The sequence below is a fragment of the Oreochromis aureus genome, linkage group 20 (assembly GCF_013358895.1).
Source record: "Oreochromis aureus strain Israel breed Guangdong linkage group 20, ZZ_aureus, whole genome shotgun sequence".
In the NCBI taxonomy this organism is placed as follows: Eukaryota; Metazoa; Chordata; class Actinopteri; order Cichliformes; family Cichlidae; genus Oreochromis; species Oreochromis aureus.
Window position 1 is genome coordinate 17,732,177 of NC_052961.1, and position 72,089 is coordinate 17,804,265.

The following is a 72,089-nucleotide window of genomic DNA, read 5'->3' on the forward strand; positions in this document are numbered from 1 at the left end:
TAAACCTGTATATTGTTAATATACAGATTTAGTCCCTTAATGCTACTAACAACACCGAAAATAATGAATATACAAATAACCATCTATTAAACATGTTCAATTTTACTATTGTTCTATTAGGGAGGAACAGAATAACTTGGCACTAATAGCTATTACCATACTGGCTGCAGTTTCCAGGTAGTCACAGACTCATTCCTTTCAGTAACACAACAGTTCTTATGAGACCAAGGTGAACGGAGAATGATATTTCTCGCCTTCTCCTTCCCTAGTCTTTGTGACTCATCTCTAATGCTTCTAAGTAAGATTAATAGAGTTCAGCTCCCATCCCAGTGGCTCCTGTGCATCTGCAACATACACAATCAAACACCATAGATACCAAGGTCCACACAAATCACTTTGCAGATTTTAGGCTGAAGAAATCCATCACACAGACAGACAAAGACATAGCCCTTTAATTCTGTCTTTGACACTTTCGCCAATCCTAATAGTCATTAAGCCCTGTGCATTGCGAAATGGGAACTTGCTGTTTTGCCTAATTAAACCATTCTCTTTTCAAGGGTGGTTGTTTCTTTTTCATTTGTATTGAGTTGGGAATCTTCTTGGATGATTACTTAAGTACCTGGAACTCCACTGCATCCTAATGGTGATGATGAGAAGTAATCACTGAAGGTTAATAAGGGTGTACAGCACTAATCAGGGCAAGTCTGTCTGGTAGAACATTCACTGCCTCCTGGCTTCTTATTAACAAAGTCATCAAGTAAAGAAGAATAAAACCCAACTCTTGCAGGCTAATTTTTTAAACAGAATAGCAATATTGGAGGCTGCTGATATGACTAAACTGTAATCACTATTTTTATAGACTTTTATAGTCTATAGAAAGCAAATGACTATTATCAGACAAAGGGAACATCCCATTTTCAGTTTTTCACTTTGAGTGCTTTTCACTTTTACTGTATACTTCATGCTGTTTCAAATCACTCCCCGATAAGACCAGATATTCGACAAAGTCTCACATCAATAAGACTGAAGCTTCTTATTTTCTGTCGCATCTGTGTTTTTCCTCTTTCCACTGTCACTCCTGAATCCACAGATATCAACAAAAATATGCAACAAGCAAAAGTAGTGGTATAATAGCACTGATGCCACCGCCTGTGTCACACATTTAAGGTTGTTCATAGGACCAAATATATGCAGTCCTCTAACACCTTTCACAGACAAGTAAGTATGAAAGCACTTCTGTGTAAGACAGTCTACTGCCACAGGGGTTACTCGCCGGCTTTGGGAATGTGGGGAGTGACTTTGACAAGATCAAATGTAACTCAGGGAGAGCTGGCTGTCCTTTTGTAGTAGAGGTGAGATACTGATGACTGTTAAGGAAAGCAGCAGACAGAGTAATGGTCTGAGGTGATGGTGGGTGAGAGACTTGGCACCGATCACACTGTCACTTTTAAATGGTGAGATGCTTCTGCAGTATCCACAGCAACGCCGGCCAACGGGACTGAAGCAGGCAAGCTTAAATTTCTCTTCACTGTGTTTGCAACATAGGACTCTTTGGCATAATGTGGATCTACATTATGCTCTAATTGCTAACATGCACATCTACATTATGCCAAAGGCTCCTATTTTATTTATATGGGCAGGGACTTTTGTACGTGTGTGGGATTTTATGAGCACAGTATGTTTCTATTTTTTCAAGCAGTGCTTTGAGATGGCTTGTTTCCCTCTGAATATGCATTACTCATTATTTTCTTTACATAGAAACACTGCCATGAGTGATATGTGGACTAATGAACACATTACAGCCAATATGGAGAATTCAAGTGGGAATACTGGTCAGGGAGAATTGTTCTATTTTAGTATAAGGAGTCTGAGTAATTTTTACACTTTGGTGGATAGAACAATGTCAATGTCAAAATCCATCAGTCATATTCCAGCGTGCGTTAAGTCAATGTGTCTTACTCTTGTCATTTCCTTGACAAAGAAGGTAGATAGATAGATAGATAGATAGATAGATAGATAGATAGATAGATAGATAGATAGATAGATAGATAGATAGATAGATAGATAGATAGATAGATAGATAGATAGATAGATAGATAGATAGATAGATAGATAGATAGAGTTTGTTGCATGACCCATTTTTCTCTGTGTCTGGCCTTCTACTGCCATGTGTGACATGTGTCCTGTCTGTTGATTGGCTGAAGGCTGTCTCAGGTGTGTCTAGGTCACTCTGGTTCATTGGGGAGTAGTTCTATTTGCAGCTCTCCCACAGGCCTGTGGGAATATGAATACTGGCTCAGTTTAAATGTGACTTCTTTCTCTGGCCGTGGTGATTTGAAAACATACATATTGCACCACTTACAGACAGTTGCAGTGACATGGTGTTAAAGTATTTAAACCCTTAGACCTGACCACGTTTAATCAGAGGTTGGAGTCATCATCCAAGGGCATTGAGGGATACTGAAGTACGAAACTATCTATTTTAAATTAGTTTCTGCTAATTTGTTATTCGGAAGTTCTGCTTATGAATTCACTGTTCGAGGCACTAAGAGCATTTCACCAATCTCATCAGAGACACCTGGTTCAATATCCTATTGATGCTGAATTACTTAAAGCACCATGTTCATCTCATTCTCTGTAGTAACTTCCTCATACACATAAATATTTCCTGCTGTTCTCCCTGCATATCCCCAAGGTTCTGATCTGTGCATGGAGTGCATCCTAATCCCCTTATCCTACAGCAAATATACTTTATCACATCTGTGCATGTTAGCAATTAGAGCAGGTTGTGTCAAACTTTGCCAACAGGAGCGTTGGGGATTTGGAGGGGCCTAATTAAGAGAACAGAGTAAACTACCCCTGGCCCATGCTAGTGTACGATCTCAGCCCTCCTTATTTCATTATCGGTAATAAAGAGGTGCTGTGTGAATAGAATACATTAATCTCAGTACAGATAATTGCCGGCCAAAAACTGGGAAGTGGTTGCAATGGACAGATAAAAAGACGAATATGTTTAAATCAGTTTCAGGGGTGAGGAAAACAAACATGACTGATGGTGATGTTTATTACTTGAACTAAAACTTTGAAATTGGTGGCATGAAGCAAGAGTTTCCCAATGGACCGTGGCAGGTGGTTTCTCAAAGCGTAATATCTTATCCTTAATAGCCAGCAGTTAATCTTAGAATGGCCAGTGTCACTGGATGATGATAGCATGAATAGGGCCAGTGGTTGAATGTAACTTACTGATGAGTAGTTACTTTCTACCTCGAGAACTACAAGTGTGACATTTACTTCAGAAAAGTATCAAAATACTTGTTTTGCCTTTGCAAAGCACATATTCACTACCAAACAATTTTGGGCTCTTGTGCAGTTCAACCTTTAAATAAATATACTCACTTGCCATTTTATTAGGTACACCTTACTAATACAGGGTTGGACCCCCTTTTGTCTTCAAAACTGCCTTAATTCAACAAGGTGCTGGAAACATTCCTCTGAGGATTTAATCCATACTGACACAACCTCTGACATCAACGAGGCGTTTCAGCCCAGAGCTGCTCGCTCTATGTTTACACTTTTTTGAATTATTCTGTGTAAACCCAAGATATGGTTATACTGAGCAAAAACAGCACCAGCAACATTTGTCTTAACCATCAGCAGAGTTATTATAATTTTGTATTTACTTTTTAAAACTTTTATTTCATTTTGACTTTTTGTTTTGAATTCAGCTTAGTTTCAGGTCATTTCCAGGGTTGAGTTTCCTTTTTCAGTTTTAGTTTTTTTATTATTATTTTAGTTTGAAAATGTTTAGTTTTAGTTTAGTTTTTATTAGTTTTCGTCTTTTTAAATTATGATTATTGTATGGAGGGCATACATCAGAGGCAAGATTTAGGAAAATGACTACAAGTAAAAATAATAAATAAATGTTAAAAACTTTTTAAAAAATCTCTTAAATCAGAAATTACATAGAGCACCCTCCAACTTTTTTCTCCTTTCTCAGCTTTTTTCTTCTTTTATCTTTTTTCCATCCTCATCGTTCTGATTATCATGACATTTAAAAGAGGGAGGCTTCCTTCAGTCCAGACCAGCTCCACTCTGATTCCTCACATATTAATCTTTCCACAGAGTCTCTTGACTTTGAGTGAAATCTAGAGCTTGAAGCGCAGCCAAAAAGTTTAAAAATATAAATCACTTTGATATGAAGGGATTTTTTTTAAAAACATTTTTTTAATCTTATGTTTTGACATGTAACTTTGTTTCCAAGAAAAAGTATAATGGAACAAATTTAAAACACGCACAACTATAGATAACAATTTTTGCCCAGTCCATGTAGATGGATATTGTATCTCTTCGTGGCATCTATTCATCTCTGCTACTTCATTGCAAAATGACCAGTTTTATTATTTATCAGCATGTGAGCAATTAGCTATGACCTTATTAGAGATTCAGTTCATTCATTTGTTTTTCTGAGTGACAGGCAGCCTCAGCTAACATCTGTTCTATAATTGATTAGATCCTTTGTATTATTCAAAACTTTCTATAAACTTATTAAACATCCAATTGGAAAAGTGAAATGAATCTTACAACTCTAGATAAAGCCTTTCATTAAATGAAATAGATTTTTAAAAGCCCCTTATATATTTCGAGCCCTCCTCACCCAGTTGCCCCCTGGTGACTTGGTAACTGAAAGTCCAGAGGTGAGGAGACTGTATTCAAGGCAGATGAATTAATTTATAATGAAATCTCATTTTCTCTGTGGCATATGGTTTAGTTTGCCGAGCTGTCTTTGTTTTCTTGCTGAAAATGCACTTCTGGTCCAAAACCCAAGGAGACAGAAGAGAGCAGTACATCCAGGAAGCTCTTCTAAAGCCTGATTACCATAAATGAGACAGGCATCAAAAAAGTCAGGCAAGAAAAGAAGCATCCTTGAATTTTTGCCATTTGCTGATTTAGTGTTTCACCATGCTAGTTGTTCGATGGAGGGACAGAAAGGTAACGCTCCTAAAGAGCAGTCTGCTAGTCTACTAGAAGAATCAGCTCTTTAGCAAAAATGCAGCAATACAGCCAAAATGTTTCCACAGAAACAAACCAAGATGAAGCGCAAGGTTTAAAAGTACAATCTGAAGCTACTGTTACTCTTTACAGAATTTACGTTTAACATATAACACAATCCACAGCCGAAATGACAAAAAACAGTTGTTCTTTTGACATTTTTCTTCCAGTATACACATTAATCAGTGTGTTTCCCTTGTTTCAGTTTAGCTCCTTCAAAAGTCAAGTAACAGGATTGTCTGTGAATGTTGTTGACGTGAACGATGGCAAGCTCAATAATAGATGCTATATGAAGACGGCTTCCCTTTAGCAAGAGCCTAACGAGATGCCTCGATATGTAGTTATTGATCACCACTGTCAGAACAGGGCTTGAATTTGCAAGGGGCTATCCTCTATTCATTATTCCAATGATTAAGATGTGTCACCGAGCCTGAGATGCTCACTACTTGAATGGAAACTGATGATGGTAATGACGAGCGCTCTGAATACTGATCCATCTCTGTCTCTTTCTCTAAAAATTAAGACGTTTTGTAGAAAAATGCTCAAAATCCCTGACGCAAACTGTGATCTATTTTTGGTATTTTTATTCTGACAACAGAAATGCTCCACAGACCATGAAACAGCTGTGTCTTGACCTGCAGGAGACATTTATTATGCGTTTGTGTGCGTTTGTGTAAGAGCACACACGTGTTGTTTTTCGTGTTTGTCTATGCGTCTGTATCTTTGTCTGCATGGGTCTGTATGCGTTTGCTCGCGCGTTATCGCCCTGTCACACAGTAATTACAAAATGCACCTGATCCACTTCCCAATAAAAAAAAAAAAAAAAAATCAACACAACACAACACCCTCGCCCTGTGTTTGCTTAGAGGAAACTGAGAGCAAAGGAGACATTTGATCTGGTTTTCATCAGCTCCCCTTAAACCTGTCTGCTTCACTGATTTTCTATACGGGGCCCCGGCTGCAGTGAAAAAAAAAAATCATCAAAGTCAATGAGGAGAGTGTGATTAGCGTCTCAGTCTGAGTCACTACAACACTCTTAATTAATAATCAGTTGACTTTAACCGCAGAAGACACACACTCCTCCTCTGCGAACATCAAAGGCAAGGTTCTCTCAAACAATGCAGCGCTGTTATTTCACCGTATTGAGGCAGACGAGAACACACACACATACACACATCCGCAACTCTTCTTTGAAACAGGGTGATGTTCAAACTGAATGCATTCTGTTGGAGACTGAACACCTGCATGAACAACTCACATATTGTGCAGTGCTATCACCTCTACTGTTTTGATCTGTCTGCCTTTGCCTGCTCTACGTAATTTACAAGATTTGTGTAAAACACTTTCCAGAGCATGACAGACAAAATAAAAAGCCGAAACGCCGACTTGATCCAGGTGCAGAGTTTATTACAAGTTTGCGAATGAATGATAAGTAAGATCACAGCTGATTGGAGGCAGTAACTGGGAGTGGCAGACTAACTGTGGTAGAGACAGAACAGAGACATGAGCGAGTGAGCTAGGCAGGGTGAATTAGCAATGTGAGCTGGCTGAGAGAGAGCACGGCAGACTGAAGTTGGCTGAGAGTGGAGCTGGTTAACTGGTGCAGAGCTGAGCCGGAGAGCCTGGTGTACTGGAACACAGGAGAACAGGATTATAACTCAGTCAAGAAAGTTTACCAAAGACACGAGACAGACAATGCGCAATCCTAAGTTGGCCAAGGTATAGGCTGAGACAACGGGTGGTGGCTGGTGAGGAGTAGATGAGTAGCTGGGGTCGACAAACTTCAAAGCATGGCAGTTGGATAGCAGTCAGGTGTGCCGGCTGATTGCAGATCAGATGAGGTTTTTAGAGTGCCAAGACTGGGCGCACAGACACATTAACAAAGAGAACACAAAGCAGGAACCACAACAGACATGAGAATGATGCACACAAAGAATGTTGCAGAGACCCAGCCAGGAGCATGACATCATATATTTGCTATTGGCTAGTACTGCTCTTGCATGTGGGCACGGAAATCCACAGAGAGGCAGTCAAAATGCAAAATGTGATCAGCTGAGACAGCCTTGTATTCTAACCTGACGCACCAGATGGTTTGTTACACAGAGCCATCTGGAAAGTCATCTCTAAAAACAGTTTGGAAAAGGGCAGGAACTTTCAAAAATACTTGGCGGGTGATTGGATGAACAATCTATCACCATCTACCCACTTCAGCTAATCAGATGCACAAACCATAGGATGCAGAGAGGAATTAAATTGAATCTTTGTAATAAGCAGGCAGTGAAGCTGTCTAGGTAGTTAGCAAGTCATTAGAAGATTCTTGACAGGTAGCACCTACTCATTTTCACACCTAAATATGTCTGTAGCTGTGACCTTAATGGCCAGTAGTTCCTTGATGAGTATGAACAGGGCTACAAGTTAGAACCTGGTGAGAATCTAGCCGAGTTTACTGGATTACTTCTATTCTGGAACTCACATCAAAAAAGTGTTTGGAAAAGATGGAATTAATAGATCTTTTTTACAGCAGGTGTCTTGACTTATCACAACAGGAAAAAGCACAGATGTATTAATGATAGCTGCATTCCTCACACATGATGTGCTGCTTTTGTGAATGCAGGTTGACTGTCTTGGCTTACTGGGACACTTAATGGAACTGAGCCGTGCTGTGACAAATAACATGGTCTGCCATGACAAAAGAAATTATACACTGTATATGCTTTGAATTGCCGTTTGACTGGAAATCAATAATGGGAACCCCATCTGAGCAGAAACTGCTGTATACCCAAAGGGCTGTTTTTATGTAACTGTTGCAGTTTGTTGTGATGTGCTGAAACAGAGACAGAGAGGGAGACAGACACAGGGAAGGGAAGCGCAGGAAGTGTTTAAGCTACACCAGCTACAGCTGAGCACTGGATGACCAAGCATGTTAGTCCACAGCTGGTGGCTGCTGACAGCTTGCTATTCCGTGTCAGATGAACCCATCAATTTACTGCAGATTGCTAGACTAAGAATAACAATAGATTTTTTTTTTATTCATCCACCATTTAGAAAGATTTTTTAGAAAACACATTTTGTTAAAATTTTCCTTAAACTGCTGATTTTGCCAGCCATACAATATTCCTTTTGGTACTTTAAAGGACCAGAAAACCTATTTTATCCTCAAGTTTCTATGAGCTTTCTGCCTTCAAGAAGAACTGAAGCACTGTTTCAAGTCTTAGAACAGTTCAAGTTAACTTAGATGAGAGATATTTCATTAAGGATTTGGCAACATTCACTGTATTCATTTTTTCTCCCATAAGACACAAAATCATGTATAAGTAAATCATTGGATATTTTGAGTTTTCAGCTCACTTTGATTAAAATCTAAAAAAATATTTCTAGACTTTGATTGTTGCACATTAAATATTTGGAATATAACCACAAAAATCGTAATGCTCAACAATCTTAGTTTCAGGGAGTTTAATGCTAAATAAAATACATACCTGGAGGCTCTCATCATAGGATAGATGATGGTAGGGTGCTTTACTCAGAACCACTGGGTTTAATAATAGATTTAGATGACATGTACCTTGAAAGTGAGATCTTCGTTATTATAAGCTCCTGTTGATATAACTATAAAACTACGCTCTTCAAGAACTGGTTTGAATAAGAATTAAATATACCATCCTCCTCCTCATCATCATCTACAAAAAATGACATCATATTATCTATATTATTTCTACTTTTCTCCTCCTCCACCCTCTCATCCTTATTCCCCATTCAATTATTTGTTTCCAGTCTTCTTCCAGTCCAGGATGTTTTTATCCTTCATATTATTATGCTGCCTCAGCTTGATCTGCTTTCCATACCCCACATTAATCTTCAGTTTTGCCTTCTTCTGTCATTTTCCCCCTCCTGCAGCTGCTCATCCGTGTTTCATCTCTCTGTCTTCGTTCACCTTAAGCTGCAGTTAATGAAGAATGAGACAAACCTCCCTTGGGCTCAGTCCTGGGCAGCTCTGTGGGATAGTGCACAGCAGGGGTTAAACTGGGCCAGAATCTTACAGGGCTGAGTCCTGGCACAATGACCTCCTGAAAGTCATCAAGGGGGTGCTCACCACGGCTGCAACCATTTTCAACTGTGTATACATTTTTTCCCACAGCTCTCTGTCTTTATAATATACAGTAAAAATCTTGTACCATTATGATTAATAATTACACAGCTGCAGATGATAAGAAATGTAGAAATCTGGTTTCCAAAAGCGACATTCCAGATCAGCTCCTTCTTTTGTCAGATAGATGACCAAGATTGTCTGGACAGATAGAGGACAAAGTAGGGAGAAAAATGGGTCAGAAACTGACATGGGGACCTCATTCTGTCACACAGCTGAATATTGAGATAATCTGCTAAAACAGCATATGCCTCAATTGAAAAAAAGTATATCTTTCAAGAGGTAGTTCTTATAGCTCTAAATGATAAGTGGAAATTAAACTCATGAGCTAGCTTTAGCAGACTTTAAGACCAACTCAGATTACACAGGTGATGGCCAAGTGATGCTAGTTTGATATTTTTTAAGGAAAACATTAATGCAATAGCATTGTTTTGGGGAACTTTTGCCTTTATTGAATAGTGGAGCAGTAAAGATAGGAAAGTGGGGAGAGAGCGAGAAGGGAAAGACACAGAGCAAAGAATCACAGGTCAGACTCAAACCTGGGCCACTGCACTCTGCCCATGTGATATATGGTTGCCTGCTCACCCACTGAGCTAAACTGACATCCATAAAATGAGTGGTTCATGCATGTTTATTTTAAAATTGCTTCTTTATCAGAGCCTGACACCTTCATTCCTATACTGATGCACATACTTTACAGAAAATTTTTATTCTCATTAAACTGCTTGCTTTTCACACTGACAGATTCAGAACAGAAGATCTGCAGCACAGAGCAGTCCTTTGAGATTAATAAATACTTGGAAAAAATCAAATGTAGGTCTTTGCATAACCCCAATTCCCCCAAAAAGTTTGTTCATTATGTAAAATGAAAATAAAAACAGAATGCAATGATTTGCAAATGTCATAAACCTTTATTTTGGTAACATTAGAAGATTAATATATCAAATGTTTAAATTGAGAAAATGCATCATTTTAACGAAAAAAAAATGCTCATTTTGAATTTATGACAGCAATAAATCTAAAAAACAAGTCAGGACAGGGTCATGTTTACCACCGTGTGCCATCCCCTCTTCTTTTAAAAACAATCCATAAACATCTGAGAACTGAGGAGACCAGCTGCTGGACTTTTGAGGGAGGAATGTTGTTCCAGGCTTCTATTATATAGTGTTCTTCCAGCTCATCAGTCCTGGGTCTTCTTGTATAAATTCTTCATTTCATGACGTGCTAAAATTTTACACTTGGCGAAAGGTCTGGACTGCAGGCACAAGTCAGTCAGCACATGGACTTTTCTACTATGTACCAATGCTTTTGTAACAGATGCATAAATTTTAATGCTCTTTTTAGTCATGTTCCAGTCATGTTCCCTCAGTTTACATTTGGTACGTTTTCTATGTTATAATGTGAATAAAATATACATTTACAAGATCTGCAAATCAGGGCATTCTGTTTTTTATTTTCATTTCATTCCTAGTTTTTTTGGAACTTGGGTTATATTTGGAAATTCTTTGCCTGTCACGGTCGCTGATATGCACATGTATGTTCATCCAGTGCAACCTTGAAATCACCAAGGCTCTCGGCATTAGAAATTCCAATTAAACCCCTGGCATTCAGCTACCCACTGGACATTTGGGCCTAATTCCTTATTCATGGGCTGCATCAAGTTCTACCAGTCCGTGTACCTTTGGAGACACATTACTCTCATGATACCCCATTTTTAAAGACAGCACTTTCTTTCATTCCTCAGAGCACAATTCTCTCAGTTTCTTCTTTCTCAAAGCAGCTTATAACATTTCCTCTGATCACCACATGATCCCATTCAATGAATGAGCTGAATTCATTCACACATATTTCTTCCCACCAAAATCTATTTTAAGACAGCGATACCTTCCCTTCTAACTTTTTGATAGACTTTGGTAATGCAAGCAATTACTACTGAATACCTTATCTGTGGTCCGGCAGTCTATCTGAGAATATGATCATTCTCACAATGCAGCAAGAAGCTGACAGAGACATTATAATGCCTGTACGGTGAGGCCTAAACACAATAGGTTTATACTAATACTTCTGCAGATACTTCAGTGGTTTAAATGCAGCGGGCGTGTGTGTGATGGTGTAAACAGTACTGAGTGGGATTTTATTGTAGAAAATCTCACAAAGGAAGAACAGCAACAACAAAAACAAGACCAGGGATTTCTCTGATTGGACCAAAGATATGGCGAAAGATGTGATTTACTTCTGAAAGTTAATCATAAGTTTTGATTGTATTTTCGTGACTGATAAGACTCAATCAGGAAGTGAACATGGGAGTCTGTGTCATTGTTTTGCAAAAGCTTTTGTTCCTACCTGTCCAAACTGAAACAAAATCCCAGAGCTTTAAAGCTAAAACTGGGTCAGGAGTGTTTCCAAAAGTATCCGTTTTGAGTATCAGTCTTTAAACATACATGCCTAGCCTTCACAGGCATACATGTTTTAATCTGCTGTCAGTGGCAGGGAATTAATTGACATTAATTCACAGACTATTTAGCATTTATATATGCCAGTTCTACTCTCCTATGTCAAAATATATGCTGTTGAAATCCTTGTCTAGCTTGTTTTTTCATCTTTTTATGCATTTGACAGCTCTGATAGATATCATTATTCTGACAGCTCTTGTAGTAAATGCAGTCTTCCTTTCCAGCACCATTCCTGGGAAAATTACACACAATCACAAGAAAATCACTTCCAGCAGCTCTGAGAGGGAATCTCCAGAAAATTGGGACCGTCCCGGCCATCAAATACTGCTATTTTGCCAAAGTCGCTGCTGTCTCAGAGATATGTGCAACGTATCCTGTGACTTCAGTGCACCAGTTACAATAATAGAGAGATGGGTGTCATTGCAGATTTGCCACAAATGGCCACCTCTCCAGCAATCCTTGGTATCCAATTCAGATTCGCTCGTTAGCGTGAAGCATGGTTTGTCAACTTGAGAAAGTTGTGATTCACAGTTATGTTTGTTATTGCATTTAGATCATACGCACTTCAAAACATCCAAAGACAACAGGGCATCGTGCCATGTTCGTCTTTAAGAGAACTCATGCCCATGCTCGTGTGGTCTTTGCTTACAAAGGATAACTGGAGGAGTAAAAGAAGCAACAGAGAGCAAAAGAGAGAGGAGCTTTGCCTTCACAACCTTGAGCCACATTGATCACTCTTTTCTCCTTTTCACATGATTATTGAGCGTTAGTCACGATTCATAAACAAGGAGGCCGAATGCTCTGGAATGATGCTATAAGAGACTTGTGGATGTCCTCCGAGTACAATAGTAGGGCAAGGACTCAGCTGATAGGTCTAAAGACAGGAATTCGATAAAACTATTGCTCTTAAGAGCAAAGTGATGATTGTGAGTTTGCAGAGCAACATCGTGCATTATTCTTTATTACTTTTAAGCAGTATAGTAATAGAATGTGTCAGATAAAGAGTGCAGCATGTGATGTTAAGCAAGGTAAACAGTATACTCACAGTCAACTCAAACCAGAGCTGAGGACACCCTCGGGATGTGAGTGCATAGAGTTCTGGCTCAGCTGTGCCTCTTTTGCTGTTTTAGTGTAAATTGGATATTTCTAATACGTTTCACTGTTATGTGTTCTATTGTTGTTATTGTTTTTATCAGCCCTCTGTGCCTCCAAATTGCTCTCTAATCACTCATTTAAAATGGCAGTATAGCAGATGTCATAGCACAGCTGATAATGTCATGACAATAAGTCGTGATGGCAACATCTGATTAACATCTGGTCATTAACAGAAACATATCCTCTCTCCATCTTTGCCTTATTTTTTCTTTATACAGCAGATCAAGTTTTCCTTGATCTGCTGTATGTCTGACAAAAATAGTCAATAACAAATTAAATTGAACTTTAAATTATTAAAATCATGTCAGGGGTTTTTATACATTCATTCAGGGCAACTAGTAAAAATCTAATAAGTATGGACTTAGGCTATGTGTGTATTTTAGGACAAACTGAGGTTGAAGTACGGCTGTTTGTTATTGGGAATGTGTTCCATCAAATAAAAAATGCACATACTGCAAGATTACAGAAGCATTGTTATGAATAAACAAAATGAAGTATTCCACAGTATTCACAGAAGCATATAAAACTTTTTGGAATTTTAAATTAAAGCTTGAAAATTGTACGAAAACATGTTTTTTTAGTCGGTATTGCCTCCCAGCCTGCCCACAGCACCCAAAGGATGAAGGATGAAGGAGATCCAGAGTCTTTCCCCTGAAAGATCAGAGCTACTTTGGCAGTATAACAATCACCTCCATACATAAAGAAGGTGGTTTTAATGCTGTGGCTGATCAGCATATAGCCAATTACCGATCCAAATCTGAAACTTCTTATGGGAATTCTGCATGCCAGTGAAGTTAGATTTCCTTTTATTGTTGCAATATTTATGACTTCTATATAAACTTCTTTCAAAATAAATACAGCAGGAAAACTTTTAGTCATGTCTCCCTATATTAACTTTCCTCTTGAGCGTACACATAACTAATTTAAAGAGTGCTCTGCTGTGCCTGGTGCCTTCTTATAACAAACTGTATATTCAAAATTCATTTCCATTTTCTTTATTTCCAGTTTTGACCTCATCATCGTCTTCCACCACCTTTCTGTCTGCCCTTCCCTTTAAGCCTCTAGCTCTTTAGTGCCAGGCAATGGCTGTGTCATTTACTGAAGTCTGCCATAGTCAAAGCTGAATGGATGCATAATGAATGACTCTTATCGCAAAGAATGACAGTGCAGGTTGGTTTCTCCTACAGAGAACTAGGGCTGCTGTTCTTCTTGTGAGCAGTATCTCTGTCTGTCTGAGGGATGCAGCGAGAAGTATCTGCTTTAACAATATTTACATCTTATGACACACAGCTACACCCACATTTACCCTTTGCTTGACCCATGGATCATTCCTGTATGTTTTATTCATCTCAGCTGTCACATGAATGTTTTATCAAGGCGTCGACAATAGCTGTAGTGCTTTCTTTCAAACATAAACTCTCCACTGGTCCCGCAATGTAAATATACCAGAATGAGGGTGTGCATCACAAACTGTTTCAGTGGGTGCATTCTTAGATTATCAGCACATTGCCTTTAAGTATCAAATTAATTGCAGAATCATTGTGTATATTCCCCTAGGGACAGAGAGATTTAATTAGATATTCAATCTAAATGGCTAACCAAAATGAAATATTCATGACTTAACACAGAAATTCCTTCGGTGTCCCTTGGCAGTGTTCTGTTTCATATCAAGTGAACACTCATTGATAAAGAAAATATCACACATTTACATTTGCTTTTGCTGCCAGGAATTCTGTTTCCCAGTCAGACGTATAATCAGTTGAAGCGTCATCTCAGATCGTATACATTTCAGAATACAAAACTAGAAAGATTTTCCTCAGCGCAGCTATAATCAGAAACTGCCTAGTCATAATTTCTGTTAGTATCAAACCTTCCATCCATCCATTCGCTTCCGCTTATCCTTTTCAGAGTCGCGGGGGGCGCCGGAGCCTATCCCAGCTGTCATAGGAGAGGCGGGGTACACCCTGGACAGGTCGCTGGGCTAACACACAGAGACAGACAACCATTTGCACTCACATTCACACCTATGGGCAATTTAGATCAATCAATTAACCTATCCCCACAAACTGCATGTCTTTGGACGGTGGGAGAAAGCCGGAGTACCCGGAGGGAACCCACGCAAACACGGGGAGAACATGCAAACTCCACACAGAAAGACCCCGGCCTGATGGTGGAATTGAACTCAGGACCTTCTTGCTGTGCGGCATCAGAGCTAACCACCGTGCTGCCCACATGGAGTGAAATTAAAGATGAATAAAGGGTACGGGCACATTAAGTTAAGACTACAATTTCATCCTGTCCAGACTCTTGTTGATTTGATTTGGGCTGATGATTACCAGCCCAAAATGAACCGTATGATAAAGTAATTAATTACTCTCAATAAATAATAAGTCATACACTTAGCTAGTAGCTAAGTTATCTGTGCTATCTGTGTTGCTAACAAAAACCAAACAGTCTGTTTGTCTTTGATCAAACTATAGCAAATTACTGCACAATGCATTGTGTCTTTATTGTTACTAAGCTGTTTTTGTTTGTTACTATAATTTGGTAGTGACAAGAGAGGTCATGCTAAAATTATTTATGCACCAATAAAACACCTATAAAAGTCATATCATTTGCATTTCAAGATTCATGCATTTAATTTATTTATACTGTAAATAATTACTGAAGCCATCGTCATGTCATAAGCATAAACGTGTCTAACTTCCTTACTTAATGCTTAATACTTAATAAACTCAGCGGAAAGACTTCTATAAACAGAAGCAAGCAACTTATCTCCTGTTTAAGTTAAATTCATCAGGCCTTCTGCTGAATATTGTTTAACCCGGTATCAAGGTAAAGCGTTCATGCTTTGCCGCTCCTAAGCGTGAAATGGACATGCATGCTTAAGTTGCAGTAAGTTGTAGTAAGCTGCACTACCAGCGAGATATTTTATTTCAAGCCAACATGAGAACAAACATTTAAAGATACATTACTAGTCAGTAGTGACTTGTTGGCTTTAAATATATCATCTCCCCCTGCTGGTACTGCAAGTTAAGCATGCATGTCCATTTCATTCTTAGGGGGAGTAATGTGACCTTAATCTGTGCAGGTGTCTCTGGAAAAACATATAAACCCTGCGGTGTTTATAGACTAGACTATAGGCAAAACTTGCCCTAAAACCATTATTTACCAGGCCTGCAGCACTTTAAAAAAAAATCTTCATTCCATATTTACTGGGGGACTCAAATTCTGTCATGGATACAAAATTTGTTAAGCGTTATGTTATGTATGGACGTTGTAGGTTGTACATGACGCGTGGAAGACAAACAGGGGAATGATGAAATGAATATTATATATATATAACTCTTCTTTTAAAACACATAGATACTAATAATAACTGTATGCGTGATGATGTTCGTTATATATAGCGATTTCGTTTTTAGGGGGATTAAGACTTCTTATTTGTCAACAGAGAGCAGAATACAGAGAGTGAAAGCAAGTGCCCTGAATTAGAAGTGTTGCTGTTTTTCATCCCTCATAACCCTCGTGTCCGCTTTATGCTGTCTTGGGCTTAAGCTGTGCATTAGAATGGCAGCAGTAACAGGTCTAATTCATGGAAAAGTTTGGGGGTTTTTTGCCCCAAACTAAAAAATTATCAGTACAATGGTCATATATTTCCATTAAATATGTCACTACAGCAACAGCTATGGTAAGCATATAGAGTGAAAACCAATGTTAGACATGCTCCAAGTTTGTCATGGTACTGTTTTTTTTTCTTTTTCTATCACTTAGCTGTAAACATGACAAAGCAAAGCAGCGTCACATACTCTGGTTTTGTTGCCAGCACATGTTCACATTCTTTTCCTGTAAATCACTAGCTAGCAGCCCCTTCCAGATGAGATCATATCATTAAAGCCGGTGTGATTGATCGAGGAGAAATGTGTAGTCTGTCAAGTCTTTCATGTCATGACTCTATAAATGCCCAATCTGACTCAGTACTTGTCATAACAGGAAAAGCCAAAGAATATACTTTAGCAGCATTACAGGAAGAGAATCTCCATCACTTTAGCTCTAAGAGTTAAAAGTTTTTACCACTTCACTGGACCTGCACCTAACATGTCAGTTTCACTGGCCCATAAACTGCAGCAGTTGATCATGTAGAAACTGCTTCCTTCCCTTTTCCCCATTTTTTATGGAGAGGATCCTGCCTGCCTAGTTCTCCTGGGTTCTTCCACACTTGGCTCACTTTGATGAGACCTTGTACTGTCTCTTGCCCTCCCGAGACGGCGGTTCCATCTTTGTCAAGCCAAGAGCTTTCTTTCTGGCAAAGCTGTGGTCAAAAATTAAACTGTAATAGATTTTGTCTTCAGGTCTGAATGAGAGTAAACTAATCACAGCCTGTGGGGGGGTCACACAAAGACATTTACACTCTAAGACATCACGACGAGGTCCTTTATCTTTATAGATAAAGCACTGCAAAGTGTATATAGATACATTACTGTAATGAAGGGGGGATTAAGGAAAGATTAAGAGCTTAAAACTTCAATGTTTCCAACAAGTGTGTCCATTTAAATTAGGTCAGTGGTATTTTAAGGATTATATTAAAATGACAAGTGTTAATTTCCTCTCAGGGTTTAAAAGTCTGGCTCAACCAATGCTGTCTTTATTTAGTTTCCCAGGTAAATTTTTCTGTAGATTATTATTTATTTTCTTATGTTCATTATTCTTAAAGAAAATAACACAGTAAGGCAAATGACTGGAGTCACATGAGGACATGGGAACATGAGAGGTAGTCATGAGAGGGAGGAAGCTCGCACAAGGAGACTGGAAGCAGTCCAACTTCATTAACACAAACTGAAAGAGGAGCTTGACAGCCAGATGCCAATACATGGAAAACAATGTTTTGAACAGTTAAAAACAGGACAGTTTCACATAATGACAAAAAGGCTAAAAATTCAGACACAAAACTATCTTTAAAAAAACATCTTCCATACACAATAATGTTTATAATTGTCTTAATTCTTTATGCATAAGCTTCACCAAGGTGCTGGAAACACTCCTCAGATATTTTGGTCCATTGACATGAAATCATCACAAAGTTGGTGCAGATTTGTTGGCTGCACATCCATGATGAAAATCTCCAGTTTCTTTCTCAGAATCAAGAATCATCAGACCAGGTAACACACTTCTGTTGTCCATTTTTGGTGAGCCTGTGCAAATTGCACCCTCAGTTTCCTGTTCTTAGTTAACAGGAGTGTCACCTGCTGTGGTCTTCTGCTGTGTAGTCAATCTCCTTAAGGGTTCTATGTGGCGTGTATTCTGCATACCTTGGTTGTAACAAGTGGTTATTTGGGTTACTGTAGCCTTCCTAACAGCTCAAAATAGTCTTGTGATTTTCTTCTGATCTCTGGAAGGCATTTTCTCCCAGAGAATTGCCACTTACTGGATAGTTTCTCTATATTTTTATACCATTTACTGTAAACTGAAGAGAGTAGATCAGCAGCTTCTGAAGAACTTAGTCAAGACCATCTGGCACCAATAACCAAGCCATGTTCAAACTCTCTTAAATCACCTTTCTTACCCAATTTTCTGATGGTTGGTTTCAACTTCAGCAGGATATCATGATCTTGTCTACATCCCTAAATGTATTGAGTTTCTGCCATGTTATTGGCAGAAAACCCAGCTGAACAGATGGGCCTAGAAAAGTAGCCGGTGAGGACATCATGGTGGATAACCTCCTTCAGTGACTGTTATATTAAAATCTTCTGTTGACTGCTGCTCACATCTGTGTTGATATATAAATATAATATATATGAAACAGATTTAGCTTTTATGCCTTAAAATTTTGATCAGTGGTCAGCTTGAAACACAAGAAAGGGTCACGAACCACTGCATTAAACTTTTGTGTGGCATTTTTGAATTAAAGAGTTATGGAGTGTGTAGACATATGGCTGTGAGCTTTGTCACTGTTTTGTTGCTGTTATGCACATGCGTGTATGTAGTGCAGCTGGAATATATGCTGCAAAGAGCAGGCGAAGACAGTGAAAAAATTGATTAATGAAAACATGGATGTATAAAAAAGTGGATCTGAAGTCCTTAAAAGGATATTTGAAAAACTTTGTTCTTTATGAATACTTTAAAATTCTCAAACACTCAATACCTGAATCCTTAAAAACAAAGCACAAAGGCAAGAGCCAGCATTTCCCCCCATAAAAGAGACATTGGAATAATGTGACTATGTGAACCGGACCACACACAGAGGTCTACAGACATATCAGAAGCCAAGTCATTATAGTGATGCCACTGCAAACTGAACAGTTAGGGCTGTGTCACATCTGCATGCATATATGTAAAATCTTAACTCTGTAGTAAGAGCAGAGTTAAGATTTCTGTAACTGACGTTTTACATGAAGTTCCCTATGAAGTAAAAATCAGTTGGGCAAGAAGTTTGATGCTGTTCATGAGTTTAACAACAGTGTACACGATGTCAGATCAGGTTTTCAGAAATCTTCCGTGTTTTAATTGGATGAGAGCCAGCCACTTGTCTGTGTTACTATAGCAGTACATACATAAGTAGATTATTTCAATTATACAGTGTGATTACTAATTAAGGTTTTGTTGTGTGTGGTCTTTGCTCATAATCATTTGATAATCCACAGGAATTTACAGCATAATACCCAAATGTCAACTTCAATCAGCTTCACAGCAACAGCAATAAACATGTTTCATGAAAAGCCTACACATACAGTAAACAGCATAATAACAGCTAAATAATATGGCGATGTTAACTATAATTTAACTCTAATCATAGGAATAATTCATCCAAGTTAATTAAACTTGATTCCCAACAGCATTGTTGTTAAAACTAATTAAATATAGGGCTAACTGGCATTTTCCAAGTCCTCAAGAGATCCATTTAGATAAAGTGGCAATTACAGGGACTGGTCAGAGTAAAAGAGCTTTGAAGTATAACTCAGTTTTACCTTTGACAAGGCTTTAATGGTAAAATGTTAGTTGTCTGTCTTGTGTCTTTGTTTTTTTTTTCTGTGCTGCCCCTTTTCAGGCAGATAATACTCTAAAATTTTCAAATTCAAGATGTCCAGATTTTTGTCTTGCCATGGCCATCAAAGAAAATCCTACAAAAATGTAATGTGCTTTTTAGATGGGGAAGCATCTGTATTGTATTGCAGAAGCCATCCTTTATAATCTGATAAATTATGGGTTGTGTACTAAGCATTGATATAAAATATAATAATTTGGGCATTAGGGAATGTGAATTTTAAAAATTCAGGAGTAAAGGATGAATGAACCATTGTGTTATAAAGTTTATTGACACAAGAGTTTCACAGTCAGCAGCAAAGACTTGAAACTGGTGAAATCACCAGGATTTTGTTTGTTTGTTTTTTGGAGTCTCAGTTCAGGTGGCTTTCCTGTTGGGCGTGGAGGGAGTGACCAGTGGAAACCAGAGCTATTGTGAGGTTAGAACTGTGTTTTCTTGGGAAAAGACTGCAGCAGGATGTGAATGTACTGACCAGGGTTCCACAGAGAAACTGAAGCAATGAAGCGTGGACAGGCAGGTGAGTATGGCTGCTAAGTTTCCTCAGTTTCCTCCTTGAACAATGCAAACCAGTTCAAAAGGAAAGTGACAACACAGGTGAGAATAAACTGAAACAAACAAGACACATATTAGCTAAACTGACTGGGACTTAGAACAGCCTGACTGCCACACTGATTATCAACAGTCTGGCAGAGAGTTGTGGCCTGACCTGCTGTTTAAAGAACTTCCAGATGAGAAGCTGGTATGCCAGGTGAGGAGAAGGAACTGAGAAAGCTCCACCACTGGATGGAGCCCGGCGAAGGACCACCCATGCCCACTTGGGAGAGGAGGCCACCGCAAAACCATGACAACTACTGAAAGTCTTGAAACTTCTAAATGAGAACAGATGTAAGCACTGATGCCTGCAACTGGAAATCACAGATCACTGTTCTGCAGCATCAGAATCAGAGTACCTTATTAATCCCAGGGGGAAAATTGTTTTGTTGCAGAAGCTCAGTTAAGACAGAAATATGAAAGATTATAAAAATATGAAATATTTTCATACTATACCTGAAAAATTATGTCCTTAAATTAAGTGCAGTATGTTAAAATAACAAAACTAAGTATAATATAACAAGATATGGCAAGTGAAAATAGGCCATGTATCATTAGGAGGAGTTGTCAAGTTTGATGGCCACATAGGAAGGATTTCCTGTGGAGTTCTGTGGTGCATCGTGGTGGAATGAGTCTTTTCCTGTGACTGCCCAACACATCATGTGGGAGATGTGAAGGATTGTCCAGGTTGGTTATAACTTGGACACCTTCGTCAGAGAGTCAAGCTCCACATCTACAATGTTACTGCCCTTGTGGATCAGTTAATTTATTAGTTTATTAGTCCCCACTACCTTCAGTCTGTTCCCTAGTGTCCCCTAGCACACTACAGCATAGAGGTTGGTACCAGCCACTACAGACTCATAAAACACCCCGAGCCTCATCTGGCAGATATTTAAAGACCTCAGTAGCAAAAAAAGTAGGGCCTTGGCTCTTCCTGTAAAGGGCTTCTGTGTTTTAATGAAGTCCTGTTTATTATCAGTGTGGACATAGAGGTTCCTGTAACCATTCACTGTCTCCATACTGTCCCCATGGATGGAATAAGAGGTCAGCGGTGTCTTAATCCTCCTCATGTCCACAACCAAGAGGTTGGCATATAGCTTATAACATACATAGGTGAGCACAAGACACAAATATGGATCCAGGAATGCAAGTGATGGTTTCAAAGCAAAAATAAATTTGTCAGTCTTTTCTTTTAGTCAGGCAGCCAGTCCAGGGAGTGTGTAACTCCTTTTAATCAGCTATATGCTGAGAAGCACAAACAGGAATCAAGGAGCAGAAATCAGCTCCAGCTAGTTTCAGCAGGGGTCACAATACCTGATTCACTTTGAAAACTGGATTTCCAGCAAGGCCCGCTAATGTAGTCTGTGTGTGGTGTGTGTTCAGTTCTGTAGTTCAGAAAAGGAAAGCTGAAACTCTCATACATGGATGTGTTGGGGGTCCAGATCAGCCAGTGCAGCTTTGATTGAGGACTGTTTTGAATCATGCTCCTGGGATGCACCTCATCAAAAGACACTTAAAGTCAGAGCTTCTCGGCCCAAAATGTGCCTGTTTAATATGTAGCTGTGAATAAAAGGACTCATTAAATAAACTCTGAACGAGTTAGGCAAATATTGAATTAGTCTCCAGTATAACCTAAATTTATTTTCTCCTGCTATGTGCTAAGTGGTATTTTGGTAGCGTTTCAAATGTGGAACAGGAAGTATAACAAAATTTATGCAAATCAGGAGGTTATGCCGACAATTGCCCAGGGGGCTTCTGCATCCAGACTATTGATGTCATCTGGGTGTGACTTCAAAGCACAGTGAGGAGCGCTCATCCTCCTTCAGGGGCACGAGGGTCAGCTTGCTGACAAAACACAGGTTTTCCATTAAGTACGACCAGAGCTGGTGTCACCTACAGCTGGATATTAGGAAAGCGGGACTCCTATTTGTCACAATGCAGCCTGTCCAGGTCTCACCACACTCGGCTGGCCCAGTACTGTCAGCCATGAGAAAAAAATTAACCCAAAAAGAATGATTGTGGAGAAGAGGTCTGAAATTGGGAATACAGCATGGAGAAAATGGCTTGTGCTTTTTTTTTTCTTCTTTGGAAGAAAGAGAGTTGTCATGAAAGGCGCCAAGAGACCAAACAAAAGTCTTACAAGACTGAAACTCAGTTCAGCCTAAGGGCATGTGTATACCAGAAAAGAAGAGGTTCATGAGGCATGTTGTCTAACTACATCAGAAGGCAAAAGCGTGCAGCTGTTCAGAGTGGTCGCATTCAAACAAACATACAACAGATAGCCTGTTGTTAGGGTGAGAGGGATGACAATTAGAAAATAAGGGGGCACATTTTCAAAGAATCTGGAAGTGACTCATAGCACTGCGGCTGTGCTTTTTATGTGAACAATGAGAGATTCAAGATAGCTTCCAATGCAGCCCACTGATTTCAAATAACATATGGCAACAAGATTAAAATGAGATGATACCAAACATTAAGAATAAACAAAGAAACATTTAACCACATCTGGTTCCTGCCACCCTGTTCCTACATGCAAAGGAAAAGAAATAAAAAAAAATAGAAGTATAAAAAGAAATCTATACACTGATAATATATGGAAGCAGGGTACATAGTGTTAAATGTCAGTAGTGAAATTAATTAATAACTGTAGCACATCAATAAAAGTGTCCTTGAAAGCTGCTGAGGGTTTTTTCCCCTTCAGGCATAGTAAAGGATTTTACTTGAGTGAAAGAGGAAGCAGGTTTGTTAAGCTATTGTGATTTTGACAGGGATGAATCTGACTTCAGGTTCAGTCAGATACATTTTTCCCAGCAGTGCAGGCAAACAACATGAAATATTTAACATGACAGTTTGCAGTGAGAGAGCTGAGCTTGGAACAGAATCTATACTTTCTACTATCTTGAATGGCTGATGTAAAGATCTGTATATAGTTTTGTTTCTTTTATAGAGGCAAGATGTTAGTGTTTCATTTCTAGGGTTTTTTTTGCACCGCATGTTGTTGAGGCAGAGGAAATCCAACTCTCCTTTCATTTTTTAATCTGATTTTACTTGCAATCAGAACAGTTGTTCTGCTGTAATTTAGAGTGGAAGATAACAGGCACCAGCACTGGTAGAGTGGCTGTTGATTAATTGTTTGGGTATATATGACTGTTGTTTTAGTCCAAGTTCAGATTTTAAGGTTCTTAACAAACTGTGTGTTGGAAGGTTGTCTGTTAAGACAAGTTTAATACCTACCTAGGTTGACTTTCCTTCCTATTACGACCTTCCTCAAACCAGCCCACATTAGATTTTGGGATGTTAGATGCAAAAGTACAGTGATGGTTTCTTCCCTTAGAGTATTAAAAATGTTAACTAATGCTTAACAGATGATTAACTAATGCTTAATAGTGTGCACTTATTATAAAGTGTTACCAAAATGTTTTTGGTTCTGTCTGGCATTAATAAGTTTCACTTTAAAAGGTTAGTAATTAAGATGTTCTCTTTCCCTCGATGTACAAAAGTTATCATCAATCATCAATTTTTCTGTATTATCTTTGTTTGCAAATTAAATTTCAAGGTTGTTTACTAGATCAGACTGTAAAAAGTGAGTTTTTTTAAAAAGAAAATATATAGCTATAAACCTTAGTTGTTTGTCAGCTCTTCTCTTTTTACTCTGCTCTTCTTGTGCAGTTGTATTAATAGCTGGTCTTTGGTCTGTTTGATGGCAGTCAATGGAATTTGCTATGGAAACTCAGCTACGTTGCAGTAACCTATTTCTTATTGTTTTGAGATGAGGCCAGGAATTTACGTCTAATTTTATATTCGTCAGCTGGTGAAGAGTTTACACAAATCGCATTATGCTGTAGGATGTGGAATACACAAGTTGCTGGAGTGAGCCCAAGGGAGCTCACAAAGACGCGTCTTGCCGATGGCATTGAAGTTCCCCACGCTTTTACAGAGGGACTTTCCTAGATGCTTAAATATCTAACTGTGGTGGTTATTATCCTGTGGGCAAATATAAGCACAGGACCAAGTGTTTACAAGAATTTAAGAACAAAAGAAGAGGCTGACTGTAAACAGTTTGCGTCACTTGTACCATATACAATGTTTTGCAAGCTCTCTAAATTAGACAGAGTTTGTGTCATATGCGAAGCCACAATAGCCGCATTTATTGGGAATTTACCAGGATGGAATAAATTATGAATATACGGTATATTCTGTCATGTACTATGGATGAAGGTAAACCTATTTACATTGTTTTCTTGATGTAGGGAGCATACACATAAACAGATGCCTGGTAAGGATGTTTATGTAAGGACTCAGACACAGGGTGAAATAGCAGACCGTGCATTCAGGCTCTGATGTTACAGTAGGTCAAAATAACATTGAGAAATGAATACAATAATAACTGGATGCTCTCCACAGGGTGGGACCCATGCTGCTGCTCGGTGTGTTCCTGCATGCATGTTGTATATTTTTACACAAGTATATGTGGGCTGCCAGCTGCTGTTCATCTTGTAGGAGGCACCGTGCCTCTGAAGTGAAGTGGCAGTCAGAGTCGTTTGGGTCAGAGGGGTCAATACACTCATAACCAATTATATGAAACTTTTTATTCTCTTGATAACATTAGATGACTCATGTGACCTTCATTTCAGTTTAATCTTCAGCTTTAACTAACCAAGAATAACGTTCTGAATGATAAGCTGAGCAGTATAGATTAATTCAATTATTCTCCATAGCAATACTCATTAATATATGAAAATGATAAGATTTTACAGTGATTCCAATTAGACTGCCAATCTTTATGCATTCGAGTCTTGAAAATACTGCTGCTTGATTGGATTAATGCCTGAATTTAACTTAAAGTTCACCTACAATTCACAATGGTATGTATGTTGAAGCATTTATACTTTTTCAGTATGTTGCCTTGGGCATGCGTATGTGCTGAAACAGACATGCAAAAGAATATACTGGATAAGTTGAAATGAACTGATAACTCTCAGCCCAGAAGCACTTGTCATTATTTCCTGGATATTAGCATAATCTAGGGCAGGTGTCAGTTTCTGCTGAATTCTAAAACAGGTCATGATATTCAAATTCCTCCTCGGCTTCATGTGTAGCCAAAAAGCGTTCTTTGTCCAAAGCCCCGTGTTTCAGTACGTGTAAAGTATCTGCATGTGTGGCATGAAACAAAAAGAAGCAAACTTACCTGAGTGATCTAAAATTCAATTACTGATGTTTTTGCATCTCATCAATCTTACTCTGCCTCTTTCATCCCATCGTATCATGCTGCTCTTGCAGGATAAATCAGAAGAGTGAGATGGCTTGTGAGAGTTAAGTCTGACTTTTTTTTTTAAACGTGGGTTATACTGGCTAACAAGTGACATTGGTGTGACTTTATAAAACATACAACATTTTGTTACCTTTGTCACACCAAATTAGATGTGAACTATCACACAGTATGGCAGCAGGGAATCGGGTGAAGTGACCATAACATTCAAGTCGAGGCTAAAAACTGTTTTCTAAATGACTGCATCATCTCATTAAAAAGTGTGGAAGAATAGGTCCATGTGGACTTAAAATCTAAAGTGTTGGAGTGGAGATTCAATTAAAGACCTCACACTATGTGAAAAATGTTAGTGCAATCATGGACGGTGACCTCAGGTTCACTGCCCATATAAAGACTCTAACTGAATCACTTTTTCAGCATCTCACATAGCTAAACTCAGAGATTATATACCCCAGCAAGATCTAAAGAAGCTTATTCGTGCCTTTATTTCTTGTAGAGTTGACTACTGCAATGCTCTAGAGGAGGTTAAAATAACACTAAACACAAATGAACTCAAAACAGAAAATAAAATACAAGCAAACCTAAAACTTACTCCACTTCAGTAGATAAATAAAGTGTTTTCTGAATTTCAGTTAGAACATAGAAACCAAAGATTCAAAATGATAATCAAGATCCAACTCACTGATCTAAATTTAAACAATAAACATCAGAACAATACCAAAAGCGATCATCATTGCACTTATATTATCAATGTATCATTGGTTTAAAATAGGCTTTAAATGACAAAATTATTGCTGATTGCTGTTATTTCTGTGACAGTAAGCCGTCCAGCAAAAACAGTCATAGTTACACCTTTCGTTTCCACGGTCACAGACAAAGGCGAGGCAAACCTGAAGAAAGACTGAAACCAAAAGAGTGAGAAAATATTCACATGGCAGTTTCCATCAAAATGCATGGTGAAAGCAAAAATAGATGAACACAGATGGCAAACTGTGTGCTTTAGCTTTAAACTCAAACTTGTTGCAGCGTTTCATAAAATATAAGCCCTTTTCACCCACAGCACATCAAAATAGTCTGTTTGCGTCAGGCTGTCAGCTCATCTGCTTCACGATGTGACTTTGGCTGACTTTGGTCCCCCTCTAAATTTTCATATGTGCTTATTTTGACAAACTGCCTTTAAAACTAATGATTTCCCATTAAATGGCCCATATACTCAAAGTACTAAAGAAAAATCAGCAAGTGTCCCTCTCTCCTTTACTTAATCATTCGTACTCTGCTCCCAGCCAGTCCACGTTCTTCTAACGGTGCTTTCAATTCTGCCCATATGCTGCTTTTGATTACTGCAACAACCCATTAAACACATACACAAACGAGAACACACACACCAACTGGCATGTAGCTCACAGCTGTTTTTTGTTAGAAATGGATGTGGGAAAAATGGTCACGTCGATGATTTTTCTGGTGAGCCATTTTCATTCATTCAGCTGTGCATTGATTAGTTTTAACTTCAAAAGCAGACCAAATGTAATCAATCAGTTAAAAGTACTGGAAGTGTGCCTCTGCTGGGCCCTGTCTGTAATGTGTTAGTGTGTGATTCATCCCATAAGCATGTACTCTAACAACCACGGTCATCATCACCATCATCATCATCATAGCCTTTACTGTCATCATAATTCACATCATCATTACACTTTTGTGTGATTCATTATGCCATTATCTACCCAGCTTTATACATACTGTACTAGTTAGAATATGCAATAGCGGCTGAGTCGTCTGATTGAGATTTATGGCCAGAGCAGCAATGATTATGACTCCATTACACAGAGATCGACTGCAGGTACATGTTACATTGACTCTCCACATGTTCCCTATGAGTCCATGCTAACAAATGGGCCTCCTTCCAGTCAGTACCAACTGTTCATCAACTGCCATTTAGCAACAGGAAAACAGATGGTTAGTGTCTGCGCTATGATACATTACTGTTAAATTGAGGAAATAACGTTATATTGTAACTAAAATGTATTTTTAAAAAGGTGTAGTCATATACAAAAATGCATCAGTAACAAAAAGTTCTTTAGCATGCAGAAGTTGATATAACTCCCTGCTACTAGTATATCTGCAGCAAGTGAAGTGGGATTATATACTGTTCAAAAAATAAAAAAATTAAAGGAACACATAGAAAAGCCATCAGATTTTAATGGGGAAAATAATGCTGGATGTACGCTGACATGGACTGGGTAATGTGTTTGAAACAAAAGGATGCCGCATTGTTTGATGGAAATGAAAAATAAAAACTTACCGGGGGATTAATTGTCCCCGAGTTGTTCTTATTGGATTCAAGTCACGTGAGTGTGCAGGCCAACCAGTGGTATCAATTCCTTCATCCGCCAGCAACTGCCTGCATACTCTCACCACATGAAACCAGACATATTTATGCACCAGGAGGAACCCAGGACCTACGGCACCAGGGTAGGGTCTGACAGTGGGTCCAATGATTTCATCCTCATACCTAATGGCAGTCATGGTGCTGTTGCATAGGCAGTAGAGGACTTTACATCCCTATATGGTCATCCCTCCCCAGACCTTCAATAACCCACCACCAAATCGGTCTAGCTGAATGATGCTCCAGGCAGTTCATGTCTGTCACATGTGCTAATCTGTAAAAAGCACAGGACAACACTGGTGGACCTGCCAATTCTGATTTTCTATGCCAAATGCCAAATGGGCTCCAGCAATCACAGAGCCTGCTAGAGACCCCTCAGACCACTCTCATGAAGTCTGTTTCAAATTATTTGGTCAGAGACATTCACACTGGTGGCCTGCTGGACATATTTCTGGCAATGGCATGTACTGATGTGCCATCCTGGAGGAGTTGGGCTACCTGTGCCCTCTGCAGGGTCCAGGTATTGCCTCATGATGCTACCAGTAGTGACACTGACCCTAGCCAAGTGCAAAACTAGTGAACAAAGCATCAGAAAAGATGAGGAGGAAAACAAATGTCAGTGGCCTTCACCTGTGAAACCATTTCTCTTAGTGCACCTTTTGTAAATTTAATTAACACCAAAGAAGTTGAAACCTGTTACTAACACTCTACTAATTAACCGACCAGATACTTATTCTAGAAGTCTAATTGACTTTATGCTATGCTCTGATTAAAAAGTGTTCCTTTAATGTGTAATTTCACTCAAAGCAATAAGACTGCATGTGGTTTACTTTCTGCTGTTATATGTTACATCATCATATGAGATCAGCACTGGAGAGTTAAAGAAGTGAATGAAAATTCATAAGCGACCAAAACACAATCCCCTCCACTGCTTTAGACTGCTGGTGGCATTCTGGGTAGCCAAGGGACCAGAGCACTGGTAGGCAGTCTACTCTCATCTTACCTCCTTGTGAGGTCAAATTAGCTTTAAGTTTAATGTAACAACAGAATATTTGTTCAAAATCTTCAAAATGATTGAATAAACCTTGGAATAAAAGAGGAAATTTCCTATATTTTAACTTAGTAAATGAATAACTCTGTAATAAATTCAGTCTGTCTGTGGGTAAACAAAGTGTTGTTATTTCCCCTCATTAAGGTTTGACACAGTAATTAACTTTGTACTTGCGTCATTAATCCAGCGTCATTAAACAAACCCTTATCAAATACATTCTTCTGTATAATTGCTCTGATTACATCACACATGCCTTTAACATCTGCACTGGGATGTTTTTGTACAGCGTGCACAAAGACATGCCTGATAATCAAGTATTCCCAGGTTGGAATCAGCCAGTGTTGAAGAATATCTGGCTCACTGGGACCAATGGGATAAGACTACTTGCAGGAAGTTCGCACTTCTGTTTCACTGCCCCACACTTCATTGTGTACAATGACAGCATATTTAGGGCTGCTTTTGTTTGATGTGATGTCACTGTTGTGAATTCCCATGAGCGTTGCTTAGAGGATCTTAGTGTTTAGCATGAGTCTCGAGGGGTGTTTGAGCAGCTGGAAATGCACAGTCTGCTGGGCTCTTTCTGCTTTGAGGTACCAGTTCCATTAAAACCGGTTTGATTTCTTCCTAAAACTGTGACTATTGCTGTCGAATGCAGGGCCAGCTGTCAGTAACTAGACTTGATGGGTTTGCTTCTAGCCTATATAGGCCAGCTGGGATCAGAGTTTGGCTGACAATATGGAGATCAGGGCTCAAATAACCACCATTACTGAGGATGTTTAGAAAGAAACACCTTTTTCACAAAACTCCCCTCTTCAGCAATTAGCTATTCAATTTTCCGTGGCTTGGCTCATCGGTCAGGGAGTTAGAAAATCTAAACCGTCTGCCAATACAGTCAGCAAAGGCAACTAACAGCCTGGGGCTGTTTGGCATGTTTCTGTCTTAGCATGTGAGCAAAACCTTTTTTTTCTTTTTCTTGTTTTCTTTCTTTTATGTTTTGTTAAATTTTGCAACCTTACACTGCACCCTGCAGCTAAACTTGCAAAAGGAGTCGTAATTACTGAGGGCCACTCTATAAATGTGGCATTTCTGGGAGATAACTCATATCCCCTAATCACATAGTTCTGGCTTCGATATTCCCTGATACTCAGCAGTTGTGTTTCCACGTGTCGATGGCATTGTTTAAGCCTGCTATGCCTCCATGGAATCAGTCAAGCACTTGTAAAATGCTTTACGAGTGACCAACAAAAACAGAGACGTAAATGAAACACACAAACAGGCTGATGCACAACAAAAGCTGCAGGACTGAATGCGAGAACTATCGAAATCAACTACTGCTTATCCAAGACATGGATATGGGATGGGTGGATGGATTATTAATAAAATGAAAGAGAATGGAAAGATGAATAAATAACTACATATGTACACATGTAGTGTCACAAAGCCATCAAATTATTTTTTTAGTTAACTTTTAAAAATATAAAATTCTTGAACTTTTCTCATCTTCTTGAAGGCTTTTAGTGGCTCTGAGCAAAAAAGTTAAAAGTAGCATTACAAAATATTTTAGTTGTACTTTGAGAGGCAACAACGGGAGGCTGTGAATGGCCTACCTGATTCATAAACCAAAAGCCTCTGTGAATGGTGCAAGGCCATGCAGTGCCTTATAATTAAAGAATTTTCTAATAAATAAAAAACCAACAGTTAACCACTAAAAAGACTTTAAAATAACCGTAAGGTGTGCCACCCTTCTTTTCTAGGTCAAAACATGTGCAGAATAGTTTTAGCTAACTGTAGCTTATTTATCATATTCATGGGGTCTGCTTCACTGTAGCCTCGAGGCATCTTTGGGGCAAGTAATTCTGCATGTGCAATTACAGCTATAGAGGCTACTGGCAGACAGCCATCATTGACATATTTAAGTGGAGTATATGTAGATATTAGAGTGTATGTGTGTTAAAGTCCGTACACAGAGATGTGAGATTCTGATGCTTTACACGTGTCCTGCCGGAGCGTGCGACTGAGAATGAGAGCTGCTTTAGTCATACCTGTGAACCTGAGTGCCATGTACTGACAGGCACAACACGAGGTTACCTCTCTTTCCACGATTAATGGATGAGGGAGGCAGTGACCCTGCCTGACTTATTTGTATGCGCAGTGGCAGGTAATCAGATCTGTGTGTGGCAAGTTGTCAGCATGATCCTATTGCAGCAGGCCTGGTGGTGTCATCAGGCTTCAGTCCCAAAGAGAGTCATCTTACACCTAGAAATAATTACAACTGTTACAAATGGAAAGAGTTCGTTAGAGCTTGCTAATGAGCAACCCTGTTGCCTCGAGGTCTTTGGAGACGAGGTGAATACAAGGTACTTTAAAAGCAATGCAACACAAGTGAATGCTAACAAATGCAAATTTAACTCTACTGGAGCAACTATTCAGTTTTAGATCTAATAAATTACACATTTGAGCTGATAGACAGAGTAAACAAAAGCAGTCTCCTCCTGTGATCGTGCCACGTTTATTGTTTTAGCTCTTGTTAATGGCATCTCTAGCGTGCAGGTAAGCAAATATGAAATACCTATTATATCTAATTTTAAAGATGATGTTTGCATGTACAGTCATAACCATCTCTGCTATTTGTCTGCTGTGGTGCAAAGGACGTTCGATGACTCAGTTGATTTGTTACAAAAACAAAATAAATTTTTTAAAAGACAAATTAAAAACCACTTAAACTGACAACCCTTCATTTATCACTTTCTTGGCAACTATATTGGTGTGTGAGGAATATGTCACAGGTATTATTGTGGCCAAACGTACAGTTTACATTCTGCATTCAATTCTCTCGTATGATTAAGTCACAGAACTAATGTTTCTCTCATCGTTTATCATCTTTTGGTTAAATAATTTAGTATGGTCAAATTAGAATGTATGTATCGGACGTGAATTAAACATGAGCAGTAATTTGAGCAGGAAATGGAACCTGATTTGCCAAGGTATGTGGTGACATCCAAATGTACGACTAAATGACTCACCAAAGCAGATTTGAGAAATAGCTGTGAAAACACATAAAATATGCATGGTAGAAGGGATATTATTAGATCACAGATGTTCTATTCAGTCTACACAAAGGTAACCCACTGTAACCACGAGAGAACCAGCGCTCACACCGACCTTGCGCAGTCAGGGGTAGTTAGCAAGCTGCCAGCGGAAAAGCTGAAGACATGAATATTGACAGGATGCTGAGGAGTTTTCTTTTTGCCTGTGCGTTTAAAACAACTGTGCCATGGCAGATTTATTCACTTAGGAATTCTCTGGGTTTGGGATGCAAGATCAACTGTTGAAAGATAATCAAGAGTAGCATTTTGGTGATGGTGATGAGGGAAAGCAGCTTTAGAGATCAGTCTGGAAGGTTCTGCTGCACCATGAAAGCTTAGCTTGTTTTGAAATCTCATGCTAATTATAAGCTTTGGGCCCAAAAATTAAGTGGAGATCTCAGTTTTACCCAGCAGATAGCATGCAGTTTCTGACAGTGTGTTCCAGTTCTGACTTCCCTTTCAGCTCCTCTCATCTCATCTCCTATCCAAACCCTTCCTTAAGCCCAGTATTAACCACAAACCAAACACTGGGTATGCATAGATTAGTTTTCATACTATTCAAACAAGGCAGTCTCAATGCATTCAAATCTCTTGATTTTAAGCCATGGCAGCATTGAGTGATCCTAATAAAGTGAATCTCTCTTTTCTCATTAGAAGAAAATGGAAATAAAGCAGGAGATGGAGTATCGATTGCTTTGTGTGTTCTTTTGCAAACTAAATGAGCAGTCTTCATCTCAGCAAGTGGAATTATGTCAGATGCTATTGACTTGTTTGTGTCTGTTTCCTGACTTTTTCCTGTGCAACACCTGACGAGAAGGAAAGATTACAGAGTTCTAAACACGAGGTAATTGTTTAATTTTGCTATCTGATTGCTAGTGCATTTCAGTCACTGTGATCCATATAGAGTTTATCTGTGAGTAAATTGGTAAATGCCTGGGGACGATCGTCAACACACTCCAGCTGAATAAACACTGAATAAACAGAGACTGCGAGTGCAAGCACATGCTAAACACAAGGCCAAATGTTGGTAAAATAATACAGTGTTATGCTAAGTAATGAATGGTGCTACGTATCACCAACAATGTACTTGAGTGAAGCACCATTAACACATCAGCTTTAAAACAGGTTGGAAGCAGAAACAGAACTATTTCGCACAATTGTACATGATTTAAAAAAAAACAAAAAACAAAATTTAAACTGGCCAGTGGGGGAAAGGAATCCTCCTTGAAGGGGGTTTAATGAAAAATATAATATAAAACATCACAGTCTATGTGTATGTAAGCCCCTGTGTGTTGGGGGATTAGAGTGTAAGATAAAGGGGTTTAGCAGAGTGTGATAAAACCTCTTCCTGACTTACAGAAGGAGGAATGAAAGCAGCAGAGGTTTCTGTTTTGGTCAGCTCAGGTCAAAGTCAAAGACAGAGCTTCTTCAGCTGTATCACCTCTCAGAGGAGAGCTCAACCAAACTACTGACATTTTCACAGGCGCGATATTTTCTTTGTGAATGTACTCTGCTAGCTCTGCTCTGGGACTCCAATATAGGAGGCTGAATTTCTAAGTTTAAGTTACTTCTTTAACATAATAGCTATAGCAGCATGCTCTGCAGTGCATTCAAAAGCAATAATGGCTCTTTCTTTCCTCCAGTTTGCAAATGTGTTTTGAGATCCTGTTTGTTTTTCTGTTTTTTTACAGCATGAATAAGTGTTAGTATGGTAACAACCCAGTCAACCCAATATTCCAATGCCACAGCCTTAAATGAAAATAAAATCCCATAGGCATTTCCTCTGAGCCTTTTGAATTTCAAATCATGTCAGATTATGCTTAGAATCTAGTCTCTGGTCTAGATTCATGCACGCAATCCATGCAAGCTCAAGCCAAAGAAAAACAAGGGTGGGGGAGAGCGAAGATAATAAACTTCCCTCCTAGTGAAATGAGAAACTACAGGTGGGCTCTGTGGTGTAGATAGGACTGATGAAAATCTAGCAGACAGCAGCAGACAAACAGAACAGTGGGCATGGCATTGTTAGCTTAAATTGATTGCTTGTGTTGCAGACAGTTGAGTACATAAAGATCAGTCAGCAAACACATGTGGAATAGATTATTATGTGATAGTAAAATATGATTTTTGGTTTCCAAGCTCTTACTTCATCACAAGGAAACACTAAATGCATTACAGCATGGAATCTGGTGTAAGAATAACTTACTAGCACAGTTTAAAAATATATATTAAAAAAGAGCAGCAGTAGCAAGTGACAGAATAATGAGTGGTGTGGCAACAGGGCTGTAGCGAAAGCCAGGTCTCCTCCCAAGAAAACAGCAAGATGTGTTATTTCACCAAATGCCCAGTGACAAATCCCACCAACATAGAAAGCTGTAGGAATTATGTGACTTGTCTTCAGGGAGCCCAGGATTTTGTGGTGTGATACTGATATGGACCCACAGAGTAAACAAAGAGAATGGGCCAGATGGGTCAAAAAAATGCTGGACTATGACTTGGAACATTATCCAAATAATAACAATAGCAAAAAGGTCTTTTAAGCTGAACACTGTTGTAATAGTTACTCAGACTACAATATTTGCCAACAATCATATAGTCATTTTGCTCTGATTGACAAGATCAGATCTTTTATTGATTGTTTATTTGCCCTCTGCTTGGCAACAACAAACCATGTGGTATACCTTTCTCTCTGCTGTGAAATATATCCTATCTGAATATAGTGGTAGACTCAAATTGACTGTCTAAAGCTTGCAGGCTTTACTTCCTTTGTTAAATTATCTGCCTCAGCTAGCTTGCAGACTTCCCTCCATCCATTGAATGTAATTTCATTCCACTCAGCAGGGTGTAATAGAATATATTTTCAAGTGAGTGGGGTGTCATGAGTGCTGTGTGTGTGGTATTACAGCATTAAGGAGCAGATTTACTTATAGTTTGCACCTCTTTTGCCACTAAAACACCTCTTGTCAAGACCAGTGAAAATTTAAAAATGGAAAGGAATGGACAAAGTTATTTTGCAAGCTGCGCTTATCGCATGTGCATTGACGGGTGATTCCCTTTCAGGGTGAAACATTTGTGGAGGAGGGTATTTAAATGAATCATGCAAGGTGATTGGCTAATGTTTGCAGTAGTCAATTTACAGCTTGGCTAATTGAGCAATTATTTACTGCCAAATAAAAAAAAAAAAGACTTTATCTACTTTATCTACTATGTACTTGATAAACTAGGGCCCCTGTGAGCAGGCACCACTCAATACAGACAGTATGTGGCAGAAAAAAGTAAAAGCCACAAGAAGCTTTTATCTGAACATATAAATGATTGGAAATGAAATAAGAATGTTACTGTTAAAAATTACTTTATCTTTAATTTGAAGATAAACCAACAAGAAAGACAGATATTCAGCATCCCATGGAGCTTCACATTTCAGGACCATGGACAGTGCACAGTGTTTCCCCTGTTGATATTAGTCTGCCTATAGATATAAGTAGAATAAATTACTACCTGACAAAATTCAGTGATATGGCCTACAAATGTTACTTCCACTTTCTGCACCAGAGAGGTTTGACATTTTTATTTTCTCCTCCTCCTCCTGCTGCACAGACCTCATCCAGTAGTATTTCAGATGTCTCTTTTATGTAGCTCAGACAGTTTGAAATTGTTAAATTCCTCCACTAATGCCTCCAATTTTAAAGAAGGCTTTTTTTTAATCTTTTGTGCTTTCCTTGGCCTTCACTGCACTGCTGATTCCTAAGAGAAAGACCAAATCTATGTTTATACTCTGTTCGTCAGAAAACATCTAATAAGCCTGCTTTGCTAGTAGACTCCTTACCCCCCTACTCAGTTCTCCTTGTCTGCAGCCATACACTAATTTGTGGGGCTCTTGGTAGATTCCATTGGTCATTATCAAAGTGAAGAGGCTGTGTGTGTGTTCATAAATTTGCACATTGTTAGTAGACCGTTCTCAGAACTTTCCACTCACATCGGTGCCTAGCCTCACGCTAATTTGCCCTGCTTAGTAAATGTGGCCCAAAGTGTACTAATGGCCTCATTTGACTAAAGTGCAAAGGCCTCATTAAATATAATAGGGGTAAAATATCAAGTAAAAGTGGTACAATGAGCATGCACCTATTATACAGCTGTAACACTTATAAGATTTGACATGGCCCGAAAAATGAGATTTTGGGGAGTTTTGTAGGATCCACCATCACTGCAGTTTGGATGAAATATCTGTAGCTTAAAGCCTTATGTCTGCAGCAGCCATGACAAATGATTAACTCTAATCATATGTCTCCCAACTCTGAGACTCATGAATCATTCTGCATGAACAGATTAATAGCTCATAAATCTTACGAGGAACATTATATCTCTGCAATTACAGCAGTCGCGCTGCAGCACAAGTCTCATGGTATATTCAAAATGTTTGGTGAATATTAAAGTGAAAAGACCAGTTAGGAATACGAAGCTGAGTGCCAGGAGAAACTTATTCTCACTGCAGAAATACATCACGATAGTCGAGAGGGCCTTTGGTAATGACAGAGAAAATACCAGGGGGAAAAATTACAGCACTTGATGTGAATGATGCGCCAGTTCTGCCACAGTTATCAAAATGTTGAGAATCTCCATTAGTCCATTTATAGATGATGGTTGCTGTTTAAGGATGTTGTCATTATACCCCATTCATTCTCCAGAATACAGCTTTATAGTGGCTCAGTCTAACATTGGATAAATGACAGAGATGCTTTGTGGGCCTCAGCATCTGGGCAGTTGCTCTTTCAAACATTAAATAACGTAGTTAGTGTACACACAGAGAAATAGACAGAGACTAAGTGTTCCACTCTTCCTGACTATCCAAGCATTTCTGATTACTGCAGTGTGTGTTTGCAGTGATAAAGCAGCAGATATTCCTTCGGGTGCTGGAGGGAAGTAGTGTATTCAGCAGTATATAATTATAATTTGGCGATCTGACACATTGTGAATTATTGTGTCTGAATCATGAACTACAGACAAGAAAACTACAATAAGTCTCATATAATAATTTACTCATAAAGCTTCCGGTGATATCCCTGGGTCTCGGTAAATTCATTTCCGGCCTGCAAAACATGATTCATGAGCCAATTTAGTTAGCCCTAAATCATTCCTGTGTGTTTAGTAAACTTTGCAAAGTGTGTCCGGAAGCTAAATGCTCTAAATGAAGCACTCAGGATCAGGTAAAGTGTCAAGCTAGCTTTGTCTTGCCATCCACAAATACTGTCACTTTCAGTTGGTCATTTTGCACTTCTGCCTCCTTAACATATGAGGTTGTATCATCTGTCGGGAATGAAAAGCATATCTGCAAGCTCACGATTTCTCTTTTATCTGTTCTGTGCAAAGCTGTTGCTACAGGACTTGCCTGTCTGAATCCTCTTTTACTGTATTTTATTCTTATTTTACTCCATTTTTTAAACAGATTGGTGATGGTGATTTCTTTTTTCTTTTTTTTAAACACTGAATGGGTGACCTTGGGGTAAATCTGATGAGACATCCACTCCTGACAACTGCCTTGAGTGTTTTCCACTTGTAAATAATCTTTTTCACTATAGAATGATGGACGCTGTAGCCCAACTGCTCACAACAAGTGCATTTGATTAGCAGCACCTGGCTGCGACTTACCCTTTTAATACCTATGAAAACAACAAGGGTGTACTTTGTTTTGTTTGGTGTTTAGTTTGTCATGTACTGATTGGGTATTTTGTTAAATAAATAAAGATATTGGGTAAAAATGAGGTTGTTTTTAAATATATTTAGAAGGATTTTTTTTTTAATGATTTGATATACCTTTATTAGTCCCACAAGGGGAAATTTCATGTTAAGGCTGCCGACCTATTGCACGCAATGGGGACGCCATCTTACCCTCCGACCATACATACATTACACAAACATCACATGGAGAAGACAGGTCAGAGGGGTATAACATGGAAAAGCACAACATGAGGAAAGATAAGGAGAAAAAATAACTCCCCAGACTGAGCTCCAACAGGGAGATCAGTTTGAGAACAGAAAAAAACACCTCTGCACATAGCACATGAAAAAACTCTTAATACACCAAAGAACACATGACAAGCAACAGGGGTGGGTAAAGGGTGAGAGACAGCCAATGTAGACAGTACATCCGGGCCTGCAGCATAAGCGCTGGTCTCCTTGATCCACCGTCAGCATCGGAAGGGAATAAGCGTCGAAGGCGTTTGGAGGGGGGAGGGGGGAATCTGCATGTGTATATATGTCTGTGTGCGTGTGTGTGTGTGTGTCCAGAGTTCAGCTGAGACAGTGTCCTTCGCCCTGCCAGGCTAAGTAAACAGTCTTCCAGCCAACCCAGGTGGCCTTGCATAGAATGGGAAGAACAGTCTAAACACAGTCGTTATCAGGGTGTAATGATGTCCTGATGCACAAAACTTTAGAATGGAAAGAGAATGTACATGTTTTATGCTAACTATATGTTTAATTTTAAGCTTTATATAATTTTGTGTTGATAGAATGATCCAGGTCATCTTTAAAACTGACATGAAAAGAAAATACATTTTTTGTGTTAAAATCAAATGTTTTGTTTACCAACAATCTCCCCCGACTACTTTGCCAAAATATACTTTATATTACTATTATGTCATTATGGTGGAAAAAAATCAAAATGACTATGGTGTGAAAAGGCTTAGTCACCTAAAAGTAAAGACAGTGATCCTTGTTTGAAGCCAGTCTTTACTGCATCACTGCCATGTGTCATATCCTGCAAAATATTTCATTTATCAGGGCTTCACTGTGGGTAAAGCCTCAAAAATGTTTTTGTTATCATTTTTGAAAATTATTTATATGCTGCATCCCTAAAGCCAGCATCAGTCACCATATTCTTAGTTCTCAGCCTAAAAAGTGCACTTCTTTCGAGTGTGTGTGTGTGTGTGTGTGTGTGTGTGTGTGTGTGTGTGTGTGTGTGTGTGTGTGTGTGTGTGTGTGTGTGTGTGTGTGTGTGTGTGTGTGTGTGTGTGTGTGTGTGTGTGTGTGTGTGCTTGTATAACCATGTCTCTACATGTATAAGAGTCTACACATGCACATGCAAGCCCAAAGGGAAATGTAATAAAAAGAAGGGTTATTTTTTTCCTCTTTTTGGTATGTGTGTCCTCATTTCACTGTAAGTGTTTAGGTGTAAGAGAGGTGAAATTGAATTTGCCCCCCTTCACTCCCCTGTTTATTGTGTTAGGCCAAAGCCTGCGCAGAACACCCACACTGAATGACAAATAAATGAAATGCGTTTCATATGTGTGTTTGTAAAACAGAATAAATTGGGGAATATGCTCCCATATGTGATAGTGTAGCTGTACATACTGTCACATAATGAAGCTGCTTTGCTTTTTGTGGCACTGTAGCTATGGTGCAGGGCTAGACTCAGTGAAAACTGAGCCCATTATCTTTCATCTCTATTCACACCCACAGCCACAAAAACCCTTTCTGGGCTTTACAAACATTTGTGTCCTACATATAACAAAAAGGACCCTTTATACAATACATGAAAATACAGATATAAAAAATATATACATTATTATTTAGTCATTCATCTTCTGTTAGTCACTGAGAAAAATACCTTTTACTACTTTTTGCACCAGTGTATCTTTTTTCCTTTAACGATAAACTGAAAAGGATTGATAAATTTGTAATGATGACGGAGTAAGAGGTTGTCATTCACTGTCAGCAACACTGACTGCAAAGCAAAGCCCTGGCCTGCCATTAATGGCCATGCCATGCTTGTGAATATTCATAGTGTTTTGGAACATGTCCTCGCATTCAGAGAAAACAGAGTGGAGCACTGTGACAGGTCTGCTCACTGACAATGAAATGCATTTCATTGGAGTATAAACAACCTAGCAGTGTGGCTGTCCATCAAAGTAGTCTCATAGGACACTAATTTAGACCATGGGGAAATTATATCATAATCTGGATTGGATCAACATTGAATTTCTCCCTCTGAATATTACTTGTTTTATTTAGTCTTTATTATATAATACTTAAACAGACAATGTTTTGATTGAATGCAGAATGCCAGTCATGAGAGAAACTCAGATTGAAGCAGTAAATACATGAATGTGCATTATTACCACATTCAATCACAGAGACAGAGAGAGAGAGATGGCAAATCCAATGGCAGTATTAAAAAAAAGTCTAATAATAAATGTGATGTCGCGTGTGTGTGCATAGCAGTAAGCAATAAAGATTAGATGTATTCACTCAGATGGGAGTACACAGAAACAGCACCCATATGTTTTTCACAGTCAAACTTCTTTTAGATTTTACTGTTTGCAGAAAGAATATTCTGCTTCTTTCAGGGTTAAATGCACTACTTGATTTAACAGATAACTGCTGTGTTTATCTGCATGTAGCGTATAGCAGGTGTAGGGTTTTTTTCCTCTTTTAACTAGAAACAGCTGCATGATGTGGCTAAAAAACAGTATTTTGCGAATATCAAAGCAAACAATAACAGCTAACAGCTGACAGCTAAACATCGACTGAAACCCAGTGTAAAGCTTTGATATACTGTTGTAAAATTCTCAGTAACGTTCAGGTTAAAAGTCAGAAACCTTGATGTTTTTTTTACATGCTCACTTTGGAACCAAAAAAGGTGTGTTAGGGGCAACAGCAGACAGGGAAGGCTGCATAATGGTTTTTATCCAGTATTAGCATTACATTTCAAATTCAACATTTCAGCATTTAAAATGAAAATAATTAAAACAAAGGCAACCAGTGGAACATTCCACAACAAATTAGGTTAACTAAGAAAAACCCCATTCATATAAATCATGAGCAACAGCCACCAACTAGGCAATGCTCCAACGTACACATAAGAGGAGTAAAAAGTATAAATCGCTGACTGCAAAATGTAGTGAGATGAAATAGAAAATGACATATAATGAAGTTCAAGAATCTGAAACTTGTGCTTAACTTATTTTTCCACCACAGACAGGCCATTTTTTACTCATCTCCATTTACCACTTTATATAAGTGAGGTAAATGTGTGTGCGTGTGTGTGTGTGTGTGCGTGTGTGTGCGTGTGTGTGTGTGTGTGTGTGTGTGTGTGTGTGTGTGTGTGTGTGTGTTCCTTTATAGTAACTGATGCTGTTGGGCTTTTTACCTCTTAGGAAGAAAGATCCACTTGGGGTTAATCATTAAATTATAGTAAGAACACTTTTATTATATATTTGAGTATGGTAATGGTTAGTACAGGTTAGAAATAGGGAGTCAGTGGTGGTATGGTATGTTTAACAGGCATCTCAGAGAGTGAGACTGAGGAATGGAGAAGAAGTGTACCAGTACTGTTTTTTCAAGATGGTTTATGTGCAGAGTTGTAGCAACTACAGAGGGATAAAACTGATGAGCCATAGCATGAAGATATAAGAAAGAGTTGTTAAACCTAAGTTAAGAAGAGAGGTCAATAATCGATGAGTAGCAGTACAGTTTCATGCTGAGAAAGAGCTCCATGCATGTGATGTTTGCTTTGAGCATTTTGATTTGGAAGTATAGAGAAGGTCAGAAGGCGTTGCACTGTGTCTTTGTGACACATGATGGGGTGCAGAGAGAGAAACTGATACCCAATGAGGAAGTCAGGATTATCAGAGAATACAGTACACAAGAAAGGGGAAGGAGTGTGCAAGTAGTGTGGAGTGGGTAAAGATGAGTGTCAGGGAAGATTTGTGATGGAAGGATAGCAGCAAGAGTGAAGGGATGGTTCATAAGAGAATAACGAGACCTGCTATGATGTATGGTTTGGGAACAGTGGCACTTACAAAAAACAGGAGGCCGAGTTGGAGGTGGCAGATTTGAAGATGTTAAGATTTTTATTTGTAGTGAGGAGGGACAGGATTGGAAATGAGTGCATCATTGGGACAGCTTAGCTTAAGCGGTTTGGAGACAAAGTTAGAAAGGCTGAGATGGTTTGAGCCTGTGCAGAGGAGGGATAGAGGATATTATGGAGAAAGGATGTTGAAGATGGAGCTGCCAGGCAAAGGGGAAGGAAAAGATTAGTGACATACTGAAGGAGGGTTGCTGTAACAGAGAAGGATGCTAGAGACAGGGTGAGATGGAGGCAAAAGGGTAAGGTTGGACAAGTAATGTCCTGTGTAATGTCCTATTTCAAGTGTAACAGTTACTTTCAAATTCACCAGAGTTCATTGATCCATTATAATGATATTCAGGTTTATGAATACATCTCAGTATTTGCATATCCTCAATGCCAGCTCAAGGAAATTCAGTTTTGATGAAAGGCCTTCAAATGCTTGCACAGCACAAACCATCTGTTTTAAGGATCAAAGCAGCTGTCACAGTTTCTTTTTTCGACTCAGTGTAATAATCGGTGTTGCATTCATGATCATTAAATTGTTTGGAGGTTTGTATAGATGCTAGTCAGTTGTTTGTTCTCTGAGACGGTGATGCGGTTTATCAAAAGTTGGGTGACTTAACTGTCTACCACTTCGTTGAACAAAAAAATATGTGCAGAACACATAGCGGCATACGAGCATATGTGTGCCAAGGGAGATATTGGGCTGGCATGTGTGTTGTGTCAATGATTTTGAAAATGAAACAGCAGCAGAGAACTACAGGGCAGGCACTTTTGCCTGAGGGTCATTAATATTATATCCAATACCCATAAAGTTCAACTGTCCTCTCAATCTACCTGCAGGCTTAGGAAATGACACAAAAAGGCCATCCAATATCTGACACAAGTACAGTGGACCCAAATCAAAACTACCTCTAAAAGGAGTTTGGGAAATACAGGACCGTGTGCATGTGTCTCTTGCGGACTTTAAAAATGACTAATGTGCGGTGAAACATATGCGACTTAATATGAAAACGTTGGAAACAATATAAAACATGGATCCCACAGCATACTCTAAAGTGAATAAAGTCTCATTTAAAATTAATGAAACAGAGGAAAAATGGCCTTGGTCAATAAAAGCAGATGACAGTCCTTAGGTTGATTTACAGCTTTAGAGAGAGGCAGTGCAGAACTCAAAGAAGTTTTTCATCAAGATACTAGCTTCCAGCCACCATAGACCACAAGTCAACCGGCAAAGTAGTGAGCAACTTTATCAAATATTAACGCATTTCAAGTCTTATTTGTCAGTGTGGCAGAAATTCAGCCATGACAATGCAGAATGCAAAGAAGTAAGATTGGCTTCATGACTCACAGGCCTAGTCTGAAAATTATTTAATACAGTGTACACACACATACACATACAGAGTTCATACTGTAAATGTGTATGGAAGTATAGTGTGCATACATATACTATAAAATGTATAAGAAAGAGAATAAGACATGTACAGAGAGTGCACACAGCTGACAGTTGTCATTTACCAGCAGGCAGTGTGAGATGAGATGCACTCTGACACATTATGGATTGAACTGACAAATCTCTCCCCATAGGATGAAGCAGCTGCTCCCACGGAGACATGAGGTAGGTGGGAACGAGAACAGCGAGGTTCGTCTCACTCGTATGAGATGCACATCACATATTTTTGTCTTTTGTCCTAAGTTCTATGCTTCAGCAGAATGTCTGTTAAAGGTATTGTGTAGTAAAGCTGCTGGCATTTACTTCCACAAATATCCTCCTGCAGTAGATATAGAAGTAGACGTAAAAACAAAAAGAAAAAAATGGGTCCGTATTTCACTGCAGTCTACAGATCTTGTGTTAAGTAATCATCCTTGTGAATTTCTATCAATATGCAGCCCCTGAAGGTGGTGCTATGATTGCAGCTCTTTCCTCCTATCTAACTAATTACCTGAGTTACTGCTAAAGCAAACACCAAAACACCATTTAGTCATGCACTCATGTGTGGAAAGGTATATAAACATACAGTGACTGTGCACTGTTTCATTTTAGATTTCCAGGCTGTGTTTATCATAACAGTGTGCTTTTGTACTTGCTATGGTCCCTCACACATCTATATTCAATGACAGGGTATAATTGTACCTCACTGGTGCTACTGCTGTGTTGAGTGAACACACTAATTGCTGAACTGAGCTCACAGCCATCATTGTGGCATACTGCACCTCCCATACAACCAAGCAAGACAGAAACAGTTATTGTACAGTTGTGTCTGCCTCGGGTGGAGTAGAAATAAATTCAGTGACTTGGAAAAAATGACCTGAGCAGGTACAATGTGTACAAGATACAGTCCACTGACATTAGTTTTTGTATTGGTTTTCAGCAAGTCAAATCATCTGCAGACCAAAAGTGCAAGTGTTCCTCTCTTTGGAATAACTGTGTACACTGTGGTGCTTTACCACAGGTCCTAATATGTTATGATACAGTAGTTCAAATATGGCTCAAATCTTTTGGGGAGTCTTTATTACATTCTGCATGTTTACATTTGACAGTCACAGAGCAAGGCCGTTATAGCCTGAATTTGATCCACCTATTGCAGTAGTGTTGTGACTGAATCCAGCGCTATCTGCACCTCTCCCTGCTTATTACCCTAAATTAATAAGTTTTCCATTCCCCTCCAGTGTCTCAACCCCCACCTTTCCATTAATCACAGAGAGAAAAGGATTGAAAGTCCGGTATCCATCAGCACTGAAATCCAGCTTCTTGGTGGAGAAATAACCTCTCTTTTGTTCTGGCATTTATCATTTATTGATGACAGTAATTGTTTCTGGCACCAGTGAACACAGCAGCCCAGACACTGGATATTAAATCACTTTATCACCATGAATGGAGGCTACAGTTTCACTGGCTTCAGACGTCATGTGGCACTTTACTTTCTGGCACATCTCATTGTCATTTAGGAAGCGAGTTTATCATGCGAAGGAAAGTTTTTACAATGTCTTGTTTATTCTCCTGTTTCTGTGAGTTGCACTTCTTCTACGAATGGATCCGAACGTCCTCCCTTTCTGTGGCAGTCAGCACGTGTGTTTGAGCTGTACATCTGCTATACTAGGATGAGCAGGATATTACACATATCGTTTGCTCTACACAAGCAGATGGGAAGAGCCCGCTGAACCAGCACTGTGCTTAATTATTTCTGATGCCAATAAGTAGGCTGAAAATAAACATAATTGCCTGTTTGATGGGCAGTTCAACATCTATGCATTGTGTGTGTGTGTATATATATATATATATATATATATATATATATATATATATATATATATATATATATATATATATATATATATATATATATATATATATATATATATATATATATATATATACCTTGATATCATCCATTGTTTTCTGAAGTCTGAAGTCTCTTTCTGTTATTGCCATTTAGATGCCTTCAAATAGAGTCTAGGTTAAAGGCACCTCTTCACTTGTATGTATGACAGCATGTAGGACCATGTTTTATACTGACTATTGTCAAAATAAAGGAGAAATGTCCTTGAAAATGTGAAAGTGAATAAGCAGCAGTAAGACCCAAGGCTAAAAGTTGTATTGTTATATGAATGAGAATATGCTAAAATGTATTTTCATCAACGGTTATAATAATAAAACTGTACAGATAGTTTAATAAGTAAATCAATAAACTTCCACACTGGTTTGAAGTTGAAAGCTGTACTTCTTAGCAGACCCCTTTTATTTCTTTACTTCTTCTTTGTTGCATTTTGCTGCATTTTTGTTACTGTGTGTAGAACTTTACTCTCCGGCCTTTAAAGGATTTTGCAGCATAAGTAGTTCTTACATATTGACTGTTCATGGGAAAACTGATTATGTTCATGGTGAATGAAATAATAAACAAAATAATTAAAGGTCAAGCTGCATATCAACTATCTTCAGTGGCTCTTAATGAAAACGAGGGGAGGTTAGGGTAGACACTTAGCATTTCCATTTAACACTCGAAACCCTCATAATACAATACAGAGCTGATTGAAATATGATTCAACAATTTCATTCATTTACTTTTTTTCATTGATGAACTAAATATGACTCCAAAATCAACCTTAACATTTGCATAATTTGCTCAAGAAAAATCAGAAATTCAGAGTAAGTGAGTTTTTATGCTTAGACAGTTGCTGATGTGAGGGTTTTTTTGTTTTGTTTTTTTTTGTTTTTTTTTTTAGCTGTTCTGCTGGGTGCAGAGGATAACTAACACCTGCTGAGAGAGCCTGAGGCGTCTGACTGATTGATAAGAAACCGCGACTGAAATAATAAAGGTTCATTATAAAATTGAAGAATGACTGAAAGAAATACCAATATCAGTGACATAACTTACAATATAATTACATAGACTTCAAAAAATTCAATGAAAAATGAAACAGTCAACTATAATAAATGAAGAACTATGAAAACAGTCTTCAGTTCCATTTTCCCACTTCTTCTGCTGGTTGACTTTGATCGCTTTCTGAGTGATTTGAGTGTGTTTTTTGCCTTGAGTGGAAACAAACAAGCAAACAGTGCTGAGACTGAGGCTTAGCCAATCTGCAGTTTTCCTTTCGTTTTCTTCCTTCATTAAAATTGTCCACATTTGGCAACACATCATTCATATATGAAACATGCTTTAAGTAACAGAAGGCAGAAGAATATGGTACCATATGAGAATACTGTTTATTGAACATTCTGTCTCTATATTGCAGGTCACTGATGAGTAAACTGCAAAAATGTATTGAAAAATAAAATAAAAATCAAAGTCACATTTTTTCTGCATTAATAAGCAGAAACAGCACTATAGCTATCCTTCACGTCACTGCCAAAATCTTTTCAGCAGCTGAACTCTGAAATCACTTTATGCCATAAATATTCTCTCATAATTTTCCATTGCTTATCTGTTCAAAGAGCTGAACGGGCAAGTGAGAGGTCCTTTGAGGCTGAAAAAGCCCACAAGAAAATGAAGTGATTTGAATATTAACTATCGCCAGAAACATGCATCGTGGGCCAGTATCTTGAAGCGCAAATGCAGCGAGATAAGCCCAGCGACTGAATTGGTGAGATGGAAAGAGATGAAAAAGACATCAAAATGCCAGTGCAATCTGATAAACACCTGATAAGGAAACAATTAGCTCCACCGAATATCATCTTTCTTTATCTCAGCCATCTATTGATCTACATTAACTTTAAAAGTCTCAGAGTGTGTCAGTATTCCAGAGGTGTGCAGAACTGCTGCCAATCGGCTGCCAGTCAGCTTCATGTGGATGTCCTGCTGATCCCATCAGCTCAAAGGGAATTTTTTAATGGATATATCCAAAAAAGGGAAGGATATCAGAAATGATAAATGTGTTGGCTTCGGCAGAAGATAAAATTCATAAAATAGGAAAACAATCTTGACATGGTGATAAACTAGCACCGGCAAAAAGTTTAATCCTACAAAACAAGAAAGCAAGGGTGAGTGAGTAAGTTAGTGATCTCAGTGTTTGTTTGTTTTTTACCTTCATTTCATTTCACTGTAATACTCCACAGTGCTGAGGACTGCCTTTAAACATATTTTTAAAGTGATCTAAAACATCAGTATGCACTGAAATTAGCACAGGTGTCATACATCAATCAAACACATTAAAATAAAATAACATAACACTACTGGGAATTAAGCAGAAACCGTTTTCTAGATTTACACAGAACTGTTTCACAGACATATTTCATTACTTGTTGACTAAGCTAGAGCTTTTTCAAAAATAACATACTGCCTTTGATCAAATGATAAACATTTTGATTAGTGCCTTTGTCTTTCCAGTCCCTCTTCACTCTCTGCTGCTGGCAACAAAGGAGGCACTGACAGCTGAAGCACTGCGTCTAGCAGAAAATATCCGTTCAAAGATGTTGCTTCTGAAGAAAGCGATGAGTCCACTCTCGCTGGCTGTCAGGGACACAACATGACATTATGAACAATGCTATCGCCGCTGTTACAGATAATAGCTGTCCCGATTCCTGATCAAGGGCTGTGCTGCTGAGAGCAACTATGAAGGATCATCAGATTTCCAAATGCAACCCTCCGGCATGAGAGTTTTGACAGATCAATTACGCCATTTTCCCTATGCCACTTACTGACATAAAAAGGCAGACATAAGCCTGCAGATGAATAGCATTGCTCTTTTTCAGGGTTGTGAATGGCACCAAGGTTGTGGTGTTTATCTGGGCATAGGGTTACACATAATCGAGTCTTTGAGAGCAGAACACAGGCTGAATGGGGGAGCCAGGATATCGTTGGTTCTATCGTCTAGGCTATTGTGTCTGCATCACTGTGGTGAATGCACGGGGACAAGTAGCAGTATGGAAACATCTGAGACATTATCTCAGTGTGACAGATGATACCAGCCTGGGAGAGAACATGGCATCAGTGAAGAATGTATGTGCAGGCACTGGTTTTGTAACTTGTGTGCATGTGACTGCAAAGCTATGGGATGACACAAGACCTACAGCTATTGCACTCTTCCCATGATTGCCAGCATTTGGTGAGGTGCTGAATATTTCATCAGTACTGGTGATGCTGGGTTTGGTTTTGTTGCTCAGCTCAACTTGGCTTAGGTTGCTTGGTAAAATAGGAAACAGAAAAGCAGCAACTTTTTGCCAATCCATATTTCAACATGACAAAGACATTGTATAAGCTGTAGTAGACTAGAATAGGTAGATAGACAGAGGTAGAGAGTAAACTCACAAACCAATTGTAGCCAAATCTGGTCATATATAGTAATGTAAAAAAGAAAGTATATTCCCTTCAGGACATAATATCACTTGGTCGTCAACATGTTCTCAAATTAGGTAATTATAACCTCAGATGAACAACAAAAAAAATATTTCATCATGTCAACCATGTCTAACATGTGAAAGCCCTGTGTGCAAAACTAAATACAACCTAACCTCAGGAATTAAGAGGGTAAATAGCGAGTAGGTGCTGATAATCAAATCCCACTCAATAAAGGGATCGTCCACATTAAAGTGTGAACACCTCTATTAAATCAGAGGTTTTGCTAGTTCAGCATACAGGTGTGTGTTAATGCCAAAGACTTTATGATCTCTGTGATCTTAGAGACAGAGACAGTATTTTAGTATTTTGGCTTATTATTTATTTATAAAACAAATAATGAAATGATTGGATTATCCATCCATTTTTTTATGTACTTAAGTCATTTTAGAACCAATAAGGATCAGACTTTTTTATTATTATGTCCATCCATCCATCCATCCTCATCCGCTTTATCCGCTTTATATTATTATGTCCTGATATGTAAAACCCACAAACTGAAAGAGTGTGTATTTTCACATATGATCTTTTGATACTGGGTAACTCACACGGATCACACGAAGACACACACACGCGCGCGCACACACACACACACACACACACACACACACACACACACACACACACACACACACACATACACAGACAAAACATAAGGCCGGCTGGGTGTATTTGCAGATGCTGCAACCACAAATGACCACATTTCTCTTGTTGGGTTTTATTTTATGTGGGCATAAGTAAGCCCCGAGGATACTGTTAATACATGCATAGACGTTTAGACATAAACACACTTTAAAGAACACAAATATGAATAGAGAAGGGGGAAGAAAGTCACTTGATTTGATGCCCCCTCCCTGAAGTCAGTGTCATCTATACTCTGAAGAGAGATGTCCCTATCTAAACATGACCTGCACTGTGTGCAGTCTAGAGCTGTGCCCTGGGGCCTCTGCCTCTGATAATTACACTGCATCGCACCCTGGGCTCGTGTTATTAAGGAAGCACTAGAGACTGATAGAGCTTGCTATATTTTTAGAGTTCAGGTTGCCCTTTTGTCCTGACGCTCACTGCTTCAGGCACGATGGCTAGAATCCACAGCTGCTAGGAAAAGCTGTCTGTGGAAATGTTTGAGAGCATAGTGCTAGTGACAAAAGGAAAGAGAAAATAAATGGTAGCATGTTCCCTCTAACATGTTTTTAGAAACAGTGTACAGGTTTTATTTTATGGTGGATTGAACAGGGAGGTAATATCAGCTCTACAGTATGCTATGAGAAACAGGGAACAGTGTCAGCTACAGAGATATTACCTAAAAAATGTGACCTTTTGGGAGACCTCTCTAAAGAAAAATATAACAATGATCTCTCAGCAAAATTAAATGACTCCAATTTTCTTGTATCATCCTGTATCATCTAAATCTGAGATGCTGCAGGCCAGAGGTTGTCAAAAGAATATTCATGATGTTTGTGGACAGGGGACGATTTTCCTGGTGACATACTCGACATATTGGTCCATCAATGCTCCCTTCTGGAGGTGGTAATGACAGACCAGGATAGAATTCATAAATCAGAAGCCGCTAGGGAGAGCGGCTGTCATTGATGCATGCAGGGGCATTGAAAACACAGTAGAAGGAGTGCAAAAAACAAAGGATAATACTCAGTGACTTCATATGGAGGAAATAGTGATGAGTAGTAGTAATATTACTGTGGCTTACTGTACATATTCAAGGATTTGTAGCTGCAATACATCTGCTCTGTTAAAAAAATCTGTAAGTTAACAGAATTTTTCTGATAAAGTTGACAGAATTTGGGTATTTTTATTTCAAAATATTACAAAATAGACTGTAAATCAATGTGTCTAATGTTAAATAATATGAATGACCTCTAGAGGGAGTTTCATATAAAAAGACTGTAAAAACCCATTTGCAAATTAAACATAATTATATATATGTAGTTTTATTGATAAAAAATGTAACACCTAGTGTGTAAATTTAGATATACACACACACATCCTACCACAAATGTGTTTTTTGCAAATCCCCACTATTTTTCTACTTTTATTTTTAATATATAAAAAACTACGTCACAGTGGAGTCCACACTTAATTAATGATTACAGATTTTTTTTGAGTTTTTTAAATTTCATTCACCAGATGCCTTTTTAAGATAAATCCCAGCAAATGATCAAAAGAGGAGAAGAACACTTTCAGCAAGCAGCTGGCGGTCAGTCTTCCCCTGATAACAAAAACTGTGTGTATTTGGTTTCATGTGTGAAATGATGAACGGGGTGCCACTGGTGTACCTGCTAGTTCTGCTGGTCTCTGGGGAAGGCCAATCGATGTGCATGATAGTCGGCTGTGAGCATAGGTCAAAGGATGTCACCTTCATGCCACTGTCATGGAGTCTGTTTATTACAGTTTGGTCAGAAACATGAACATCAGCAGGTAATTTTGTGACTCTGTGCAGTGATGGCCTTCGACAGCTCTGTCCTGTCCTGATGTAACGGCTGGTCTCCTGGTACCTCTGTCACACTCCTGGTGGGAGACACAGCAAAGCTTCTTGCAGCAGTAACTATGGAACTGCCATCGTGGAGGAGTTGGACTACCTGTACAACCTGAATGAGCTGCAGGTACTATCCCATGCTACCAGTTGTGACAAGGAAAACTAGCAAAAAGCAAAACAAGAGGGAAAAACCCATCATATAAAGAGAGAGCAAAGGTCTTTGATAAAATTTATTGACACTGGCACTTGCTTCATTCTGTTTCACTGTGAACCTGAGCTGTACCTGTTGCCAACTGTACCTGGATTGAAACACTGGGATTTCTGTTTACAACTGGCCAATATTCCTGAGGTGCAGAGAGAGCTGCAATTTGGCAGAGAGAATTTTCATCTGTAAAACAAATAGTTAGGAATTTAAAGTTTTGTCCTCAAGAAGGTGGAAAGAGGAACAATTGTTTTTAAAGAATTAAAAAAGTAAAGTCAGTAAACAAACTAAATGCATCCGAAATGTTTAAGAGTTTTCACTAAAAAACCAAATCTCGAAATTCTACAATTTATCTGTCCGAGGCCAAATAATTATTCGTAATTTTAAATTATTTTAATTACTTAGTAAACAAAAAAAAGTAGCGCAAAATTTTCTAAATTATTAAAATGTTTTTAAAGATATAGATTCCAAATTGCAATCACAGTAATAAAAAACTAAACCCAGTATTTTAGTTACTTTTTAAAAGTTCATATTCTTTAAATACACGTTATTTTATGCAAAAGTCAAGCCTGAACAGTCAATTTGCACTTGATAGAAGCTCATTTCAACTGCTCACTTATTCACAAGGAATCACCACAGTGAACAGCTCCTCATGGATTTTTGAAAATGTATTTACTTATTTATTTTTTACATTTATTCAATAGATTTGCTTGCATTTGTATGCCCTGCTGGGACTGAAATAGGGATCTTTTACTTGTTAGATAAGTGAAGGTATAATCCAGAGCTGCCAGTTTGTTCTTGATACAATCTTTTAAAATTAAAGTTAAATCCCTTAAATTTTTTATGTGGGGATATCTTTATAAAGTGAAACTCTATTAAAATACAAGGTTTTTATGTAAAGTTAACCATAAAAATGCATATTTAACTTATATAATAAAAAACTTAATAGCAGATTGTTGTAATTCATTTTTATGGGTGTTATAACGTCGTACTGCATTACTGTTTTTCATGTAAAATCACAAATGCAAAGTACTTTTCTGCTATTTTAAGCCTGATTATTTGTATTACAACTGTATTTGTGTTACCATAACATGTATTTCCATATTAGGTAATTTTTTTTACACACTTAAATACCTTTTATTTCGCAAAAGACACACACAAAAAGAAGATTTAAATTAAAGATACAAAACTATATTTTAATAAAGTAAAAACTGTCTCATCTTCTCTGTATGAGACACTCAATTTCTGTAATTTTACAGTAGTTTTCTTTCAGATGCTTTGGGGTTTTCTTTGTTTGTTTTGTTTTGTCATTCTGTTTTGTTTTTTGTTAGTTTTTTACAGTGTGTAGTGCCTCTCTCGGGCTAAACGCCACAGTGATATGCATGTACACACACAGTTTCCATGCGTGTATACGAGCGTCTTTAAGGTCAGGGCCACAATGAGTCACATTACCATAAAGTGGAGCTTGAGTGGTGTTTTTCAACACGCGCCTGTCCCCCAACCCCGAAGGATCAAAGAGAAGGTGGACTACATTATCTTAAAGGCCAGCCCTATCCTCCCACATTTTATTAAGGCGCTATCTGTAAAATATCTGCTAAGCCTACATTCATCACGGTGGTTTTATGAGGCAATAAAATCCAATGGCAACTTTTTTTTAATATAGCAGGACTTAGACTGACATTTCTATATTAGATCAGTGAGTACTGTAAATCTGTCTGCAAATCTCTGTGGACCACGGCTGGCTTTACTGTAAAACTGTATCCAGTGTTGTGTTAGATGGTGGAAAGTGGAGAGGTCAACTGCATCTCTGTAACACTGTGCAGAGACCTGTGAATGTGATTCAGTCAGTAAAAAAAGGTCACATTTGGTCTTTAACCATAGAGTTGTTAGGTTAATTACAAAACACTGTGTTTGTTGTTCGCTAACATAGAAAACTGCTACAATTTTGAAATGAAGGTGCTAACATCCGATCTAGATTCTGCTTTCTGCTAAATAGCTAAAAGCCCTGCATTGTTGGAGGCCCAAATTTAGATTTCATAAGATGTCATGTAAATACTGGGTCAGTACTGGTGATACCAGTACTGATAATTGTATTTTTAACTTATAAGCAGCTTAGGTAGGTGAGAGCTTGTGTCATGATTTATAAGATGAATTATTATCAGTTTGCACTTCTGAACACATTTTAATTATATTTGTACTTAGTTAATACAGCAAAAACATGCATGTTTGAGGTATATTTTTCATTTCCACAAAAACACACAATTTAACACAACTCAGTGGGCTACATACTAAACTTAGAGGATAGAAACCAAGTATTGATAATATGGTGCTAGTATTAATCCAATACCAGTGTTAGTATCGATATTTGGATTGACCCGCCCCCCTCTATGGAATGGAAAAGACCTTTCCTGTGGAGAAGATTATATTTATGTCTTTGACACTATAACAACACGAGATGTACTGAAACAAATGACCTCATTTGTTATACAGTATGTGATTCTGAAAATGCAGGATTTTTCTGATTGAAATGAATTGCTAAATGGTTTCCAGCTTTGATTTAAATCCAGTGTGCAGATTTAAGTGCTTCTTATTTTACACGTGTGGCCTTAGTTGTCCATTTGAATACTGTGAATGCTCAGATTGCTTCTAGACAAAAGCAATTTAATGCTTTAAGTCTGGGTGGAAAGGTTTTTTTAACACACAGGATACTGAGAGCATCCCATGTGTGCTTTAAGCAAACACTGGGGCAAAGTCAAAGGAAATGTAATCTTCTTCTCTAAGCCTGAATCAAACTGTTCATTCCCAGCAGTGAATGATGTTGGTGAACAAGTCTCAGAGGTTAGCAGAAAAGATCAACCTTAACAGATTGGCCCTGCTTCCACTGACAAGTGATTGATAGCTAGGTAAACCGCATTACCATTTTAAGTATAACCTAAAGGTTGTTAGCAAGTGTTTCCTGATGGGATGAGTAATTGGTTAAAGCTATACTTCCAATTTACATTGTCTTCAAATTTGCTTTTTTCTATTATGATCATGCATGAGTTTCTGACAAGGATTTACTTAAAGCAACTGCCTCTTAAGGACTTAAAGCCATATATATATATGCAACTCGCCCCTCAGGTGGTCTTTGTCATTCAAGCTCGGATCATCTACCAGAGGAATAAGAGCTTGAGGGTCAGATGTGTTCCTTGAATCTGCTGGATCCACTCACCCAGTTTGGGGGTCACTGCCCCAAGTACTTAGATTATCACAGGGACTAATGTTGCCTTCACCCTCCGCATTTTCTGAAGCTCTTGTCTCAGCCCTTGGTATTCTTCCTCTGTTTGTTCATAACTACTATGTCCAGTTTGTTAGTTTGTCCCAACAGTTCTTAGCCTGGTCATTCTCAACCAACTTTGAGGGTGTAGCCCGTTTTGACCTTGGGGCTTCCAGGCCATACTTAGCACAGATGTAGCTGCCTGTCTCCATCTTGCACCCTGCCGTTATGTGCTGGATTGTCTCAGGGCCACTTTTACACAGCCTACACCTAAAGCCTACACTTTCAGTCTAGCTTTTTCCAGGCATTGGTAGGATTTTCAACCACTTCTATCTGAGAGTAGTCCATGTAATGCAGGGGCCTATCCTTACATGATGATTCCTGTTCCTGTCCTCTTCTTTCTCTGGTCGTTTCTACCTGAGGTATTCACTAAGCACATTGTGGCCATTTTTCAGATGTACACACAGATTTGTTGTTGTTGCATCCTAGATAGTGGTTTTAACACTCACTAGTCATCAAACTCCTTCTTTCCACTTAGTCTAGAATCTCAGGGTGTTGGATTTGGTGTGAAATCCTCCATGGATAGTAAAAAGCTTTCTTGTCTTGAACTCTTACTTTGGTCAGCTTGTTATCCCAGCAGGGTGTTGATTTCTCTGTCTACCAGTAGCTGGTGTTTTGCTCCTAAGGTTTAGAAAAGCACACAATAGAACTCTATCAGTCATGGATTGGCCTCCCCAGAGTTTGTTTCTCAACATTATTGAAGCAGTGGGGTTTAATCTTGACAGGGAATGGAACATAAAGCAGCCTGCATCCAAAGAAGAGCTTTGAATGGCCTTCAAGAAGCCTGGAAAACTATTCCTGAAGACAACATAAAGAAATTAAGAAAGATAATACAGAAAGTTTAGCTAAGAGAGTTCAGACTGTGTTGAAAATTAAAAGTGATCCTACCGAATACTGATGTAGGTCATTAGGATTCTATAACTGCTGTTTTGCCTCATGTAGTACTCAATACATCTCTGTACCTATTTCCCTTTTACCTAGCAAAACATAAAGAAATGTGGAGTGGCACAAGACTTTTGCACAGTATTGTATATAGTTAAGTTAGCAAACACTGGCCTAAAACAAAACGTTGTTCAAATGAGAACAATATCTGCCTCTGGATATGTACCAAAAGAGTGAAATAAGGTTATGCTATGCAGAGGCGTATAACATCTCTCCCCCTCTTTAAATCACTGTGTCACTCTCCTGCTTCAAAAGAGCTGCATAAGATATTCATGTGTGCCAGTAACCTAGATTTTTAAATGTTTTATTTGGCAGCTTGTCTCCTGTTGCTGAACAGGCCTGTGGAAGCTCAATGGGGCCTCCTCTCACTTCTTTGATGTCTGGACTAAGGCTGTGTATCTCTGCCTGTGTACAGCAATGAGTGTGCATATCTTTATTTCTGAGTGTTCCGTAATGATCCCAGCCATGAAAAGCATTTTCGGGGCAATGCTTATAATGCATCAAACTAGGACACTGCCAGAGACCTGCTGCCTGGCATAACAAGGTCTTGTTATTTTTGTTTATTTAATGTAGGTGTGAGAGCATGGCCTTGGATATGAGCAGGTTACCAAAATAGAGCCAATCTACACCACAGCTGCACATCGTGTTGCATTTCAAGTGAGCTGACACTAGTTAAAACCTAGGCAACTAGTGGAATAACTATAGGCTCGGTTACTGGCAGGATGACCATCCAGGCACTTTCTCAGCAGTGCTGTCATCTGAACCCTGGTCTACTGAGAAGCAGAGCAGAGCAGGTGATCAGGTGTGAAGCAAATGCTGTTATTCAAATAACATGTTAACACTTCCTATTAACAAGGACATCCACACATATACAGGTATAAAAATGCATTTAATAGTTGCACAATTTAATAAAACACACGACAAGACTTTTATAATAATCCCAAGCTAAGGAAAGAAAGAACTGAAATAAGGCAGAGTGAGAGAGATTAAAATGAAGGAAGAGGAAAGCATTCTTCTCCCTCTGTCACCCTATCTTGTTTTCTCCCACTCCCACTGTCTTGTTCTGGGCCCTGTATTGTCTGATGTCTCTTGTCTGATTGCTGCTTTTATTCACTCTCAAATGTAACGCAGAAGCATAAGCAGCATCCCAGCATGCACTGCTTGTTTACTCAGGCAGCAAAGAGGAACTGTGAAACTGGGCTAAAGTTTAAAAATCAGACCCAAATGGTTAGATGTTGTTAAGCTGTTTTTCTAAACCATTCTGTCATCATGTACTTTAGTTGTCTTCTGTGGTCTTTCAGGCCTTTGATGTTGCTGAGGTGTGCAGCGTAATCATCATTTGAAAAAATGTACCAGATTTATCCACTCCTGAAGTTTGCACCGTCTCTGTGATATATATATATATATATGTGTGTGTGTGTGTGTGTGTGTGTGTGTGTGTGTGTGTGTGTGTGTGTGTGTGTATTTGCAGCCTAATGATGGCCACCCTCACTTGCACTGATACGTCAACACTTTGAATCAACTTGAGATATTATGTCTGCTTATGATATCGTAAAGTAATAGAAGAAAAGTCCACACCTGACCATGAAACTGTTAGTTAGTAAATTTTCCAAAATAAGGGATTATGCATATAAAATGACTGTAATTCCTAAATGGGTAATAGTACATTTTGTAAAACCCCTTGAATTTTAACTTTAATTCTACACTTCAATCACATCTTGATTACTTGATTTAAACTCCACTGTGATGGTAAACAAAACCAAAACTACAGAAATGGTGTCTTTGTCCAACAAATCAAGGAAACTGTCCCATAATCCAGGATCCACAGGTTAAAATGGCAGGTATGAAATGGTTGGTGGACAGCCATCACTTTATGACATGCATATGTGCCAACAATTTTCTCCAGGATGACTGTACTCACAACCCTTTCAGAGAATTCAGAATACATTTATCCCTGTTGTCAGTGTCATGTGCTGAAAGTAATAGGAAATACAATTTTCTTAGGAGTCAGCCAGAGCAATCTGCACATCCTTTACGGGTGAGAGCTTTGAAAGGTATACATTATGGGAATCAACTTTGCTTTTTTTGACCACACCTTATGTCAGATAAAGAGTTAAGTCTGAAACCCGAAGTCAGATAGTTCTGTTTGATTGAATTACTTGAAGGAGAATGCAGAGGAAAAAGGGGAGTGCCAGGTATAAGAAGCTCGAAGGATGGAATGCTTTGGAGGGCAAACTCTCCACAGATTGCACTCCTCTACGGAGGTTTCAAGAGTTTAATCTACTTAGATGTAGTGGGATTAATGAAAGATCCAAAATAATATTTGACACTAAGCGTAATCGCACATTATTCATTGTGGTAAGTCATATGCCTCACACACAGGAAATGGCGATCATGACTTGTCTCCTTTTTTTTTTTTTATCTCCTGTTCTTCATCTCACTTTTTAATACTGACTTTCCTTTACTTGTCTTTCAGTATCTAGTTTCAGAATCAATGGAAATGACTTTTGGCACTTCAGTGATGAGCTCAGTCAGCAAAATGAGACTGCTGTTAAAATTGAATCTGTTGCCTGGATGTGCTGTGGTCCATTGCTGTATATATAAGAAAGAAACAAGAAAGATATAGAGAGCCCTCTGAATGTGAAAATGAAGTCTGAAAGTTAGTCTTTGCCACATGCCAAGACCTACCGATGGAAGCAACCTTGATACAGAGAAGATGTGTTTTGAAGTGGATTAGCATTTTAGGTAGACTGGTCAACAGTGTTGGTCAAGTTACTTGAAAAAAGTAATCAGTTACTAATTACTGATTAGAACCCAAAAAAGTAATTTAATTTACTGATTACTTATTTTCAAAAGTAATCAATTACTTAGTTACTAGTTACTTAGTTACTTTTTAAAAAGACGATTTACAACCTGAATAGGTGATAAAGCGATAGATCTTTCAGCCCAATTCTACTTTTTCTGCATAATCCATCATACAAAATGTAATCAAATGGAATCGTCTCTTTTAAAACTTTAAACTTTAAATCTTTTAACATTATGCATCAAGAAAACCTAATTATGACAACATTCTCTGACTGGAAGAAATTTGTTTTTAACAATTAAACCTATTTTCTGCACATTCCAGCATATAAAATAGAAAAAATTTTTTGTGTTTACACTCACTCTTTCAAATAGATGAAAGTAAAACACAGCAGAAAATAAATAAAATCAAAGACTAGCGGTCCTGTTGCTCTATTTTCACCTGTAAAGCAGGACTGGGTTAGGCGGAGGTTTACCCTGGTGCAGGTGTGCCGCAGCGGTCAGTGGAAGAATACGAGTTTCTCTGTGAATTTCCCTTACAGTCGAAGAATCGGTGCTTGCTTGGAAGTTTGGGTTTTTGCTGTAAAAAGAAGTTTTCTTCCACGCTGCGGACAAGAATGTTTTGTCACTTTTATGGAATCAAACTCAAAATAAGGTCAGTACTTCCACGCTTTGAACGCTGCATGCTCATACTCTCTCGCACTTGATATATTATGATCTGCACACAGCTGTTGTCACTGAACGTCGCACTCGCCACGTCACTGTCATGAGACATTCTCTGCAAAATGGGTGTTTTAGTAACGCAGTCGCAGCGTTCCACGATGAAAGTAACGGTAATCACCACCGCTTTTGCAATAGTAATCACCTTACATTACTCGTTACTTGAAAAAAGTAATCAGATTACAGTAACGCGTTACAAGTAACAGAGCTACTGCCCATCTCTGCTGGTCAACAACTGGTTTACCATCCAAAATTGAATTAACTTCAGCCACTTTAGAACCTGACTGTCTACTTTAATTGGAGACACAAATTTGCTTAGGTAACCAGCAGACCACACCATAGAAGATGGCTGAGGCCACCACAGAGTCATAGAAGGTCTTCAGGAGTGGGCCCTCCACTCCAAACGACCTGAGTCTCCGCAGCAGGTACAGCCTGCTCTGCATATTTAAGACTATGTATATTTAAACTCTATTTCATTTGAAATAACTCATCAGACTCTTACAATTACTTCCTTCCTGTCTATAATTCTAGAATCATGCACACGGGAATGCTGTTAGTCAAGTATTAAGTCAATTAGCTCAGTAGGACAGGTGGAGGGGCTGAAAATAAAAGGTTGTGGACTCAAATTTTCTACTCATTGAGAATATTTTTTAATTTAGTTTTACTTTAATCAATATACAGAGACTGTTTTACTCCAATGGAAGTAGGGATTGTTAAAAATCATACCTGAACACAAATATGAAGCCTAGCAGCCCCCTCTCTGCAATGTTTGAGATGTAACTCAAACCAACACCCCCAGCTGGTCAGACCAGCAGATACTCCTTGCAGTCAAGCAGCGTTGCCTTACATGCTCTCTATTTTGATAAAACCAACCTATCCTCCCTCCATCCCAGAACCCTTTACATTCACCCTTTCTCTGTTTGTTTGTCTTTTTTGCTGTTATTAACCTCCAATAGTCCTGTGTCTAGCTTTCCTTCTTACTTTTTTATCTGCTCATCTGCTTCATTCCCCTTTTTCTTTTTACCCCATTGCCCTTTAATTTTAGCCAAAAATTTCCATCCTGTTACCTTGTTTATTCCTTGTACCTCACCTTGGCCCCCTTCTTCACCTCTCATTTACCTGTTTCTCCTTTTCTTTCTCCTGTGGTTAGTTTCAGTCTTTTTTTATAGGTTTTTCCAGGGGCTTGTATCTCGGTTCATTCGTTCTTTTGCTCACTACATTGACTCAGCCCTTCTCTGCATCCCAAATTGCACTAACAGGCAAACGTTAGCAACATTTGCGTTCAGTAAGTTACTGGTGAAGCAGAAAACAGCTCCCTCTATGGTGCACAGTTAACAGCTGGACTAGTACAGGTCCATATCCCATTTAAAATATGTAATATTTTCTTCCACTGAAGGCTACATTGCAGCAGACAACTGCCTTTTCATAACAAGCTCTACTTCAGCATGTCATTTCAAATAATTTCATCATATCCCTGATGGCTTTTTTCCCCCCTATTTTTGGTGGTGGTCGAGGGGAGGGGTCCCAGCAAATGGTTAAAATGTTGTTTTACAAAGCAACAGTGTAAATGTGTAATAAATTAAAAAGTAAAAGTTGAAACCTGGTGAACTGGTAAATGAAATACAATGTGTGCCTGCGTCTGCACAGTCACATGTTTTATCCTGTTGTTTTAATGATAAGTAAAATAAGGGTCTTTTCTTCAAAAGCTGATTTCACTGTGTAACCTGTCGAACAGTTTAGTGGCATTTTACCTGAAACACTGAGCTCATGAAAACATGCATACTAACACACACAAGTGTGATGGTCTAATGTGAAATTATGTTTCAGTTATTTTGATATTTGTAGGAATGAACGTGGAAATAAAGTTGCCAACAAATCTTCTCTTTGATGACGCCTAGAAGAAAATAACTGTGCTAATATTAACATTACAGCAGTCCCTCTAAATCCAAATCTAAATCCACAGAATTAACGTAAGTATTAGTGACAACCTGATTCTATCCACACTTGAGTCAGTTCTGAGTGGCTACAAGCTGGATGTGATTGGGCAAGAATGACGAGCAAGTGGCTCTGTTTGGAGATTAAAAGTGAGTTTAATGAGAAGAGCACTCTTTTTTATTACTGCAGAGTGATAAGGACACTGAATGTGTGAATCTCAGTCTGGTAAAAACAAGTAAACACATACAGATTTTAAATGAATGGCAAAAATTAAAGAAAAGTTTGGATAAATCCACTGAAAAAAATAAATAAAATAATATGTATCAAATGTCTACCCCTCAAGAGCATGGATGGTGGTGCAGTGGGTTATCAGATATCAGTAACGTTGTAACATTATCAGCAACAGTGGGCATTAGCCAGCTAATTAAGTGAACAATGATTAAGCTTCTCTGTAATGCACTGTCTTTCCTCTTTTGTTTTCAATGGAGCAAAGGTTTCATCACAAAGCCATTTTCTTATATTGCCCCTCTATATCCAGTTCTCCCAAAATCATATTTTCTCTGCAGAGAACCAAAAACATTCTCCAGCATGAACCACATGGGAGCTAAACGGTTTAAGAAGAGCTTAGAGACTTCTGACCTTGGGTATTTTGTAAACCTCTTTCCTCCTGACAGTGATTAATTTCAGGTAGAAATACCAGGTCATGGAAGCAATAAAGATTTGATAACTGCACAAAACATGAGAAGACAGGTACAACCAATCCAGCTTTCATGTTACAGGTTCTAAAGTTGTCTAGACAAAATCTGTCAGAGGAGAAAAGATATGAACACAATCAGCATATCACGAACACAATACAGTACACGAGAAGCAAGACGTATTAATCACTGTCGAGTACTATAAAAACACTTTGAGGGTCTATTTCTGGTACCTAATTATTGGATAGATGATGTTTGCGTTGAAACCTTTTTGCCTTAATTCACAGGAGATGGGAGGTTATTGACACACTGCATTGTTTTGTTAGCTAAAATAATCGAGCTCCAGTTAATTCTGCTATTTTCTTACAAGCTTCTTATATGCCTTTTTATGAGACGCCCCAGGTGGTCATACAATGCAGTACACAACTATTCACCTTTTCATAGAGTGAGTGTGCATGCAAACAAGCATCTAACCTTTGGCTGTGAATGCGTGTGTTGCTAGATTATGAGGAGAAAGATAATTGAATATGATATAAAGGGCAGAAGAAGAGCCCCATTCCAAAATGAGAACACTATCATTTGAAAAATGTGGCACCCACTCTGACACAATGATTGCTGGCATGAAAGTAAAACTCATTACAGAATATTAATGGAGATATTAGCCATCAAAATAGGATCATTTCTGATGAGGCTATTAATCATCTTTGTTCTTTAAATATTGAGTAATACATTTCATTCTGTCAATCTGGGGTTCAAAAAAGATATAACATTGTGGAAAAGGCTTACAGTCAAGGTTACTCCATGGCAAGATATCCCCTTCATAGGCTTGTAATCTGGTCAAAGGATTAAAAAATGAAATTAAATTAAATGCAAAGTTATGGGTGGGTTTGATAGATTACATCTGAAAAAGGTTAGTGTTGGCACCACCCATGTCTCTGTCAGTAACATGATCATGACACATTAATGTCATCTGAGGCCATAACTCAAATATGTCTTTATGCATACTTTGATTAGGAAGACTTATGACCACTGGGGTTGAATGACACCGTGCATGTGCGTGCATGTGCACGTGTCTGCAGGGATGTGTTACACCAGTGCAATCTAATAATACTCATCAGTCTCTGTCTGAAGATGGATAAAGGCCGCTTGACATTGAATAGATAGCCTGGATCGTCTGCCACCATACATCACCCAGTTTACCTGTGGTTTTATAAATAACTTGTGTGTGTGTGTGTGTTTGTCATGTTCCAGCTTTTTTCTTTCTTTTATTCTTATTATTAACATTTTCTATTTGACTATACTCAGTAGTATGTCCGACGTCTTTATTACCATTATTAATTATGCCTGAAAGTTGAAACAGGTTCCTCAATGCAATTGCTTGTATTTCAGCGTACTGTGCTGGATGCTACGAAGTGGGATTTGTTTTAACAGGGAGAATGTGAAATCAGCCTGCAGCAGCTTTTTCGGGCAAGAAAAATGAGTGAGCTTCCCATCACTATAATGAGGATGGATAGCATTCTGTTGAGCTTTGCAACCCTTTATTTTACACAAACAGCGACTTTATGCATCACAATTGCATGGCTCTGAATGGGAAACAGCAGAAATAAATCACAAGCATCACTGAGGGATGGTAAGTAGATGTGCTGTCATTATTTGAATGCAATGAGAAAGAATAGCTTTGATGTTGAGAAATTTGTGTTGTTCAAAGTTAGTTTTATTTATGTCTGTGCAGCAAGAATTATGGTTTACCTGTACCCCCTGGGCGAGGGATTTTTTTGCTAGAAACATGAATTATGAATAATGTTTAGGGGGAAAAAAAAGGTTTTACTGGGATAAGATCTAGCTAGTTTCATCTATTCTAAAACCTGTGTAAATAAGAACTTATGCACAGTTCTGTCCACAGGTTTTAGTTCAGTCCTCATTTGGGAAAAAGGTACAGTGAATTATTGAAACATAATGGAACATGGAAACATAACTGGAAATACAGTACAAGCTTGAAATTCAATATTTGGTGTGGCCATCATTATACTTCAGCACAGCCTGAACTCTCTTAGATAAGCTTTCTTGTAATTTCTTTAAGTAGGCTTCAGGAATAGTTCTCCGGGCTTCTTGAAGGACATTCAAGACATTCTTCTTCGGCTAATAATTTTCCTAATTTTCAGTCAAGTTCTTATTTAATTTGGCATACCTCAGCTTTTTCTCCCTGCTTCCCTTCTTTAAGAATGTCTTCTTGACAGCATCTTTTCAGTGGATGGATCACCTGAAGGGAAGATGCATCTCCTGTGTCAGGACTTTGCTCGAAGTTTTTCAGTGCATGCCTTAAGAAACAGGAACAGTGCCTATATTTAGATACATACTAGAGGTAATTGTTTTTGTTTTTCTTTGTTTCTTTGGTTATTTTTTGCAGGGTGGGAGGTGCTTTTCATTAAAAAAAATTGGGCTTGAATGATTCATAGATAAGCGATAATGCTTCTGGAGGCTATCAACATCAAGTAAAATGATTTAATAAATGTCAAACAACAGAGAACAACAAGATATGCCCCTAAGCAATAGATATGAACAACCATTATTATAAATTTGATAATGCCAAAACAATTTAAAAATGATCCTCATGAATGCAGTCACTTTAGTAAAATGGTAAGAAAGGGGATTTGGCAAACATCCTAAGCTGTCTGTAAATGTTGGTATTATGTGTAGCAGAGCAAGGAAAGAGACTGTGATTAAATTTAGCCCATGTCAACTTTGGTGACAAACTAGGGGTTTAGGCATGGGGTGCAACTAAGAAATATCTTGTCCTGGGGCCCATCATAACAACCAGCTGCCACTGCTCTGCTGCTCAAAGCCCTCAAACAAAGACATGTGACCTCTGTGGTACAGTACAGCCAGGAATCTTAACCTCCTAAATCAGCAGTGTTTATGTCAGCCACCATACTGGAAATAGCCTATTTCACAGGGGATAAAAGCCTAACCTTCTTGTAATGACTGTTCTTTGGCACATTATGACAGATATACGCCAATAAACCATGCTCATGTATTACTGTGTTTGTGTATGTGCAGCAAGTCAAAGGCTTCTGATGAATCAAATGCCTCCATTCACTTTTTTTTTTTTTACATTGTAGCTCTGACTATATCCATTTTATTTGTCTTTTACTTTCTAAAACAGACTATTAGAAATCTTGTCAGACACACTGCTGCCATGCATCAACTCTCTTTATGTTCCACTCTTTCTTTTCCTCTTACTGATAAATGAAGAGCAACAATGATCAAAGCTGACATCAGAAACTTGACAAACACCAGGGATTGGAGCCTATTCGTATTTAAACACTTCAAGGATAGCAGGTGGCAACCAAGGGTTGAGCAGTTGTTGGGGTTTTTTGTTGGTCATCAATTTCTAGGTCATACCAATGTCATGTCTACAAAAACATAGAAGTAAAGATGTAAACCTTCTCCAAACATCTACAGCTGTTGTGAGAAGCTGACCTATACCTATGAATGTCATGGTCATTTTAGCCTTTATGATTTCTTTGACTGTGCAGCATACATATTTATTGATGACTTTTTGAAAAAAATCTGCAAAGGTTTGAATTTATTTTGGATTTTCACTAATCCATTTTCCTTTTCCATTCATTCTTGGCAGAAATGGTAAAGTTGATTTAAACTGGTTGGTTTCCTGGCATGGGCCTGGCTTTTGAGTGTAGTCCACAATTTTTCAGTAGGGTTGAGGTCAGAGCTTTTGGAAGGTCATTCCAGAAACTTAATGTTAGCCTGCTTTACCCATTCCAAAATGAGTTTTTGATGTGTGGTTGGGATCACTGTCCTGTTGGAAAACCCACCTGTTTTGTCAAATTTGTAACAGTCTAGCTGTTAATTTGAGGTGGAGTTCAAGGATTTGGACCAATTTGCACCAATTTCTGACCATAAAGCTTTTCTCCAAAAGGCAGTAACAAATTTCGGTCGAGCCTGAAGATGTCAGTTTTGTTGCTAGGACACCAGTGTCACTGTCCACTTCACTGTGGATATACACGAGATAATTAGAAAGATCAAACACAGCAGGGGAAAACAAGGCACAGGTGAACTAAATCAGACTAATGAAACAGGGAAAACAAAAATGAACATAACACACGCAGCACAAGAGACTATTAAAATAAGATAGGAAATAACCTACACAGAGACTTAAACAAGGACAAATGAGCTTGACTCTAGGACAGGGGACAAACAGGCAGACTGGGGAGACAACACAAAGATCAGACAGACAATAGCTGGAGATGCAGAAGACAGAACAGAGACTGGAAACGAAAAAGGGAAGAGACATGAAAGCAAGCAAAAACCAAAAACTAGAACATAAATAACGAAAACTCAGAGGCTCTTAATGACTAAACCTAATCATCTCATAATTCCAGAGAATTAAAAAGCCCAAAGAAATTCAAAACCTCAGTCAAAGACCCAGCACCATGACACTAACAGGAAGTTAAAAAGCCTTGGCAAATCAAAAGACATTGTAGAACCTCCAGTGCTTAAAGGTTTTAAGCAAATATATGTTTATATTTAAGCCTCTATGTATACTTTTAACCCTGTGTGCATTAGAGCAAATCCAAAATAAATGTAAACATGTGCACATAAACCTTTTTTTAAATTAATTAAAGATTTATGGTGTAGAATCATTCTTGGAAAAAGAACCATTCGAAGAAATGATCATGGAAAACTTTGTAAACTTTTGACCACAACTAGAGATGCATCTACTAAATTTAAGTGAGTTATTTGATATTTGAGCTCTCAAACTGTATGTTGAAACACTTTGCCCAGAGTGTGTCTATTTCAGATGATGAAATGAACACACTGAGTTGAAAATGAATTCCAGTGATATTACACGCCCTGTTTTACAGCTTCAGCTTGCAGTGGTGTCAGTCTTAAATGGTATTATTTCTCAACATACATATGACCTTTTCACAAAAATGTGAATTTTTAATAGGAATAAAATTGGTCTGTCGTGTCTGCTTGCTAACACTCTGTATTATTCATGAAAGTAGCAATAATGTTCTCGAACCATTCTTTTCTTTCTGTGCAGAGCTTCACACTGCACAGCTCTAGCACATGTGCCTCGTCTTGGATGGCTCGTTTAAAAAAAAAAAAAGACCTTGGTTATCTTTGCAGTATGTGTGCTAACGGGAGAGAAAATACTTGAGTTAAGAAATCACACTGTGTCTGTGCTTCCTGATCAATGTTCCTGAGAATAAACAAAAAGAAAGCAACAGTAAAAGCCCAACTTTAAGAGAAAGTAGAGTACATTCACTGTCTCTGTCATCAACTCAGTCTGTCATTTAACAGAACTCACACAAAGCAGTTGTTGAATTCTTTCACAGTTTATTCCAACATATAGTTGTACAGTCAAACCCACACGCACACGCACACACACACACACACACACACCAACACACAGTAGATGCAGTGAAACATATGCTTTGCAGACCCAAATAAAGCTTGACGCAGTCATTAGTATGCAACACAGTCCATCTCCACTTAAGAAATGGGGTGGTAATTGATGACATTATCAGTTCCGCAGTAAATGATGACGAATACCATTACTAAAACCACTTATTCAGTTGGAACATGGCAAGTCGGTTATTATTCTCGTGTCTGTTTGGAGTCATTTTCTGTCAGAGACACCATGTCCTATCAGATCTTAAAGGAAAACAGCTATTAGGAGCTCACAATGTTATCCAAGCTTTTCACCTCCATTCAGTTTATCCAGGAAAACGACTGCATACACACACTTTATTCAAAGCAGCAAGAGGTTGGGGGGTTTTTTTTAGCTTTGAATACGCCCCACCCTCAATCAGCCCCCAACTTCCTCTAAAGCACAATCAGTGCTTACCAACAAGGTTGCCTAGCATCAGTTGCTTAGTAACCACTAGCCCATTGCTTTCTACTACAAAATGTCTCACTAATTCTATGTCAGAACTAAATTTAGAAATGCCTTTGATTTATCCCCCTGACTGGATTGACAGAAGGAGTCTTTGCTTGATTTTCACCCACAGCTCTATCTTTCTTGTGCTGAAATCAGAAGCTGCTACCAGGTACTGTCTCATGAAATCAGTGCCAAGACAGGAAAGTGATTCATACCTTTGTGTAGGTTACTGCTGATTACAACAAATCAGATGTTGTTGCAGCTGTTTCACAGATAAAGAGAGACAGCTGAAAATATTTCTTGATATGATGCAAACTATTGGTGTGCAGGGGAAAAATCAAATGTTATACAAAAATAAGACAAACTGAACCAAATTAAAATATGCAGATCAATGATTTTGTGATGCCTGTCCTCATTCCTTTAATGCTTTACTCAAAGCATTAAAGGTAAAAGGACTTCTTCTGCAGAACAATTCTTCCCTTATTATATGCAATATTGTGCACAATATAGAATAATATTATTGATGTGGAGACTAAGTTCATTTTAAATACTTTGTATTCTCTTAAAAACACACTAATACATCTTATTCCCTCTACATCTCAAATGTTGGCTATGGGGTTTATTAAAAGAAAGCTTACCTGTTGACATGCTGATTTACTTGCTAATGCTACCTCGATTTTTCACACATATCAGTGCACATGTATATCAAGGTGCAGATTTTAAATGATCTCAGAGCAATGACAGAAGAACCACAGGTCACTTGTCAAGCAAGCTAGTCTCCTCTCAGTTTCCAAAGTCGACATTTTTATCTACAGTGTGCATATGCAAAAACGCCATTTAAGTTGCCAGGGTCAAGACTTTGTTCAGGCGACACAGACATGCCCATGAAAAGAAACTACCGATTCCAATAGCTTCTACTCAAGCTAACCTCCAGAAACAATAGCCAAATGCAGCCATAGATGACAGTAATTTATAGGCTGATTACCAGCAGGTAATGTGAGCTGCTTTATGGGACAGAAGGGTCTTTGAAATGTATGGTGCAAGATTATCTTCAATTTGATTGAAAGGTTTTAATTGATTTTAGATTTCACTGGGTATTCACTGTTTGCCTTGATGGCCCACTGCTATAAACACATCACTATTAAGTTAGTGAAGGTATTCAAAGAAGACTGTAGGTTGTATATTTGTACATACTCAATATTTCTGTACTAGCTTCCTATTAAGCTGAAAGCACATCCTTTCATTTATACAGCTGAGGTTCATGTGGGGACCGGAGCCTATGTCAGCTGTCACAAGGAGAAATGCAGCAGACAGATTACAGCCCTGTTGCATAGAGATTGCCAACCATTTACATTCACACGAAAAACAAACAAGAGTCACCAATTAACGTAACTCCATGCATGGCTTTGGACTGCAGGAGGAAAACAAAGTACACATTCAGACACTGGATACTGTCATAATCTCCACACATAAAGTCTGCAAACTGGATTCAAACACAGGGACCTTCTTTTTGTGAGGTAACAGTAAAATAGGCAAATAGAGGAATATTCTTATTTAGACATATTTATAGATTTTTAAGTCATCGGTAATGTGAACAAAACATATAAACATATATACCAAGGTTGCTTGGCAAGTATCAAGAAAAGAATCTCTGTGTGTATGACAAACACAGTGACACACACGCAGGCAAGACATTCCTCCCAATCACTCCATCAAATACAAGCTCCTCATTATATGTCTCTCAGGCCTTTGCTAAAACAGTAGGCTGACAAGTTGGAGCTGTCGACGCACCCGATTCACTCCAAATCCAGAGAGACAGAGAGGAAAAGAAAAGGGAGAGGCAGAGAGACTGAGGCAGAAAAACGGGGGGATGCCAAGTAATGAAACAGCAGATGAAATTGAGCAGAACTGAAAATGCAGAAGCAGTGGCTCATCACATCGTCTGAGCTCTGCGTATGTTAATGGACTTTGAATGAAACGTGATGTCTGTTTATGTCTGTCTGTGTTTTTATCTGTGTTTCTTCCTGTGTAGATGTGTTTGTTTTCACATGTTGTCTTATTAAGACGTAGTAGCCTTCACCTTCATGCTCTCTAGACATCCATCAGTGCATTAAGCATTTAGATGGATGCTAGGGCCAGAGATAGAGCCCGGCAATCTCATCCAACAGCATCCACACTAGAAACACAGATTTGTATAAATCTTCATCTGTTTTTGATGGTATCCAACTTAGTTTTGCTCTTTCTTTCTTCTGTGCTGACTTTATTGTCATAAGTTGAAAAAGATGTAAGATTTCACTCTATACAGTACCTAAAGTTTATATATATTTTTTATCTTTTTAAACAGCCATAGCACATTTTTTGCCATTCTTTAACCACAGTACGCAGCTTCACTGCCATATTATTTGTAGCCATGTGTATTGCTATACAAATGACCAAAATGTGAGAGGGCCTTTCATAATTCTGTGAATGCTGTCTGTCTGTTTCATTTGTCCCTTTGGAAAGCTTTGCAGAAGCAAAATCCCCACTATGCCAAGATAATATGGTCAACCAAGCCGAGAGGCTGAATAAAAGCCTTTGTATTTGAGACTGGGAAGCATTCAGCCTGACTTCCTAAACCATTTACGGTATAGTGCATTAAATGTGTTTTTCCAAGAGCCTTCTTTCAGCCATTACACCATTTCACCCGTTATTAGATTTCTACACCACAATCAACATTTTCCATAATTGAGCTAAGCGTGGAGACCTTTCACTAAATGTTACAACAGTTATTTCCTGCCACGCATACAGAATGATAATGTTGCTGATTTGATTATGACACAGCTGTCATTTTCTTCCAGCCAGGGACACTTCACGAGCCAAAACTGAGGTAAACTGACAAAGTCACATGCGTTCACTGTTAACAAATATTACATTAGCAGGAGGTTATGGAACCGTGTTGGATTAGAAGAGACAGGTCATCAGAATCTCAATCAGGAGGGTGCGATCGTGTGGCTGCAGCGCCGATGAAGCAGCTAACAGGTGTGGTCTGTCTGCGCCCTTCAAGTGGCATGACAGTTTTATCCGCTGTTTCCTTTCTCTGCGAGCAGAAATGAATGGCTTGACTAACACAACACGCCACGTTATCATTAGTCTGATAAAGTGCAGTGTTTGATTCACTGACGGAGGTGGTGGTTGTAAGAGTCTGAAGGCTGTTGTCATTGCAAAGAACCCTGAAACAGATCATACCGATATAAGGAATATGTTAAAATATGTTTTTTCTTTAATTTTATGTTGCTCCTTTTTATTTTTATTATTACATTCCTTTATTTACCTTCATCACATAAAATTTATGACAGTCTATTGAACAGGCATGGTGATATTTCACAATGCTCCATTAATGGCTGCATTAAATGCAGAGAGAGGAAAAGTGAAAAATGAGCAATTTAATTCTTTATTTCTACACCTCAACTTTTTCTCTCTTTCCAACTTCTCTACCCAACTATCCCCCTCACTGCCAGAGACAACAGGAGCAGAAAGACAAATATGACAGACTCATGTGTTGCCCAACTTCCACATGACACTCTGCTTTCTATTACCCGGACACCGGTCCTCTTGCTGTCAGCGTCCACACACACTTGGTGACACCTGATTAAAAAAAAAATACTGGCCATATACTGCCCCGTATTACGTGTCCTCAGCAATGCGGTACATTTCTAAACTGATTTAATCTGCTGCTCCGTCGACACAGAGTGACACACCTCTTCTACTCCGGCTTTCACCACACCTGAGTAGCAGGAGATACTTGTTAATTAATAACACTAATGAAGGCTGCATTTCATTTCCATTTACAGTGCAAGCCGGCTCACTGGGAGGACTTACTGAGACACTTAATTAAACTCACTCACTGTTAATCTTATTAAATATCCCCGCGCTTTCATTTCTGCAAAAAAAATTAGTAGATATCTGTTGTGAATTATCGGTGTGCACCTGCAGTTTACTCTTTAAACTGTGTCATCTTTGGGATTGGAGACGTTCAGAGATTTAGGGACTACAACTATATTAGCAATGATATTTTATTGAAATCAAAAGAAATAAATTTAATATACTTACTTGACTGAACTGTGCTGACTGTGTTTGTACTGAACCAACATTCAAATCAGCAGCACATTATCTGCCCTGATCTTCCTGCTCTG